This window comes from Gymnogyps californianus, chromosome 2 (genome assembly GCF_018139145.2).
Source record: "Gymnogyps californianus isolate 813 chromosome 2, ASM1813914v2, whole genome shotgun sequence".
NCBI lineage: Eukaryota > Metazoa > Chordata > Aves > Accipitriformes > Cathartidae > Gymnogyps > Gymnogyps californianus.
In genome coordinates this window covers 90872703-90933223 of record NC_059472.1, presented here as the reverse complement: position 1 = coordinate 90933223, position 60521 = coordinate 90872703, and the positions used below count along the sequence as shown (strand labels likewise).

Here is a 60521-nt window from a genome sequence, read left to right as displayed (position 1 = left end):
CTCTTAATTTAAGAGATTTTGCTTTTCCTGTTTAAACATGCTACTGACCAATGCTGGACATATGATACTCAGAAGGATCCTTCAGCTGACCCCATGTGGCTGCCTCCGTCTTCTTGTCTGGTTTCTAATCATCTGAGCAAGGAGGCTCTGGAACAACCTTTTACTGAGAAGCAGGACAAAATCTAGCCTAATTACCTCTATAATGTAGCTAGGGCAGCCTGGAACAGAAGTCTACAGTGAGCTGTGGGTGATGGTAGAGGTTGCAGTCTTGGACTGGAGTCTCAGGATGTCTGTTAAGCCCCTACATTCCTCTTCACCATTTTAAAACGCAAAACCCGTGCTTACCCTTACTTCAACGCCTGTAAAGCAAGGCACAGCCTGCGGCAGTGATCTCAGGTCATGCTTTTGTGCCACTCCTTTTTTCCTCCTAAGGTGCAGAGTCACGCAGGGTGAGCCAAGCAGCTTCTCGCACCCCGCTTTCCTCGCCCCTCCAGGCATGGGCGCTGCTCCCATGTGCATCGTCCCTCTTCCAGGCACTTCATTTTTCCCCGTGGTCCCACTTACACCTTTTTTTGTTTTTGTAACAAGCTCCACCTTGGCTCTGAGAGAATGACATGGGCTTCAGCCGAGAATGGTGCATGGTCCGGTCTTCCCCACACGTTTCCTTCAGGGTGGCCTCTGTGCCTCGGGAAAACATCACAATAAAAGCTAACCATCATTGAAGGCTGAGCCAGCTTTTATTCTAATAAATAATCAGGTTGTGTAAACATTATTAGACATGATCAGTTGTGTGATCTCTGCAGGCAAGTACTTCAGCAAGGAGGGAAAACTCCTTGGTAGTATGCTTCGTGGTAGAGCCAGAGCTTTGCATGGTCTGTGGCCAAATCCTATCACATTTGAGACAATCAAATTTGCCTCTGGGCAGGTGGGCAAGGAGGAGCAGGGCAGGGGCACTGAGGCCAGCTTTGCAGAGCCTGTCTTGCTCCTCTCTACCCTTCCCCCAGGGCTCCCCTCCATCCCTTCCTCCCTCCCTGCAGGTTTGAGGCGAGCCGAGGCACGCGGCTGGCCTCCAGAGCAGGAGCCAGTGCACACCAGCGGATTTCAGCCTCAGGATGTTTCCCCTTTGAATAGCTTGACAGCAAAAGCTTTCATCCTGGAGAAGACTGACTTGCATCCGCAGCTCGTCCTCCCGTGTCACCGGGATTTCCACACCAGTGGCTAAAACCTGGCTTTGGCTTTAGGTCGAGTGCTTGAGCGGGGTGGAGCTGCCAAGGTGGCCTTCCTCCCTGGCTTCAATCCCCCTGCCCTCAAGGTCTTCCAGGACAGCCCCAGATATACGGGATGTCTTATAGCTGAATTGCACCTTAGCAAAGCTGCTTAGTATTCATCCTTTGGGGCCAGTTGCTGGCTATCATACAGAGCAAGGGCAATTCACGAGGAAGAAAAGGCATCTTTTTTAAAAAATGAAGTGGGTTGGGTTTTTTTCCCCCTTCCAAGGAAGCCTGCGAGGCAGAGTGACAAGATGCATGAAGAGAACATTTATGCAGATGAGCAGTGTGGCCTATTTAAGAGGAAAGTGAAAGAACAATTATTCCGCAGCTCCATTCTGATGTTAACCAAAAATAAAAAATTTCAGGATTCGGCACAAGGACCACACGCAGCCAAGGAAGTGGCACTGGCAGCGGGGGGTTATGCTGGCGAAGGGACCCTGGATGGGAAGCAAATGAAAGCTGAGGCTCCCGCTCACAAAAATCACCAACCCAGGACTTGCAGGAGCAATTGCTATGAGTAAAAGCATTAAAACCCCTCTGCGAGGCAGACTGGAGGCAGTACGGAAATTAAGCCAATTACTATTGTACTCGTTTCCCCGTTGAGAAAGGCTGCGCACAGCGAGGGCTAACTCTGCCCTCTATTTCTGGCCAACCAAGCTCACACAGCCTATGCTGCACCTCGGACTAAGCGCATGGCGGAGCTGCCTGTGTATTCTATAAGCACAACCCATTAGCTCTTAGGAAGAGATTTTGGAAGCCTTTGCAGAAACCACCACCAACTTACACCAAGAGAGAGCAGCCAGTTTTGTCTACAAAGCAGCTTTTTTCTCATTTTTTGTTCTATCACTTAAAGGAGCTTTTCTTATTTCAGGTTTCAGAGAGCGGAAGAGGGGACTAAGTTTAGGGGAGAGGGTACTAGATTCGTTACCCATGGTGCAGCTGAAGTGGGTGCACTGACCCTCTCTCGGCAGCTGTGTCAACACACAGCAACAAGGGAGATAGTTAATGTGATGTTTCTAAGGCAGGGAATTAATTCATTTTGGTGTTTGAAGCACCTGTCTCAGATTTCTGAGTGGAAACCTCACCAAGATGAGCAAGAGCAGCTCACACAGTGTCAAACTACCTGCAAGCTTCAGCACAGGGGACTCTCCATCCCCACTTACTCCCTTCACTTTCCAGCTGCTTTCTGCAATGGTGAGTTACAACACAGTGGAATTGCCTGCTCCTGTGCTTCTAAAAGGTGGTTCTTAAAGACTGGCCAGCACTCATGGACTCCTAAGCCCTCAAAAGCAGATTCCCAGGGTACTCCGCTAAATAGCTCCCTGAATAGCTTAACGTTTGCTCTCCTGAAGTCCAGGGTAGCAACTCTGCTGTCCTTTTTTCTCATTACACTGAAAAATTTAAACCTAATCATTTCATGATCACTGTGGCCAAGACAGCCACCTACCATCACATCTCCCATAAGTCCTTCTCTATTCACAAATAGCAAGTCTAGGAGGGCACCTTTCCTAGTTGGCTCTCTGAGTACCTGTGACAAGAAGTTATCTGCTGCAAACTTAAAAAATTTCCAAGACCTGCTTGTCACAGCAGTATGATATTCCAAGTTGATGTCTGGGAATTTGAAATCTACCACAAGGCCAAGGGCTACCAATCCAGAAATTTCTCCTAATTGCCTGTAGAATAAGTCATCAGTGCTTTTTTTTGCTCTGAAAGAGAGGATTCACGCTCTTTCTTAAACTTGCATTTGGCATCTAACTCAGGTGCTCTCATCCCTGCCTGTCCTTCCCTGACTTCCCCCCCCCCTCCAACTACATCGAGGATGCAGGGATGTACCTACACGGGTCTGGGAGGTGCACAGAGGACCCAAGTCCACCACCAGCACACACCGCAGCATCACCCCACCAGAGCCCAGCTGCACCTGCCCGGGCGGTGGTCCCAGGGACGGTGCAGGCAGATGCCCAAGAGGCAGTATGGGGAGGCCACCATGCACCTCGGGGCAGAGGCATCAGCTGCGTGGGGTCGAGCGGCGCTGTGCACCCCATCCCATGGTCAGAGAACAGGCCTGATTTAGGAGCATGGATATAGCCCTGGGCTCCTAACACCAGTTGCCTGTGTGTCTCCCAGAGCAAATGCCTGCTGCAGACAACATGATTTATGCCTTCAGCTTCGTACTGCTGTTTACAGTCAGTGCGATGGGGAACAAAAGCATCTCTGTGTCTCATGGAGGGATGGAAGTAATTATATAGAGAATTCTTAAGTGCTCAGATAACTTGATTTTTAGGACCCCTCTACATACTGTAGCTACATCCTCGAGGCATTGTCTGTAAGCTTAAAAGAGAGAAGGAAAAAAGCCCCACGCTACAAACAACCCCACAGCTGGATACTCACAGAACAGGACAGCTTTCCCTCTGAGCCGGACAGGGAGTGAGGCACGTGGCTGTGTGCACCCTCTCACAAGGGACATGTTCAGAGCAAAGGAAAAGGCAAGAGAAAGAGAAGGCGAGTGCGCAGCACCAGAGGGAGAAAGGAGTTCCATCAGAAGCACTGGTGCCAAGCTTGGCTATCAGACTCCAGCAGGTGTGCCTCCATTCAGATGCAATTCCACTTGTAGCTAGCACAACAGAGGGGAAAAATTGATAATCAATTGATAATCAATTGATAATTGTTAATTTTGCCCATTGCTCCCACTGTAAAGGGTGTGCAGCAAGGGCCTCCTTCAGCTGCCTGCACCTGGGTGTCTCGCTGCCAGCTGAGCCACCCACAGCTACTTGTGGCAGCAACACAGGGATAGAAAATAAGGCTCAAGACATACAGGGGACATGCATATGTCTGGAGAGGCAGCTGGAGGCCTGCTGGGACGTGCCGAGGTTTCTCAAATGATGCTGGACATCTATGTGTGGGCTACTGAATCAAGCCCTGTCTATGACAATAACAGATACAGCATTAAGTAGGACAGAAGATAGCAGCTCATTAAGGAATTGTCATGGTGAATCCAGAAGGGGGATGTCCCACAGATCTTGTTTTGCATGCTTACAAAGGGCACTTGGATGTATCAGTGGTGGGAATGAGGGGCCACCAGCTGAAGCATAGTCCTGGGGGACATCTGAGACCGGTGGGACTCGCAGCACTGGCTGGGTCGGGGCAGGAGATGGAGACACATTCCCACCTCGCAGGTGTTCACTGGAGCTGCTGAGCTGGGCAGTGGGAGTTGCAAGAGGTACACGAGCAAAAGCCATTCAGCACCTTGAGGGCAGGGCAGGGCAGGGAAGGAGCGAACCGCGTTTCTTAGCTTGGTATTCGTCGGCATACGTTCATCTGGAATCTTTTTAATGCCATTCTGTTTTCAGCTGGCACTTCAGCATGAGGACATGAAATTTTAGAGGAAAGGAGAAGCACTCTCAGCCTATCTTCAAAAAACAAGTTGTTAGTTTTGTTTTTAACAGAAGAGAGAGATAAGCCTGTCAAGGGAGGAGAGCTTCAACCCCTCCACACTGATGGTGTCTTCAGAAGTCCTTTTGCCCCAAGCAGATGCCCCAAATACCTTGGGGAGGAGAAACATCCAGTTTCCGGGCAGAGGAAGCAGGACAAGGGCACTGCAGAGCCACCGAGATCTGCCTGTCGTGCTGGGTGAGATTTCCACCGCTGCTCGTGTCTAAGCCTCACATTTCCCATGGGCTGTAACACAGCCAAGCGCAGCTCTGGTTTGGTCTCTTGGGCAGCAGAAGCATCCTCAATACACGTGCACTTCCACCTCATGCCATGCGAGTCTAGAGGTCAGCTGTCCTGCCACCCACTCAGCTCCAGGGACCACCAAAGTGACCACCTCACCTCTGCCCGAGTTTCCACTTAAGTCCTGCGAGGGACAGAAACCACACCTACGCTCCTGTCCAACGCCCGTGCCCTGGACACGGGCGGGCCTTGTCTCCCCGCTGTAACTGATGCTTACCATGCATGAGAAGACAAGGCTAATCTGCTCGATGCTCAGAAGAAAATTAATCCGGAGAGCGAGCTTGTCCCTGATAACATTTTCTGAACTTTTAAAGCTCTTCGAGCCAAAACATGACATCATCCTAACATAACACGATGCCAAAATAAACAACACAGAATAAAAATACATAAATGAATGAAAAGATAGCTCTGAGAAATAACTTACAGCCACTGAAATCCAAAAAAACAGGATAGAGCAAGGTCTTTGTGGACACACTGAGGCAGGCAAACAGCAGAGCACAGCATTCGCAAGGGGATGAAACAGAAGGAAACCACAGGAAAACAGCGTAACCAGAGAAGAGAAAGTATTGCCCAACATGCCCAGCGGCAGACCTGAAAGCAGGGGTTTCATGGCTGACCCCGTTGCCTCACTGGAAGCGAACAGGTAGAAGGAAGAACACAGGAGGTGGTAGCACAGTAGGGTTTAAGGCCAACAATGAGAAGATGAGAGAAGACCCAACAGAGGCAGCGCAATGGAAAGGGAGACGAAGGGACAAACGACCTTGTCTTTCATTTGGATAACTGTGCCCAGCTGAGCCCAAGTTGCTCCTCCCAGGTGCTATCCGCACACCCCGCCTGTGAGAGCCCGGCTGGAGCTGCTCTGCTCTTAACAGATAAAACAAAGGGCAGGCAAGGCCCTAGACTGGGAACAAGCAGCCCGTAGGCTTGAAACATCTCAGGCAATAAAATGACTCTCACTCAAAATGCATTTGCATTCACATTTGTAAGGCAGCGCCACGGGATTATTGCTGCTCTTTGTCTCAGGGAGGGAAAACTGGCATTTTAGACCCTGAGTGCTGACAAGCGCTGGCAAATGACTTTTTAGCTGAGACTATGGTATCTGTAAATTAGAGAAATGTATTTTGCTTTCTTTGATAAGGCAGTGGCAGGCTGGTGCAAAATCTGCGCTCTTTCACCTGTCCCTGCTGCCTCAGGCGCACTATGTAATACCTTACTTTAATAGGTCTCAAATGAGTGGTGAAATCCATTTCAGTTCAGCCAGTTTAATGGCTTCCGCACTGCTGCAAAAATACTTGTATAAAAGTGTAGCTGCAAAGCCCTGTTTGCCTCACTGGAGAGACATGGCCGGCTCAATCAGCATCGCGTTGCTTTGGCTTTCCATTTGTTGCATGACAGCAATTAGTTCAAGAGTACCTGAGACTGAATTTGAACCTGAACCAGCTTTAAATAAACAATATTTAGTGACTCTAATAGCTACATTTTAGTCTGATCCTTTCCATCTCTTCCTCCCTCTCCCCAGCTGTGTTTTGCTCTTCAGTTTTGCTGCAATTATCAAGCACTTAAAATGGTGTCTTCTGCAAACTGGATGACCTCCATCTCTCTTTATTTGCCACCCACTGTCCTTTGGCCCATAGCTGATACAGAACCAGTAAGACAGAAACCATTATCTATCTGGAAGGGGTTGTCAGACAGTACGTTGCAGAAGGGACCTCACGCGAGGTGAAGAGGTGAGCTTTGCAAGACACCAGACCGTGCTTGCCAGGGAGCTGCAGGAGAATGAGGCTGCCCGACGAGGGAGGGTGACCCCGGCCACCCTGTAGCCCCCCAGCAGAGCCAGCAGCGGGGCACAGGTCCATTGACAGACCAGATGCAGTGATGGGGCAGGTCCAGGGTCCACCCAGGGGGTCTGGGCAAGAGCAGCAGGAGAGGGGGGCACCTACAACATGGGTCTGAGACCCACCTGGGAAGACCTGTCCATCACTTAGCCGGGACGAGGCACACGGACAGCATTGCTCCAGCAGGCACCAAAGCCCCCGGCTGAGCTGAACCGGGACTGCTGGGCCCAGGGCAGGGTGGGTGGAGGCCCCATGGGAGGCTGGGCAGGCTCTTAAGGCCTGTTAGTGCTCCCAAGGCCCTGATGATGCCAGCCGTTCATTTCCGCGTTAGCTTTGGCTTGTTTTTTCCTCCTCCTTTATTGAAAAAACACCCCGCTGGTGCTCTGCACGGCGGGTCGGTGAAGCACGGCTCCCCACTTGGGGATGGTGCAGACAGCTGCGGTGGCTCCCCCGCCATTGCTCCCTCTCCTGCCTTTAAACTCTCACGTTTCCTTGTATCAAAGGCACAGCCAGCTGTAAAAATAATATCCTGGCACGGATGAAACAATTACAGCATGATATGCAAACACCTAAGCAGAGCAAAGCGATGCTGTGTACAGCTCAAGAGAAAGAGCGTTTGAAGTGAAATTAATTTTATTTAATTTTATTAAAGAACCGAGGGCGCTTCCCAGCTTTCAAGTGGCAACAGGAGGAGCCTGGCATGTCCCTCCATCAGAGACAGAGACGGGAAGAGCTTGCCGACCTAAGGGAAGCGAGCATATGGAATACGTTACCCACGTCTGTCATGGAAGTAAGGAGCTTTAAAGAGTTGAGAAGGAAACTAGATACATTTCCAAACAAAGGCCGAAAAATAGGGGGTGAGTGACAATGCACGGTGGGGAGGGAAGGGGTGAGGGCTCACATAGCCTTCCCTCTGCCTGAGTAAGCCTGAAGGCCTGAAGTCTTTTGAATATGGAAGTTGTCTAAAACTGGTTAAAGATGTGCGCTGAAGAGCTGAAAGATGAAACTCTAAGGCATTAATCAAGAAGATTTTTTTTGGGGAAAAAAAAAAGGGTCCAAATAAGTGATTAAACTTTCTAGTTGCCCACACTCTGGCTATACACACCATTGGTACTGTCGGGCTGGCTTGACCTACTCTGTCCCCACCTTCGCTGTACTTGGTTGCAAGAAGACTACTGGCTGGGAAGGTTTTTACTGCTAAAATTGAACAAAAAAGCAGAAATGATTGAAGTTCGGAAATGAAGCTTCTGCAGCGCAGACGACCACGGAGCAGTCCTGGTCCCCCCGTGGCTCCTGATCCCAGCACCCACTCCTCTGCCATCGTGTAGCATGTTACATACCCCCACCCATGCACACATCAAAACTCGCTTTAAAAACTGTCTAGCTGCAGTGCATGTCACCTACCACCGGCCAGGTGGTGGCATGCCCCTGCCCAAGGGGATCTGAGGTGCTCTGGGAAGAGCAGGGAGGTCAGGGCAAATCACCAGCTAAACGCAGGGTGACGTATAACCTGTAAGCCACAGGATGGTCACTACTGAAGTGAACTAAGCTTCCCACTGCTAAACAACTCCTGCTTCTGTCGTCTTTGCCAGAAACAACGGGGCCGTCAGTGCAAATGAAAACACAGGTCCCCAGGGTGCCTGAAAAAAATTTCAGAAATTGAACATCAGCATCCTCTTTCTTTAAAATCCTGCGCCAGGTTTTGGGCAGCGGTCCCCTTGTCCTTAGCCAGAAGGCAGAGCGCTGATCGGGAGATGATTGACCTGCTTCTGCGAACCTGCCAGGTCTGCACTAGGCGGTGGAGGAGCACGGCACCATCCCTCCGGTTGTCCCATGCAGGCACTGGCATTAGGAACCTGCTGGCAATAGATGGCAATAAAAGCATTACACTGTTCTCTTCCACGGTCAAGAACAAAATTTAGGAAAGCGCTGTCGTAAGTCTCTAGCAACTTGGTTAGACAGCTCTGGCTTAGACAAAGCGACAGCTATGTCACGTCTCAGGGTAGCCGCTCTCTCCAGTGGCGCTGGAGGCGTGACAGCCTTTGGGCATCACACTTTAGTTGTAGAGTAGCCAAGCACATTTGTTTTCCTGCCTAACTCTAAATTAACATCCCATTCTTTGCCTCCTCCACCTGAGAACATGCTAGAAATGAGATATCCTTCCTTAGAAAGGAAGAAAAATGTGATGGTTTCAAAGTGCAATGCCAAGTCCCACCTCCCATTTAGCTGCCTTTGCAATGGCAGGTACCGGCACAGGCTCACACTGAAATAGTTACCCCCTTGCACAGGTTATTTTATTTTGGATTAGCAAGTTTCCAATATTATTGTTTGGGAGTTTGCATACCATGGATTAAAGCATTTCAAATGGCCCTCTGTCATGTGCATGGTTCTAGCATGCATGTAAAAGAGACTTTAAAAGGCTAATCAGGGCAAAAGCAAGATGAAAAAAAAAAAGGCGAACACATAAATTAAAAATGGAAAACAAATCAAAGGGACACAACACTATAAAGGGCACGTTAGCTAGCTGACAACTCTGTGTAGCCATAAGAATTATGAATACCGTAAGATTTTAAATGTAATATTATAGTCTGTTCCAAGTCCACATAACTTAGCCTTATGTAGGTTGCTGGAAGCGCCTGTCTCCTCTGTTACGTGTCTGATATGGTCAACCGCCCTGTGGTGAAATGCAGAGTTCAGCTGGTTTTGTACCAAATAGATGCTGTTGCTTTCTGAAGTTCTTTGCTAGGTAATGGATCTGAGCTGCGGTAAGAAATGGAGTGATGTGTGAAAATTGTCTCACCTCAAGCACACCCCAACGCCTGTTGGTATATTTTTTGGTGTTGCTGTTGCTTTCCCCTCCCTTCCTCACATGTTACCGATCTTTTCATTCGTGATTTTTCTTTCGTACGTTGACAGAGGCCAGGATTTACACGCTCAGTTTGAAATACCTAGAAGTCCTTGTCAATATGCACCGCAGAGCCAATCTGGTCTTTAAGGAGCAGTTATAGTAAGTCCCACGATGTTTTCATCCAGAAGTCTTGCCACTGCTAAGCTGTCCGCTCTTTTGCTGGGGCATATGCGTATCCTGTAAAAAAACTTTAAAAAAAGGAAAAGAGCATTTTGATAGCAGCACAATTACTTTTATACATTAGATTGACTACTGTACCTAGACATGCCATCAGTTTCAAAACTTAGTTTCAGTCAAAACAAGAAAAAAATCTGAAGCTGTTGAAATTGCCCTGGTTTAAACTTTCAAACTACAAATGGTATAACATATGACTATTTTAATGTAATATTTATGTAAATGATATTTTATTATGTATAATACTATTTTTTCTAGGAAGTCCCTAACCAGTACTTCAACACCAAACTTAAATAGCAAGTAAGTTTTTTAAGCAACAATCCCTGTCTTTCCTTAGTCACACCCATGAGCACCAGCAGGAGTTAATTCTTAACTTTGTATCAGTCATCAACATCCTCTGTCTCAGGAAAAAAACATACTTTAGAAGTCAATAAAAACCTGGCCATTTTAGATCAAACAGGAGAGTTCTAAAATGAATGCACTAAGGGTTAAGATATGGCTATTCTATTCTTTTACCAAGTTTAGCATGTTTTTTTCAGCCTGTGCTTTTGTACATTGTTTTATTGACCCATTCATACAACAGTGACCCTTTACACTAGTCAGGGAGCATGTATTAATATTAAAAATAATGGGTTTATTATGGTCTGTCTCTTGGGCAACATGTTCCTGAGCATGAGATATTCCAGATAAATACCTGATCTGTAGACCTTCAGACTAAGTAGGGAGAGATAAATAGGAGACATTATCCTGAAAGACAACCAGACTCCCTCAGGAATTATTCTAGTTTGCAAAAAAAGCTATGTGGTCCTCAGAAAGCATTCCTCATTGCATGAACACAAGTATCTAGAACCATTTGAATGCTCAGTGGTTCTTAAAGACACAGCTTTCACATTTCGCTGCAATTCTCTGGGTCTTCAATGTTCACTATGAGACCTGGGCTATTTTAGCTCTAGGTAGTCAATACTTCAGATAGGCATTTAGCATGCTTATTTTTTTGAGAGACAACAATTAGTATGCTCTTCATGTGAGAAAATATACAAACATGAGAAAACCCTACAGAAACTAATGTTACAAAATCACAAGTCAAAGAAATCCCCCAAATAAGCTTACTTAGATGGCGCAAGGATGCTAAGACCAAATTAAACTGAAGGATCTTACATGGTACCTCAGAAGTTCCCGTATATTCCACCGGTAGAGTTATGCTGCCACCTATTGTGAAGATGAACTTAAGAGACTCATTTCATTTTGCTAGGTGACACGTTTGCAAGAATTACCACTCGTCTTTTTTTTTTTTTTAATTAACGGTACTTTCTTCCTAAATATCTGCTACTGATCATTGCTGGCGACAGGATGCAGGCACAGGTGGACTTTCGGCCTGACCAAATACAGCTGTTCATACATTTTGATCTCTAAGCTACTGTAATGTACAGCAATGTACAGAACTCGACTCTCTGCAGCTGTTCGCTCAAAGGCTCAAAACTAGAACCCTGTTTGTCTACCCTGATCAGCCACCGAGACATACAACAGCCACAGGCAGAGAGGCAGCACGCTCTCCCTGCGATAACGCTTTGAGATGTGCTTTTCCTTCCCCCCTTGTTCGAGGAGCACAGGACGGTAGGTTAGTACCTGGAGCCTGTCCACGTACCTGAGAGAGCACTTGAGCCCTAGTATAAACTCATGACTACGCATTTAGGACACCTCTTCTGCTTCCTCCCAAGCACGAGCGCAGTCCACATACCCTTTATATATATATATTGCGCCTGATTCTAGCAGCTGTAGTTACCAGCCCTGAGCAGGAAGCACACTATTGCCCAAAGCCGCTTTTCTGTGCACACAGAATTTAGGCAACCTTGTTTCAGGAGAGCAGCTGCAGGAGGCCCAGGTCAGCACACCTCTAGGGGCAGCCATGAGCAAAACTGAAACAAGTTACGATGGTACTTCCATCTCGCTACGACTAAAGCAGCTTGGCACTGGCCGAGTTTTGCAGTTCTCGGTGTACCTTTCTGCACCTTTCTCTTTCCATCTACCTTAGCACGATGCATATGCCCTCTGTTCCTTCACCTCTCCAGCAGCACCAGCTAAGCCAAGACCTAGGCATTAGGCCGTCACTGCCATCCTAAGGTCGCTTAGCTGGGAAAATGAGGCCATCTGTTCACTCATCAGCAAGCAGTGTGCATCATCGCACTCCCTTATGCTCTCATCTTTCCAATCCTGTCCATGCCTGCCTCATCGCTCATTTCTTCTTCCAGCTTTAGGAACGAAAGGGTTTGTACAAACAATAGGTTTCCATCTGCAGCAGCACTGCAGCAGGCAGTACAAACCAGGAGCAGTGCCGCACTCAGGAGTCACTCCTGGACAGCTTGGATAGTTGCTCGGGCCAACCAGCTACTGGGGTTTTCTAATTTATCTTTGGGGCATTCAACTGTTTCCAAGCCACTCAGTGGGAAAGAGAATCTCTCTCTTGAACTGCAGTTGTAGTTGAACCCAATCGCCCACACAGTAGTGGTGCAGACAAAGAGCACAGCTAGGTATGAGTGCTGTTAGGTCTCCGGCAAAACAAGCATCAACACTGAGGCATTTGATACTGTTTTCTGTGCCAGAGGGTACGCATTTTCAAATTTTTGAATTGATAGATCCAACCCGGATCTATCAAAGTCAGGGTTGCTTGCAGCATGGAGGCAAACAAGAGTATCAGCAACTCAGATGGCACAGTAAGCAGCAGATTGCATTTTCAGAGTAATATGATAATTCACAAATTCCTTGGCACAGGTGTATGCACTCCCTTGTGTCCAGGGAGGGGACACAAGACACACGCAGAAATGGAAGCTGTATGATGATGTCTGCATGACACCTGGGTTCCATACCCCCCCATTATTATGGGAGTTGCCTGAAGAAAAGAGGTTGGGTTGAGTGGCAACTTTGAGCCTTCTCATCATGTTAGTTGGTTTCTCAGGAAGTAGGTTGTTCTGGGGAGTAAGCTGGGATAAAGATCTAAGTCTGTGGTCCTCAGCTCTGTAGATAAGCTGCTGCTAAGCAGTCGGAATTAGAAGCACTGTCTATACAGTAAAGTGAGGTGGCAGAGTAATTAGTACCCTTCTCTTTCTCAGTACTACCCAAGCACATTCGGGTACTACATTCGTATCAGACCTGTCAGCTGTAATCTGCACCTTTCTAAGCTTCCTCCCTACTCCCAACAACTCCTCTTGTCCTTCCATCTATTTTAGCAGATAGAATAAAGATCTCACTTTCCAGTTACTACATGACTAGTACACACATTATTTGCACTGCAGTCAAAAAAATCATGTTTAAACTGGGTTTTAGCCCAAATCCAGGAGCCTTCAGAATGTAAGATAGGCTTAACTGTTCTGAAAGATCTTAGGTCAAAGTCCTGGGTCTATCACACAAGGTCATCCTCCTTCTCTCAAGAGGTCTATCTATCTTAAAGAAGTTTAAATCAAGAGACAGTATCCTGACTTCAGATACAAGACTGACCTTACCTTAAGTCATACTCTCAGCTTTGTCTTAAAAGTGACAGATGCCAACCAAAATGGTAGCTTGCCAAAACCTTCTGCGATCCCAACCCCTATACCCAGAGGCAGAGCATCAGACTTACTTCATTGCTCTCGGTGATAAAGGACAGTACTTGCACACAGGTACTTTTTTTTCTTTTTTTTATTGCTGTTAATTCAAGGAAAAAGGTTGCATAAAATCCAATCTCTTCTAGAAATATAAGTGACCTTTCCAGTACATTTCAAATATCAAAGTATATGGTAAACATACAAATAAAGAGAAGGTAACATACCTCCTATTTACAGTACAGTATTTTAAATCATAAAATAAGTTCCATAAAGTACAACTGGCAGGTAATTCACAATACAAGTCCATTGGTGGTTTAACACCCTCACTTCAACTCAAACACAGTTCATTCATTTCAAGTGGTCCAAAAATACCCAGATCAAATAAAAACTTTAATCAAAATAATTTTCATTTACTACTTAAACTTTTTTTTTTTTTTTAAATTAAAGCTTTCATCTACCTCCCTCCCCATTCCCCCCCTCCAAGAAAAAAGTTTCAAAATGTACACTGGTGCTATAAATATAAATGCTACCTATGAAGAAATGCAGTAATCAAGCTTTTTTTCTTCAAGTTTTTTGTTTGTTTAGCAATTTATTAGACGGCTGAACCAAAGATTGATTTTATTTCATCCCTCTACTGGACACCAGGTCTGATTTTAAGAAAAAACATTTCTGCCATGAACTGTGAGGAATGCCAAACCCTATGGATATACAGTGGTAGTTGTTCATCGGTGTTGAATGCAGCAGTCAAAAAATACACTCATCTTCCAGATAACCTCAGTGCACTTTAGGAAATCAAATATTACCTGGAAGCAATTTAGTACATATATTGGCTTTTAAAAATAAAATAAAAAATACAGCAGCATTAAACTTACTCATGATACTGACATGATTAATACCATCTTAACACTCATTTCAGTCTTTCACATTATACCGTAATTACGCATAGTGGTAAATTGTTATAAAATAGTGACTTTGCTATTTGGTAGACAGGTTCTAATACTAATACCTGACTATTTTGTAGAAAACCATAGCTTTTGTTCAGTTTGAAATAAAACATTTACATTCTAAGTACAATGCAACACTGTAATAGTTTAGGAAAAAAATATTCAATCAAGTAATGTCCATTCTGTGTTGACACGATGTAGAATAGCTTTAAAAAAGGAAAAAATGCTGTCAACTTTCATTACAAATGCAAACACACTGAGTACAACATTCATACCATTTTTTTTCACCTTTGTTGCTGAACATACAGGCTAAAAAGCTACAATGGAAGAAAAATCTGTCAATTTAAGCTTGTTCGTTTTTCTAAATCTGTTCCAGTCCACACAGTTTCAGCCCCTTCCTGCTCTACGTATTTTCATGTATTTGGGACTCTCAAGAGCTGTGTATATGTATTATTATCAGATATAGTACACATACAGTATTGTGTGTTCCTTTGGACTCTCCTAATAGGACATTTGAACATCTCCCCTCAATTCATGAGCATTAATTTAGAGTACGGGCAGGGTCTGTATGAACTGCTAAACACTCATGCAAGTCCAACGAATCCACGTGGACAAACGGGGACAGAAAATAAACAGCAGCATAAGGAGAACAGGGAGGGAGGGAAGAAGATTGTTGTGGGGAACATGACCAAGTTTCTTCTTTCACCATATGGCTGCTCCACCAGTGATGTCAGAGGTCAGAGGACTTTTTTTTTTAAAAATGCAGTAAACATTGCACATGTCTCAAGTCTTCAGTGCAAAAGCATGGTTCGAATGCTCTTTTTGATTGTTTGGCTGTGTGTTTGAATTATATGCATTACGCAAGCCTTTTGTAGAACCAGGAGGAGACCAGGGACTCAGCTTTCTTCTTTTGTATGGAACAGAGGTGCAAAAGCAATGAAAAATTCCAAAAGAATATAAAACCGGGAATGTCCCAGAACACAAGACCAACCCCCCCCACACACACCTTCCCCCAATTTCCCAAGCTTCAGTTTAAGTAGGCAATGTTTACTTGTTTCAGTCTGCAGAATCCAAGGTATCATTGGAAGGGGGAGGGGGAGGTGCGTATCTCAGTCTGTAAGTGCCTAAAACAGGAAAGAGAACTACTAAGTCACTGCTCACAATTAAAATGGATTACAAAACCACTACAAGGTATCAAAATGGACATGCTCTTCAAAAGGCACTATCATCCTCCAGTCCTTTTAAAGTAGGTCCTAAGATTTTATACTATTTTCTTTCATCTGCTTGCTAAAACTGTAAGTTTAAAAAAAGATATAGACCATAGATACAGGACTTTACCTTTACTGGAAAAATGCAAAGAAAACCCCCATTAAGGTTCATCTTTCCTGTTCCAGTCCAACCAAAGAAGTCAAGTCAGAATGGGCACAGGCCAAGAATCAAAAATAGTTTATGCTCTATGCAAACACTGTGTTTTCCCCATTCTTCTGGATGGAGAGAGAAACAGCATGTAAGACTGAAGCCATTCCTTTGATTTTTAATTCCAATTGGTTTCTGCCTTTTTGCCGCAACTTGTCTGAAACATTAAAGCGTATTTCATTCACGTATGGCATGATGGGGCACAGAAGGATGGCTCATTGTGCAAAGGTAAGCTTCAGAAAAGTTATCAAATGGCCAGTCTGTTGTTTTTTTTAAATTCTCACAAGTTTTAAGAATCCAAGTTCGTATCATAGACAGTAATTGGTATCTTTCACTTTTTGCCAGTGAATTCTCTCCAAAAAACCACTGAACAGGAATGGAAAAATTGAAACAACATGCAAGTCTCAACATAATGCCAAAAACAAACCAGTGAAAAAAGAATGACAATTTAGGACTGATATAGTTTGACTTCCCAGCTCCGAATCATACCCATTTTCAACTTCACGCTGTGAACCCCGTTCCCTTGCACTGTTCTACAAAATTTTCAGGCAGAGATAAGATACTTTGCAGTTTTAGAGCAGGTCACTAGTGCACAACCATTTACACAAAACATACACACGCACACCCTTCTGCAAGACCAGAAACAGCACATTCAGAAAGGTAAAGAGAAACTGCTAAACTCAAAAGCAAGTCCGCTGGGAGTTATCATGATTACCTTGTTGACTGGCCTCCATGGATGACTGCTTACAGTCCTGCGCATAGTGTCCACTTACACCACAATTGTAACATGAAACGTTCCCATTCTTCTTGGGTCCCGACCCATTTGTGTTGGCAACTACGTTAGGTGCTGGATATACAGGATAGAACCTCCCAAATCCTGCCATCTGCTGCATACCATAGTTGGCTTGGCTCCCCATCACTGGGTCATGCATAAGCCCGTTTGCATATGGAGACTGAGGCAGGAAGAAAGGAAGTTGCGTTCCATTGCTTTGATGTGCTTGATTGAGGTAGCTGCCATTGCAAAGTGATGGCAGAGTGAAGAAAGGTGGAACTCTGTAGACTTGTCCATGAAGTGGGTTATGATAAAAATAGCTATTAATCGGAAGGCTTCCATTGGTCCCACAGCTACACCTACGTCCGCAAGAACCACAAGGACCAGATCCCAACTGCTGCGGAGGTAATATTGTCCCATTAGTGTTATTATTTCCAACAGCGTTTATGTAGGATGTGCTGTCACTCTGTGCAGTGCTGTGTGTTAACGCAGGGCTCGGGCTAGGGGCAGGGCCTGGCGTATGTGTAGGTATTGCAGGAGGAACAGTGGACTGGACCTGACCAACACCTAAACCAGCTGACTGAGGTGGTGAGGAAGTTGCTACAGTGTTTAGCACATTTGTATTCTGGTTGGGCAACACACTGGTAGCATGAGGACTGCCTGGCAAAGCGTATGAAGCTGGTGGAGGTGGCGGTGCTGCTGTGGAGAGACCAGCTGCTGGAAGAACTACCTTTAGATTGGTAGGCTGAGGGATTGCTCCTGGGTTTCCCTCAATGTGAGGCACCATTTGATTCAGTCCTACCACCTGGGATGCAGGTTTTGTGATGGGATCTGTAGTAGGAACTGGGGATCCCGGGAAACTACCTGGATTGTGGACTGGAATAAAGGCAGTATTTGGTGATCCAATACTTAAGTTTCCTGTCGGCTGCTGCGGTCCATTAACTGTGCAACTTTCCGACGATCCCTGTGGAGAGGGCATTTTCAATCTATGTATTGCCAAATGCAAAGCAGGGCTACCAGGCTGGACAGAATGTGGAAGGAAAGTGGATGGGACTGGCAAAGGGGAAGCCATCAGCTCAAGGCGTTTCTCAGGTTCACCAGAGGTCACCGGGCCCATTCCGCCAGGAGGTGAATTTGCAGACTCTCTCACTGGCGAGACAGCAACAGGCGTGGTAACAAGCATTCCCATTGTTTTACCATCCGCAGATATGGGTGGCGGGACAACTGCTTCAGGCTTTTGGGCAGCGCTGTGCATCACACAGTGTAAGGCAGGCATGAAGGAAATATGTTGAAACTTTGCATTCAAAGGATCTTCTGAAAGGCTTCCATTTTCATTATTCACTGAAGAGATCTGAGCAGATGATTTGTTCATATTTGATGAACTGACAGCACTGTAGCCTGTAAACCTGGTTGTATTTTGATTCCCAGAGTCCTCAGAATTGCTGTCTGTATCTGTGGAGACAAAAGCATTTGTCAGTCAGAAGAACAAATCTGAAACAATATAGAGTCATGCCCTGGACTCATTTACCCATATAAAACTTCTTAAGTTTGATGACACAAATGATAGTTATGTCTTCCTGAATTATAACAACTTTGAGATTATCTTCATTCATCCAAATCAAGCTAGGTCGATCTCCATCACTTGCCTATACCAAACTGCCCAACAAGCTACTGTGTCTTTGACTTGTGTATACCTGCAAATGTGAAGAGTAGAACGCAGTCCGAATTAGTAATTTGCATCTACCTAGAAAGGCATTAACACAGCTTACTCAAATTTGGAAGGAGTGGCAAATTAAACTGTCAATACAAAAAGAAGGACCTCTCAGACATGCCATACATGATTCAATATAAAACCAGTCCCTTTCATGCCAAAGTTTTTCCCCTTACTGTACTGCTGAAATTTCTCAAGAGAGCTATGCCACTGAGGTCAGAAAATTACTACATGTATGTAGTAATCTAAAACTCAGCAGTGTTTAAACAGTCCTGCTATTTGCTAGAAGCCTTCAAACCATCCAGTCACAAAACCCACAAAGCAAAATGTGTTCTGTGGCTAGTTCAGAAATAAAAGCAGCTAATAACACTGAGAAACTAGTTAAAATTAATACAAGAAAGAGATTACTCTAGGAATAAAGATGTTCATGCACACTCTTCATAAATACAACCTCTGTCTTTTTCTTCTTCACTATCAAAGCTTTCCCTCCCATCATGTCGTGGACTAGAAGGAGAACTGTAACTTTCAGATGATGTTTCTCCACATGTATCATGACCAGATCCAGCGTCCAAATTCGGATCTAAAAATAAAAATTGGCATTTTTATTTTTAATCTCTGTATATGGAAGTGACGTTATTTTGGTTTGCTCACATCTCACGCTAGTTCAGATTTTTGTTTGTTCCTACTTAATTGCATCTGTCCCCTGTATTCCTAGTATCCCACTCCCAGCATTCAGGACTGATCTTGTCCCTAAATCTGTGATGACTGAATCCTTGGTGTTGAAGAAGGTGACACTGAAAATTGATATTTATGCAGAGTAGTGAAAAGAATGATCACCCTTAATAAATTCTCTGATGCTTATACCAAACTGTACTACAATAATGACCTCCTCTGAACGGTAGCGATCAAACATTTCCATTCAAAGAGATGCAATACTCCTTGGTCATACCAGCAAAGGCAGAAAGCTAGCTAACTCAGTGGGCAACATCAAAATAATACATCTTTTTACGATTAACTGTTCCAGAACAGGCTTTAAGCAAACTGTATCAACAAAACCTGTTTAAAGAAAAAGAGGTGAACTAAAAAAGTGTAAAATTGTTTTCTAAATTCTGAATGGGATCATGGGAAACTCATTTGCTGGAAACCAGCTTTCAAGGTGCGTTTAGATCCTATTAGTGAAGTCAAGTAGGTAGCTAGTATGCTCTGGCTTTCAAGTTCGGCCTCATAGGTGAAGGAGCAAGACAGGTGCACCCTCTCTCAAATGTATGCCAGACACCAGCTTCAAGGAAACCCAAACCCCCACAAAACCTCAGTTGGCAAAACTCCAGGACAAAAATTAGAACGCTATTATTTATTTTATTAATTCTAATAAATTATTATTTTATTTATAAATTATTAATTCATTTATTATTGCTACTCCAAGTTTAACAGGTTGGGATAAGTCATCAAAAAGCTGCCTTAATGCTTCAATTCTTTAATCCAGTAAATTATTTCAACCTATAATTGGTCAAATCATTTTAACAAGTGTTTTGAGTATCTAATACAACCTGGAGCAGCAGTGTCAACCTCACATCACTGAAAGCAAGAGTCTAAAGTGCTAGTTACGAAGTATCAACTCGTCAAAGTTACAAGTGTAACTAACTGATGCCTCAGAAAAGCTAAAAATAGAGGAAAAAATGGAAGAAAACACGATGCAGTTAAGAGTCACTGACTCAAAATAGAGCATTTCAAACCAAGCCTGGATATATAAAGCTAGGCAGAGATTCAGACTGCAACATGACATTTTTTCTTTAGACTATGTCTCCAATGGGGTATCTCAAAAGACATTTTGATGTTTGTACACAAACGCACAGGCAGAAAGCTCATCTCTGAGCAGGACTTAATTGCTTCCAGCCTCTGTGGGTTGCAGTTTCTTTTTGAAGTGGCCTTAACTAGCCAACAGTATCAGGCAGGCAGTTTCCCATCTGTAGAGTAGCGGGTAGCAAGCGGACAGAACTCCTATGGCAAAGCATTCCCTGTTTAACTTTGCACCACGTCACACAAAACTGCACCACCTCTTAAAAGTTATCGTCAGTTCATAAAAGCTCAGTGCGTTTTGCCTGACAACAAGAACGTATGCAGCAAAGCTGTCCTGTAGAGTATGTTTTCTGCTTGTACAGCCCTTAGCTATAGCTTTCTAAAATTGTCCTGGTTTTGCTAAGTTTGTGAACTGTGAATTCTCAAAGTTTTAGTCAAATACCGTTTGTAGAAGGTAACAAAAACTGCCCATAAGACACATGACAATAATTCAGAATGGGATCCATGTGGAACTCTCAAAGGTAAGAAGCGGTGAGAATAAAGAATGAAAGCTTAATCAAGACTGTACCCCAAGTAGAAGCAAGAGCAAGACAAGGCACTTTGTAAGAGTCCTTTCAACCCTTACACCAATTAGGTGGTGTAGAAAAAGGCAAATTCTTTGTCAACTTTCTGTCATAAGAACTACATATAAGAGAGGCAAGGCCACAACTGATATTGGGAGCTTAGAAAACATCAAGATGGCAAAGTCAATCGGTAACACAGCCCTTCAGAAATTTGTAATAAAGCTTGGAGACTCAATTTACTAAAGGAACACAAATATCACTTTGTCTTATAACTGACTGATGTACACAAGTCTTGGCCTAGACACTAGATTTTACTGGATTACCCAAACTTGAGAACCCTGTTAGGGCAGCATACACAGTTCTGTGTTGTAGCTCAGCAGTCACTTGGTTTACATGCTACAGTTCATCAATGGTTCGCACCAGAGGGTTTTTACACAGGTTCCTCATGGGCCATTCCACAACAGCTGAAGGAACTAGTGAACTGCAAAGAGAACACTAATGACAAGATGCTGGACCTCCACACACTCGGACTGCTAAATTTCATATAGAAGTAGCCCAACAGTAACTGCTTCTGCAACTACTACTCCACATAAGGCAACTTATGGAGACTTTACTAGTATTTTTCCAGTTATGCATGAAAACAGACATACCCTAAGCAATTGCATACAGAAGACTGAGTCTAGCATGTCCTATACAGCAAGTCAAAGCACAGACTAGACAGCCAACATGCTGACTTCCACCAAAATAGATTTCAGACTTGTGATTACCCCTTTACAGCAGAACAATGAATAAATCAGCAATGCTGGAAATTCTGTTTCTTATAAACAGGTTGGGAAAAAACATCTTACCTTTTGCTGTCCCTGTACGGATGTGCTGTGAAGCTGCAACTCTAACTCCATTAGTCCTGTTATTCAACCGGCAGTCAGTTTTCTTTGCTTTCTCCCTGTGTAAATAATTTTCATGTTTTTTTTTCCAAATGCATAGGCACAAATAACCAACCATGAATGAACATATAATGCCACTGTAAACAAAGGCAGTGACTCCATGCCAGAAAGGTATATTTAATAGATATAACAACATATGTAGATAATAAACAAATAGGTAAAGGCTGTTAGTGCAATATACCAGGAACTAAACTGCAAGCAGTGTTACTAAACACTATGAATTAAGATCTAAAAAAGAAAACACTCAAAAAAAGAAATGGTGCAGCTGATACTAAAGTCATCTTGAAAGCTGATGTGTGTAATGCAGCCGTACACCTAGCGTAAAAGCATCTGGCTACAGAGTAACAAAATGACAGAAAGTCAACTTGGAAGTAGGCAGAGTACTACATAGGGGTGGAACTGTGTTCACTTCCTCACAGTGCAGAATTTTGTAGCCCACAGGAAGTTCTGAAGCCCTCTGATGTGCAAATTATCGTCAATGAAACATTTCAGCAAGTTACCACCCACTGAGTAATGTTAAAGGTTTCTGTCAATCCTTATTTGATTTTCAGTGTTTTCTGGACAGCTTTACACCTTTTAACTTTCAAATAAATATAAAGGGAAAAAAGGCAATTCAGTATCAGTTAAGAACCTACTTCTGCTCCATCATCTTTTTGCTAAATGACAACTGATATTTTGAGAAACGAATGCATACAATTACATTCTATTTTTCAAGTTACTTCTTTTCAGAAGATAAAATAAGGATTTTTAATGTAGACTAGCTTCACACTATGCCAGCTCTTGCTCCACAATAGCAAAACAAAGCACCTAATCGATTGTAGACTCTGTTTATCAGAGTGAATGCATTACACTTTGTTTCTGGATTACTGGTTACATTGGAAACCTACTTTTCCAGCTGTGGCTTTCCTTTCTTCTTGCTTACTGTAGACAGACTTCGTTTTTCTGCTGTATGCTAGACAGAAAATACAAAGACACCAGTCAAACAACAGAGTTTGTATCACAAAGGCCAATAAAAAACCCCCTTCTAGAGTGACAGGTACATGAGTCCAAGACTAGTGTGCTCACAGGTGCTATAACCGTACAAACAACTACTTGTACAGTGCATCCAGGCCTTTAGAATAATGCATCTTGTCTTGTGCTTATGCCATTATCAGCAAAACACTCAGCAAATTACTACTTGCAAATATTCCAAAGATATCAATCAAATCATTGTTTGCATGCTGTCTTTCCTTTAGAGGACAAAACCAAATGTGTTTCATCACATACCTGCTAAAAAGGCTAATCACAAGGCTTAATGGGCTACAGAATTTATTGATTTAAATAGAATTATTTGATGGTTCGGGGTGGGAAGTACACATGGCAAATTCTTTTTACACGGTGACAAAGCAGGTACCCAGCCTTAAACTGGAGGCAGCTGCTGAACTAAACTCTAGAATACAACCTTGAAGCACATAAGAAAAAACACAGCATCTGCATAATTCTTTAAGTATACTATTACTAGCTGCTAGTAATATCTCATATTTGGCAAAGGAGTAAAATATATGAAAACTCAGAAATAATCTCTGTCCAAATATGCTGTATTTGGACATCCTGTAAACAGGAAGTAGCTTTTCCTCTGCTTTAGTATATTAATTTTTTTCTTGCCTCAAGCTTGCAATATTTCAAGCTTTGATGAAGTCTACCATTTCATCTTTAGAAGCAAATCTCAATTCATTACCCTGCTTTGCGAAATAAGGAAACTGTTTCTGTTTGGCTTGCTATTCCTCACATAGTAATCAAGAGCCAAATTCTGCATGTAGAATAAGAGTAATATTAAGCAATTCTAACATTCAAGGTTTTTCAGATGTAAGCAGTGAGCAACCTTCCTTCCCCCAATTTCAGTAGATGATTTTATTTATAAATCATTATTCTTCTCAACTATACTCACACCAAAACTGACCACTGAAGAGACACCAATCTCACAAAAAGTGTATATGCATCTAGCTATTAACTTTTTTCAACAAAGATTAATACTTAAGTTACTTAGATAATGCAGGTAAGATAGAAAAAAATATGTTTAACCTGTTGTCCCTACTGTAGCATTAATATGGTTTAGTTATTAATACAGCTTCTAGTTTGTTCCTTGCAATAACATAGAAATTCCACAGGCGTTGTGAAATTCTCTCTGATGACAATATGTTACAGTAATAGGAAAGTGTCTGATTAGAAATGAACATTGGACTTTTCTGATTACTTATATCCTACTGGGAAATTTTACTAACAAATTCATAAACAAAATATGCAACTTTATGAGACAGTGGTAAGTAATTATGAGGGTTTTTCTAATCAAGGTAAGTCAGTAGCAAGTTGAACTTCAACACTTATTTGTACAATTTTAGCAGGGCTCTTCATCTTTTAAAGCTAAATCTAATCATGTGTAGCGGACAGTCTTCTCAAGTGTCTCAGAATATTGCTTTAAAGAAAAAACAGCAACACACCTGGTCAAGTAGGTTTTTACAGTGCTCTGGGTGCTGCTGGACAATACAGCTTTTTCTTCTCCAGTCCATTACCCCGTTTTGCTCAGAGTGCTGTATGTTAAGGCTATCCAGTGAAGAACATTTTGCACTGCTAGTGCTGCTGAAAGTAAAAAACAAAAGTTATGCCAACGTGAACGAACTTGCAAGCTTTTCTAACCAACATACACAGTTTTGCATCACGTTGTGAAACTGCAGTATTTTGCTTTCAGAAATAAACAGAAAATAACAGCTAGCAAAAGGAGTTTCTATCATGGAAGTTTGTGGAAAGGTCTGTCCCTGTCTTTCCTACCTGAAAGATAGATTCTAAACTACAGTCAGCTTTAGTGTACTTTATTATACAATGAATAAGAAAAAGACAATTTTTTTTATTAGTAACTATATGCTACTAAGTTTGCATCCTGCTCTTACGACTTCATAGTAGGCTGTATATCCACTGGTTGTCCTGGTTTCGGCTGGGATAGAGTTCATTTTCTTCCTAGTAGCTGGTATAGTGTTAAGTTTTGGATTTAGTGTGAGAATAATGTTGATAACACACTGATGCTTTCAGTTGTTGCTCAGTAGTGTTTATACTAAGTCAAGGATTTTTCAGCTTCTCACACCCAGCCAGCGAGAAGGCTGGAGCAGCACAAGAAGTTGGGAGGGGACACAGCCAGGACAGCTGACCCAAACCGGCCAAAGGAATATTCCATACCATAGGACGTCATGCCCAGTATATAAACTTGGGGGAGTTGGCCGGGAGCGGCAGATCACTGCTTGGGAACTGACTGGGCATCAGTTGGCAAGTGGTGAGCAATTGCATTGTGCATCACTTGTTTTTGTATATTCTAATTCTTTTAGTATTATTATTGTCATTTTATTATTATTATTGTTATCATTATTATTTTTTTTCTTCCTTTCCGTCCTATTAAACTGTCTTTATCTCAGCCCACGAGGTTTTGGTTTTTTTTTTTTTTTATTCTTTCTCCCATCCCACTGGGTGGGGGGAGTGAGCGAGTGGCTGCATGCTGCTTAGGTGCCAGCTGGGGCTAAACCACGACACTGGTATAATCAGAGATTTTGTCAAGATGACATCCTCTTCTTGAAGAAATTTAAGTTAAGAGTAAGTAGGAGGGTTAAAAAACAAAACAGAAACAAACCACTAAGTTGTCCAATTGGTAATTTCACCAGAATCTTGTCTGTTAAAGATCTGTGAACCTTAACCAACATTGTTTTGTGCTATGTTTATATTCTAATTACTGTAATTCCAGGCAATTTCTTCCCCCTTGAGATAAATACATTTTGCAGATAAAACAACACAGAACAAAACTGTAAACTACAATAAATTTTGTATCCATTTTTTCTCTTAATATAGTTGAGGTATTGCACAACTATGTCCAAACATCCAAAGTTTCTGGTCAAAATACATTAATGAGTGAATTCACATTACATACTTCATATATCTGAAAGAATATATAAACTACTTTAATATGGTTAAGAAGTGCTTCCACTTACAATGGACGTAAAACAGCAAGGTATACATGCTTTTGCTACTAAGCAAGGGGAAGAATGGACTACCTTCTATAAGGTTATCTTTGAAGCTACTGAAGAAAAGCTTAAAATCAACAGCACTGGAAATTTTCAGTATATGCGTGGGTGTGTGAGCACATGGGAAAAATACATGCAATACCAATTTATGTTACTCAGCTTATAAACACAAATCAAAACATCAACTTAAGTAGTGAAGATTCACAAAATTTGGGAAAGAAGAGAGTTCCAAATGACCTAGACCTACAGATTCAGAAATAGGATCTTTTGAAATATTTTTCTAACATAGATTAAGTTAATAATGTCCCCCCAAACAACAAAAAATAAAACAAAAATACCCCACCCCAACCAACCAAAAACCCCACAAACAAGCTTTAATCTAGAAGGAAACACATTCTCTCAAAGCACTAACAAATGAAGTTCAGAAATGTAGCATTGTCACATTACATCCTAGTACCTACTTGGCAACAGGACTTTTTCCATTATGTTTCTTGTGAACTGCTGTGTGTTGCATCACATCTGGAAAAAATAAACAAAGCATAATTGCAATAGCAATTCCTATTTCCCCTTTTAGATCAATCCAACAAATTCATCTTTCCATCACTACCAGACACTTAGCAGAAGACATCTCTGTTAAATAGGCTAGGCTTAATTTACAGTGCTGAAATTAGCAAGTGTTGCATAGAGGACAGATCAGTTTGTACAGACAGTATAATCAAGACTCTTTACCTTCCATTTCACAGAAGAATGAGACAGAAAAATAGGAACTATAACAACTGTTTGTTTGCTCACCTCTATATTTAATCATAACGACTAAATGCATGACTGAGTATCACCCAGTATGAAAGAATGGAGAGAGGAGAAAGGATTCAGTCAGAAAAGTACAGAATTTTGTAATTTTTTCTGAACTGCTAAAATTCATCTCAAAACTATGTCACACGTTCTGAACAGTGAATGAAGACAAGTCTTACACAGAAGTATTGCATTCTGAACCTCAAAATTCACTATGCAAGTAAAGCTTTACAAATTACATTTGACATAAAAAGAGATACTGCCTCAAACAAGAAACAAGAACTTTAGAGACATGGTCTACCCCTTTTCTTTAAAGCAACCGTTGAATTTTAACAAAAGCAACTTTTCTTAATTCCAACTGTTGATGATCTTAGCCTTCTTGGTAGCTATCATTCTGCCTGAACTCCTCTCAATGCTACACATAAGTCCAAATTAAGATTTGGGAAAAAAATTAAAAAAAAAACCACAACAACTCAATTTTAAAACTTTTGGTAGCACTTCACTAAAATGGCACAAAAGGTGTTCAGGTGAACAGATTTTTTTTTTTTTTTTTTTTTTTGAAGGACAGTATATAAAACACTATTTGAGCAATTTCCAAATATATTGTAACTTTACTTGGTGCGTTCTGAACTCTAAAGAAGAATATGGTAACAATTTTTTTAAATAAGAAAAAGCTGTCTGAACTGCATATGTGGATTATTGATTGCACATAAGATCAACTGCAAGCTTCTTATTAGTTATTAATGTGTAACAGGATAAGAGTGGTGTCATTCTGTGAAAGCTAGTGTAAGTGTTCAGTGGCCCATGTTCACCTATCAGTCCCATTTCTCATCCTTTCCACCTACCAGAAGCTTATACTTGTTCGCTACTGAAAACAATGCAAAACTGGCTTGCCATTCCTTTCAGAATGAAATTACTGACCAGCCACTAGGCTGCTGCTTCCACATGTGAACTGGTTTTGAGGTATTTGGAAAACACCAGCTTTCAAACTGTAATCAATACTCACTAGTGTCCCAAACAGTCCTTATTAACAGTCCAGAGTATAAACGCAGCATAGGTTAAGAAGAGGAAAACTTGGACATCCTTTCCGTGTAAAACTAAAAGCTAGACAAATTTGGCACATTTAATGCAAAACAGTCTTCAACTCTTGAAATGCTGCACTCAACTTCAAACCCTGGTAACTGAAGAATAGGTAAAGACATGAAAAGCTACAAAGTAAATTGTAAAGTATATCTTCCTGGTTGCTCAACACAGCTGTGAACTTCTGCCTCCAAGCTGTCTATGAACACTCCCACTCCTTGAATTATATAGCAACCTCCTAAGGAAACTGCTGAAAGTATACAAAAATTCTTCATTTACATAGCAGATTTCATTCAAATCTCTCAGCTTTGTACCAATGAAGAAATCAGTTAATTGTATGATTTCCAGAACTGAGTGTGGTAAAATTTCTCAGAGAAGAACCACCTTTGAGTACACAACTACCTTCCTCCTGACTTGAAGCTTCTGAACTGTCCTCCTTGAAGTGTTCTGGTGCCTTAACCGTCTTCAAAGAGGGTTGTAAGTTACCTGCAGAGAATAAAGTTCACGTAGTAACTTTATAGATCTTGAACAACTAGACAGTTCCTGAATGCTTGCACTAAACTGGAAGCTAGGGTAATGGAAGACTGAACTTACTGGTTTGCGTGTGGCAATGATCTGAACATAGTCTCCTTCAAAGCAGGCCATCTCCAAGAGTAAAGGCTCTATGGAGATACTTTTATTTTGAAGAAAAGAGTGTGCAAAACAATTTTAAAGCTATGGTGCAATGTCAAAAGGTTGGGATTGTGATTATAGTATTAGAAATATTCCTATTATCCTGCACTTCAGATTTTTTTTTTTTTATAATCCTGTTGTGTTACAGCAGGAAATGGGAGGAGACCAGCAATAGTTACTAGAATTCTTCTGCAACAAGTTACACTCCTCCATTGTCAAATCATTCACCTGCCAAGAGACCTAATTTGGGTTAAAGGCTTCTAGTGCCCTTAACACAGTCTTCATGCACAATTTTTGCCTTTTTATGCCAGACGGGATGGAAAAAGAAGTGGCAATAACATTAACAGTTTTGTTGCAAAAATACCACTGCCATGCTCTGAAAAAGGACTTGGTTTGGTAACGAATCTAACTCTAGGAGTCTACTCTTTCCCTCTCAAAAAGTTCCAAGTTAGTGCAGGTGAAAGCATCTGAAAGCTGTTGCTTAGGAGCTTGAAACGTTGATAGGAAGATCCTTCTGAATATTGTCTGCATTGAAGACACTAAGTCCCCAGAGATCACGCTCTAATAAAGTCTATTGGAATCAAAAGTCTACTCCAACCTCAAAAAGCGTCTAAAATAACTAATGTTATGAACCAGGAGGGAGCTAACTGATTTCCTCCTTAATGGAACCATGGCGGCATAATTACGCTTACTGAATATATTATTCAGTGTGAGATCCCAACTATTATTTAAGGTATAAAGACCCTTCACTGAACACGGAATTTATTTCCACATAGGTTTTGCTAAAACCTTATCCTTCAGAAAGAGTGAGTATTTTTGTATTTCCATGAAGAGATATTTTTATCCCCAACTCTAAATAGTGACTGAAGACCAATTTAAGCCACAAATGCTTTGTCTGCCAATTAATTCTGCACATCTGATTTGAGAACTATGATGAGATTTTTCTTAAAGATACGCTTCCTCCCCCTCCTCCAACACTGTCACCACATTCAAAATATGCCACCACGGGCTAACTTGCAATTGCAAGTATTAGCAGGATTCCAGGAATCCCAAACAGGAAACCTAGAAAAACACAGACAAAAAAATCTCATGAGCTGCTTAATTGTGGTGATTTTGGCAATGAGCAGGGTGAGTACTTTTGTCTTAGTACAGCTTCTATTAGCCTGCACCATAGGAAATGTGATTGTGAGCTACCCCAGACAAGTCACCCAGTCCCCCTTCTCAAAAGAAAAACAACTACGCTTAAATTTATCGTACTATTTGTCTTCACCAAACTTTTTCTTAATATCTAACTCAATGTCAGGGCCCTGAACCACACCAATGGGCTTTGCAACCTCTTCCCCTGCCCTCCCAAGGGCTTCACCTGCCTGTGCTCAAGATCCAATCTGATACAGTGCAGTTTTGCAATTTTGGGTGAGGCTGCTGGGAAAAGAACTGGTAGAGGCCTCATCCGGAGCCTCCATCCTTTGGCTTGGGAGCCAAATTTGAGCTCAGGCCCTTGCCTGGGGTGTACTGCAGCCATGCCTGTGCCTGGCCACGTACCTCACTGATCCTGTTCTTAACCCTGACCTACGGACTTGTTTTTCTGCCTTGACCTCAGACCTGCCTCACTGCTTTGGACTTGTCTGGTAATCACCAGATTCTTGCCTGCCCCTGGTCCTAATCTTCCTCATAGCAAGTTAAGCCCAGTGCTTTCTGTCTTATCCATCAAAGAGAACATATCCTCCTCTCTACATTATGACTCTTTGGTATTTGAAGACTTAAGTCATCTTCCATTGGAGTTTTTCCTCCTCTCTGCTAAACAATTAAGTTCCTCATCCTATGTGTCACGCATTCTAGATCTGACAAATCCTCATGAACTTTCATGTAGCCAATTATTTATTATTACAAAAATTATCTCCCATTTACAGTCACATAACATTCTGTAAGACTTCCTGCAGAATTGACATTTGTCCATTTTACCCTTCTGATCTACCTACCCCGCAGATCATTTCTGCCCTGCACTAACCCAGTCAAGTCTATTGTGATGGAACCCGGCACTGGTTCTTTTTCAGACCATTTCAAATTATAATCACGTACAACAATGCATTTGCAAGTCTTTCCCACCTAGATGTAGTCTACAGACTAAAATATGCATACCCTGTGCAGTGTGCCTATCATTAACATGAATCTTTCTGGACTTTGGAAACTCGTTCCTCCCCATGCAGCCTTTCAGTACAACAGAGTTGTCAGAATTTTCACAGCAGTAAATTCCAGCCAGTTTCACAACCATCCTGGACCTCACTAGCTTAACATTTTCACGAAACTGCCATGTAAGAATGCCCTCAGTGTTACTAAAAAACAAACAGTCACAAAATGACCTACAGCTTCTACCCTAATCATGATGCCTCTATCTCATCATGGAAAGAATACATTTGTCACAGATCACACACATCATTTCAAACTAAAGTCAGCTGTCATTCCTCTATTTTCTTCCAAGTGCATATGAGCAGTCTGTTTGAAAACTCCAACTTATTCAATTCCTTACTAAGACCTTCTGCAACTTCTGAGGCCCCACAGTCAGTGCCTTAACTGTCATGGTGTATAACATGCACTGAAAGAAGAAAAAATTCAACAGAAACAAAGATCGCATCCTAAGGCATCCATACAGAGAAGCTAAGCTTAGGTTGCATAAACAATTTGTAATACACAAGTAGGTAAGAGGTCCACCAAGGAAATCTCTGCAATGTAAATGCTCTGAACAAGATCCTGTATGTTCTGAAATTAGGGCCATCCCATCATTTATGTACTATGTACCCAAAACTAATCTTAGTTTAAATAGCAAGACACACGCTTCATCTACAAAAGAACGCAAATAAAAAGCAGATGTAATTTTTTGGGTCAGCTCAAGCTTTTTGTTCCAAAGTTTAAGATTTCTTAAAAGGAATAAGTCCCAAACTGTTGCACATACTCAATTCATAATTACGTATTTTATTAGCATGATGGTACAGAGGAGAAGAAAGAAAGAAAAGAACACAAGCTGATGTTACATAGCACGTTCCCACTGTCAAAAGCATGAGTATCTGCTGAAGCAACTATTCACTGGCAGGGAGTTCAAATACGACCAGCGGAATACAGTGTAACACAAATACATAATCATTAAACTGTAATTAGGCACAACAGGAAGAATAGCTTTTTATAGACTTTTTGTTATATAAAACAGTATTAGGATATTTCTTACTGTGAGTGTGCAACGATTCTGATGAAATTGATTGGAAGAAGTTGTATACTCTCTGATTCCGCAGAAAAGCTTGCGATGTATTTGAAAATAGCTGCCTGAAATTTAAGTAAGAGTTTGTTAAACTGTAAGCAATATTCCATAGGAAGAATACAAAAATTTACTACAGTACCATTTAAGAGCAAAGTAGGCAGTTCTTAAGAAGTCCAAACACTTCAAATTGCATGTTCAGCATAAACAATGTTAAATGCTACTTTTGAGCTTTGTTGTTCAGTGCTAGTGTAAGGTCAGAGCACAGCCAGTACAAGAAACTGGTATGATGAATTTTTTTTAATTTAAAGGGTATGTGCTTTTGAGCCATCCCAATTCAAACATTTTAGCCACCTGTAACATTTTATCGAAGAGGAATCTGGACTGAGTCAAAAAGCACTGGACCTTATATTTTCACTTTTTTTTGTTTAACTGAGAACACATTTAATTTCCCAAAACAATGCATCTCTTCCTTAAATACACTTATTTGGTTAAATATAAAGTTGAATTCATCTATAATGTCAGTATTTGAGTTTCATAATTATCTCCAAGAGCAAAGGGTGGGATTCTCAATATTGCTCCGCACTGGTCTGAGTCTATTCCCAAGAGGTGAGTGACAAATTCTATTAGCTTCAGAGAAGAAAATAGGGCAAGAATGAACACCCACACCAAGTCTTCAGTTATTGCTTGCCAGGCAGCACTACCCAGTTCTATTTTTTTTGGGGGGGGGGGGGGGGGAGAGCAATTTTTGGCAATTGGGCACATACTTAAGACCCCCAAATAGGTATATATTTATGCTAAACTGACACTGTAAGAAAACAAAATTTGTATACAGTAATGCTATTATCGCGAGATTATTCACACAGCATTCCAGTATAGTCACAATATAACTTGCAAATTGTAATTATAGTTCCATACTATAAAATAGTTGGATATGTTCAAAGGTTATCCTCAAACTGAATCTCTTGGGTTTGTAATTACTGTGCAGTGAGGCTTCACAACCTTTTTGTATTACAAGACATTCTCTTCAGTCAACCTCTATTTAACAAGTTTGTTCATTTAAAACCAGAATGTTTATTAGCCAAAATTGTTCGCACAGATTTAGTTTTTGGCTTGACAATCAAGCCAATAAAGACAGACAAATAATATTACAGATCAAAATAAAAGAAAATTGGGAAGGGGGATGCTGAGGCACACAGCGGCTCCATATCTTCTTTAGCTAAGCTATTAAGACAAAACCCAAAGGTCTGATATGCTTGGACCTGCAGTACATTCTGAGCAGGAGCTCGAAAAGCAGTGGCTGATTCTTCAACAAGTACCCTAACTCAAGAGACACTGTCTAACCTGATGAATAATTTCGGTTGTTTTGAACAAGGTTGAACAACCCTGGCAGAAAAGAACAAACGTAAGAAGATATCTGTAGCAAACAAAAAGAACAGGGAGGCACACCCAAATTCATATTGCTGTTCTGAGTTACAGAATTTGACCAACATGCCCCACATTCCAGGAAGCACTCTCATCACTAAATAGTACGTTATGAGGTATGGGCCATTTTCTTACAAATGTGTGAGCTACATTTAATTTTATACACCTGCTTCACTGTTACTGTTTCTTCTTTCCAAATTCTGTTCTGTCTCTCACTCTAGTCTGTCATAAAATTAGAACATATGCGCTCTGAGTTATTGTTCCTAGTATTTCTAAATATACCCTTGTATAACGGAGGTAAGACTTGCAGAAGTGCCAATCATTGCTATATAATGCTGCTCAGGACAAATATTTTCATAATTGTATGATTACTTCTAAACAAGTAATCCATGAAAGTTTAATAAGAGTCTCAATTAAAAAAAAAAAAGAAAAAGAGTCAAGAATATTTATTTCATCACTGCCTTCCCATTTTCATCACAAATAGTGTTTAGGCAGCAGAATTTCCACTGTCCCTAAAAGTCATCTAGTTTGACTTCAATCACTTCTCAGGTGATGCACTTCAGGTTATTTGCTAAAATATTTACCTGATTACGGGCTCAAGATCAGCATGCCTTCGTTCTTCCCTCTTCTGAAAACCCTGATTTAGTGCTCTTAAAATAGTCTTGTCAAATGCTTCAGAAGACAGTTCCTTTGGGAGCTGAGAAAAAGGTTAATGTGAAAAATGAGTAGTTGACATTTTAAAGACTGGATTTGTTCACCATCAGTCTTTATACCTTTTGGTATCAACAAGAAACTCTATTGTTCCAGTTTGAGTAAGGTAATTTACAGACCAAAGGTACAACAAATCATCATAATTTAGTTTTGCTAGAGAAACACTTTGCTGTAAATCCTCACATCAAATCCAGGTGTAAGACAGTTTAAAGCTCTATTTGAAAGACCTACATTCAGAAATTTACCAATACTATGTTCTTTTCCAGAGTAATGTACAGCCTTTTTTGATTTATTTCTTTAAATCCTTCACACACAGAAAATAACATAAAAAAATTACCAGGAAGGACTGAATGCACTGTACTCACTATCATCACTTAGCTGGATTAAATTATTTTAAAGAAACAGGAGTAGAAAGGAGACTGTTTCAGTTATATAATACACTAGACTTTAGTGGCCAATATTGAGATTAATCAATAGCAAGTCCTTCTCCAGTCGCTATTAACACTGAAACTTTTATGAAAATTCTTTATAACTGTTCCCAACGCCAGTATTACAAAGTGAGGTCTTCTGATGTTCTAGTTCAGAAGGTAAAATTCTTGCTACTAAAGAGCATGTCTATTTTAAATGAAAAATATTCCCTAGAACAAAGATTTTTCACATTTACAACTTCCAAAATGTACATTAAAGCTGATCAAATTCATTCATTTATATTACCAAAAAAAAAAAAAAGTCTTTTAATTTTGGGGCAATTAAAAGTAAACTGCCACAGCAAAAATGCTTTTTCCTAAAGTTAAAAGCTATTGCTAATCTGGTTAACATCTGCCATCAGTTATGATCAACAGCACTAAGTAATTTACACGAGAGCGGCATCTTCCTCTTGCATATCTGGAATACACCCAATCCAGAGTGCCAGCTGGATATTACATCCTGCTAGTGGTACAACAAGCACTAAGTAATTCTTTCACTGAATGAAGTGCTACTAATAGAGAGACACTATGTCTAATGTAGATAATTGCTTGGTAACATACATAAAAGGAACTTCTGGAATCTAGACAGACAGGCACTGTTAGTATTAGATTAGTACAGTGCTATAGCACCTGAAGTGTATTAGATACAAAACCAGAAAGAAGTGCTGAAAGCAGCTGTTCTTAACTGACCACTTTGGCTTTAATATACGCTATTGAGGAACTCTGACCGACAAATTAGTCAGTATTAACCAAAAGGTACCAAAAAGCTACTGCAGAAACATGGGGATGAGCAAACCTCCTGTCCTGGTGTTTTGTATTTAAACTTGTCTCCGGCAACAGCCACAACTTTTTTTCCTTTAAAACTTTCATTAAAAGGAATTAAATTCCCTCTGTAGTTAAAGATTCAGTTATACGAACCCAAGACTAGGTGCTTAACTTATCTTAACTTCAGGTAACGAGATAGCCTTGTTACTTGCAAGCTTATTAGTCCTTCCACACATGTGGGTAATTTCCTACATGCAAAGAACTTCTTACACTTATGACCTAAGAGAAGGTGCTCTTTAAATATAAAGCATACAAGTTACCCCATTTACTACCTTAGTTTTTCCCACTGATGCTTCTATTCTGAAACAATTTTTAGTTATCTTACTACTATCACCCACAACCTTCAAATTTCCTGTCAAGTATTTTGAGCATTCTTTTCTGTCCCTAGGAAACTGAGCATACTACTTAACAATGCCATGCAGACTGAAAATAAGAATAACAAAAAGCCAAAATGCAAGTGCATATGAACCGGACAAGCATTCATACCTCTGCGGTGCTTTTTAAAGTAAGGTGTAAGTTTTATCCTGCTCTATTTAACAACTCTCTCTTTCTTCTCTACTTATGGCTATCAAACCAACACAAACCAAATATATTTTTCAGCTGTGCACACTCTCCACAGAACACCTCAGTAAGCTCTTAGTAGCCTGTGGTTGTCTTCCTCTTGTCCTGCCATCTTCTATATATCTAGACTCTGCTGGAGCAGTCAAGCCAGCACATGGAACACTCCACATCTGAAGAGCTGCCATCAGTCAAACTGGACAGCTCTGCAACATTTTGGATCCTGTCTGTTTTCCTGGCTCCTCCTCCTCCTGGCAGCAAGTAGGTACTAGAGGGTCCATTTCAGAAACTGGCATTCATCTTTACAGGTAGGAGAACACGAGGCATGCAGTTGAACGCTCATCCCAGAGCTGCACAGGATCCCATATGACAGTCCTGCTTTTAAGGTTCTCTTCAGGAGCAGATGCATGTACCCTATGTTGTGGGACACCCCATCTGCAACCAGACATGCCATCCATAATTCAAATCCTCACAAATCAAGCTCTGGGAACTCTTGGAACTAGATATTCCAACTAGATTAAAGCAGCAGTGAATACTCACTGCTTCATTTCTACAACGCTGGAAAATATAATGTGGATAATTGAAACAGTGAACAAGACAATGACCTTTGAACAGTAACTGGCTTTCCACTTGCAATTAACACTGCAGTTAAGAACACAAGATGCCATCAAAACATGTCCAAAATAGATCTTTCATTAGTGCCCTGAACAGTGAGGAGTTTGAATACAGAATCTCCCAGAACAGGTGGAACCCAAAATATTAGACACTGGCAATGAAACACACAGTTCGAGGTCATCACAATCATGGGGTCTACATGTGGCCTGCGCACACAAATGCATTCCCTGCTTGGGGCGGGGAACGAGAACAACTTAGAGAACTTTTACTTTTTTTAAACACACGCATGCACAAATAGTTGCTAGATTTTCCTCAAATTTAAATCCTTGCGACAGTGAATATGCCTGCCTTTGTTATACTGAAGAATACAACAGTAAAATTAAGAACTATTATGCTCTTGGCTCTGCCTCATTAATTAAAAACAATAAATGATATTCTTTAAGGTCATTCTAACAGGGACATCAATAAGCAAACAAGCAGTGCTTGTACCTATACGTTAACTCTGTGGGGAATATTAAAAACTCATCTGGTAGTTTTATGGTAGTTCAATTAAAACTAGAAGAGCAATTTCAGATGAGACAAATTATCTCCTCCTGGGAAACTCCCCAAACATTCTGTTGAGCTGCTTCATCTGTCAAGCTGCTCCACCACAATATACATGACTTAAATGGTTAATACAATTGTGAAGTGCAAAAATCTGGTAGCATGCTTTTGTTTCTGTAATTACATCCCAGAAATCACAGCTCTCCTAGACTACTTCTGAAGTTATGAACCCTGATGTGTAAACACTACTTTTATATTTCAATACATACTTTTAGCAGGAATTCCTGAAGCTCCTGGTGTGTTTTTGTTACACATGTTACTGAAAGATCAGACCAGGTTACCTAGTAAGGAAGGAAAAGAGAATGAGGAAAGTTTCTTTCTCCAAATATCATACCAGTTAGCTGATTTTAACATTTCCATAAATCTGACGATCTCAGTATAAGAGTTAACACTTGCAGATAAGTAAATACCAGGCAAAACAGGGATAATGGTGTACTTTTTCAGACATATACTAATCTTGAGTGTATATTTTAAGATCATCTTCATGTTATTTGTGGCTAAAGGGAATATGAACAAATTCAGATGAATGCAATGAAGTCCCTGAAGATTACTGACTTACTGACTCAGAAAGAAGCCAGGCAGAAGGCTTTGTAATTACAGGACTTGTATCAAACAGACATCATTAACTGCAAAAACCAGGTACCAGAGAAAAGGACTGTAGGTCAGACATACTGGATTGAGCTCTTGTTGCCATTATCATGAGTCAAAACAAAAAAGAAAAAAAAATATCTCTCTTTGTTCATATTACCTATAAAATAATTTTATCTGCCTCAGGCTTGAATCTTACATGGTCATATAAGAAGTTGTTGTAGGGTACAATTCATAAAAAGTACTGCAAGTTACTAAAGAAGTTACTCAAGAATCAGACAGCACTTTGGTATATGCTTGTATAAAATTTCAGTAGCTTATTGTTCTGACACAACATGCAAGTAGTAAAACAGCACCTTCACATGCATATTTTGAGAAAAAAAGAAGCTAGCTTGGTTAGATGAGTGCTGCCTGGCTTTAAGCCCACTTCGGGGCTTAAGATTCCCATTACATGCATGGGAAGATTCTGTGTAATGGGAGTGTACATGGCAATTATAAACATTCATTTACTCCCAAGAGTTGATAGAATAATGTCAACCCCCAACTGCCTTCAACTTAGTCCCCAGAAATGCCAACTACTCTTAGTGCCCTCAGTTGGGAAGCCATGACTGTAGTTGCTGTTATAACCTTAAAAAAGCAGTGTCTGGGCAAGCACAAAATGATCTGCAGTGAGGAGCACAGTATATACCTGCACAGATGAGGAGAGGAAACTCTTTCCTAAAAGAACTGAGGTGGAGGAGTTTCAAGCTTACTCAAATACTTCCCAGACTATCTCCACATTCCCCCTTTAACAAAGAAATTCAAAACCACTGTCAAATCCATCTACATGCTGAATTTTCAAAATAGTTTTGTGACTCTAAATATTAATAATCCATACGGTCATTCTGTACAAACCTCTCCTATCTACTATTGTATTTTACCTAGTACTCAGTTCACAGAATATTCGGACAAAAGATCTATGACAACGTTGAAATACTTGGGCAAGTTAACCTTTAAGATTCTGAAGGCTACATTCCACATTACTGTCCTCAGCAAAAGAAGAGTGCAGAATTTTTTGCAAATTTTACCTTCAGACATGATCAACAGCAAGGTATCTGTTGCCACTATTTTACTTCAAAACCAGAAATAGTATACATGTCAATTTAACTCTAATTTTAAGCTTCTCGTAATACCAGAAAAGACAAAACTCTATAATTCACATCCATTTAGAGAATACAATATCAAACTTTGGGATCAACACATCAGTTTTCAACTCAAAATGGCATTTTTTTAAGTTTGCCTCTTCAAAGAGCTCCCATGACACACATCAAATGGCCAGTTATAATGTTTGATCTAAAACATTCTTTTGTTTGGGGAAAAAAGATAGAATTTAACTGTATGTTCAAATCTGGTATACTACCAGACTCACATCTATTGGCCAAATGACTCATAACGTTAGTCAGTCCTTGCTAAGAAAATTACTACTTTGATTCAATTAGAACATCACCACCAACGGCCTAGCAGCTATTATTTAACACCTACAGCCTTTAATACCAGACCTCAATACTGAAAGCTTCTCTTTCAAAGTAGTAAGCAGCAGTGTTTCACTTCTGTTTAAAATTCACTCACATAATTGTTTTATATGTTGCCTCTGGCTATTATAACACATGAAGACTATACTAGGTAGGCCTTCAAGTTTGTTGACATTTTTTTTGGCTTGTTTGTTTTTACCTTAACAAACAAGTAAACCCCAAAACAAACAAACAAAGCACCCCCCAGTTTTGTCAAAAACCACAGGAGACATCCTCTTACGGTAAACATTCATGAAAGAGATCTAAGATGACCATGTGACTCCAAGCAATATATAGCTGCAGACACAAGAACTGCGCTTCTATGCCACTTGAGCAAACAATCAATGAGTTTTAGAATTCTTTGTAATGCCTACCCCAAATTAGCAAATGCCAAGTTTCCTAAAGTGATGTCACACACGCGGCTATGGCTGGTGTTTTACACCTTCCTGCCTTATACCCACAATTACATAAAACACCTGATCTGCACAGAAAATCCAAGAGAATTATAGGTTCATTCCAAGAATCTCTGAAGACCCTAATGTAATTCAAAATTGCCTTCTGAGCAGGTATTTGAAACAAGCTGTACATATCTACAATACATAGATATCATGAAGACAATTACTTTAATATTCTGGAGGTTATTTGCTTACTTTGAATGTGTACTCCAAATGTTTGTCAGCCCTTTTTCTTGGTACTCCTTTCAGGGTTATCTTCTCAATGTGTACAGCTGAAAGAAAAACACCTTATTGTACATGCCAAAATTACAGTTTGAAAACGTATCTACTTACTTAGCCACTCTGAGAATCACCGTATGCTACTTACTGACTCACACAACCCCACTCTCTCTCAGATGCTATTTTACTATAACAAACTGCAGGGGGCAGGTGGAGCCTTGTTCTTTATGAAGTATTACTCTGGCCTGACCACAAGCCCTTCATTGCAGATAATGGGAATCTGTGCATTATCCAAGAACTTATTTAGACTAAAAGTCACAAAAATACAACAATATAACTACTATAAGCGAAAAGACAATAAAAGGAAGTAAAATTGCATCTTTACTCCAAGAAGTAACAAGCGCTGATAAAAGCCTGTGACAGTGCCTTCCACATCCACGTTTCTGAAACATCAAGCAGTAATGAGAGCAAACTAAAGCAGAAGAACCACATTTCTGAAAGGCACTTAGGTAGAAGGAAACACTTGGGGAGGGCCTGAAGGAGACAGAAATGAGTGTCAGCAAACAGAAAATGAAGAGGCGAAGCACATGGCTACTACAATCGTCCTGTAAAGCGTATCATTAAATTGAACTGAAAAGGAAGAAAGGCACTTTCAAGTACTTGTTACTTTAACATTCCTTCCCCATAGTCTACTGTATTCAGGAATAGGCAAGTTCTGGCTGTGACTTGGTAAGCAGCAGCACCGTATGGCTTTCAGGGCCTGGAGATTTTCTTGAGGGCACATAACATTGTTCAGGTAATACTCTATATAAAAATCCTTATGTAGCCGAGATGGGCTTTTCACTTTTCCTGCCATGCTGGCCTAAGAATTCAACAGAATTTTATTCCTTTACAAGCATGAACACATCTTTATGTGTAAAAAATTTTATTTAAAAAACAATTCGACCAGCCCTACACCATCAATGCTTCCTTTCAATGCTTTTGAAATTTTTTCTTTTTTGGGGGGAGGTGGGAGGAGGGTGGTGTTACCAGCTAATGTTTTCCTTTCAATTTTTAACTGCATGTTTACATGGGATATATTGGGAACTACTCATAACAACTAAAAAAAAAAATAAATTTAAAAATCAACCTGCTACAAGTGTTTGTTACAAAGCTTATTCTTGGAGATTAGCTAATTACCATTTCATCTAACTTAAACATCTTTAATGAATTTTGTTAAAGTTACAATTAAAGTATCATCCCCATCAAACATGCCATTTCTAAGAGAACTAAGTATTGGCAATTTCCTTAAAGGAATAATAAACCAGCATACAAGCCTAGTGATAGTGTTACAGCTTCCAATTCTTTTAGTAGAAAGACTGACAAATACTGGGTGTGCTGGTGTACACTGGTTGTAACTCTCTACCTGGGAGTTAGAGCGCTAGACTATCAGTTCATTTTTATCAGTTAATGAAGATTAATTACTACAAAGCAAAGAAATCTGAGATGAGCGAAGAATGCCAGACAATAACATACATCAATATACCATGAAAAGCCGAATGTTTAGTGACCTTAATTTTTACCTGTCTGGTATAGATAAAAGCACTGTTAGAAAAAGGACTACGGCATAACATGAGCTTTGGTGCAGTAAAGTTTCTTAATGGCCAATGTTTAAATTGATACCATCAGCTGAGTTGATATTCATAAGTTAATTAAAAAGTTGATTCCAATGACTGGAACTGAGAATAGTGGTTTAAATCGCATTTCACTACATGCATATATTTAGCATACATAATTATGGAAACTAACACCATTAACATTCACAGACAAGCTTCTTTTCTAATGAGATTGTGTTTAAACTATTGAATGTTCTCAATGCTAAATGTATTTGTCCTCAAGTATAAAGAAATTTTATTACACAATGTAGTACCTTCAGCTTCCTTAATTTCTTTTTGTTGCTGTTGCATGCTTCATCATAGTAAGTGATACAACAGGTAATTACACTGTTGTTGCTGCACAGCTTTAGTTCCACAGTTTCAACAGATCGCTTTAAAATTCTGTTTCCACAATCACATTTTAAATATTCTAAATGGCGAGACCGAGAAGAAATGTTTGAATATACAAGCCAATGAGGGGTGTTACGTCTCTACATCTATTTTGGACACAATACATGCATTCAAGATGATTAAGTCAAGCATGTATACATGACACTGCTTCCATTGTAAGTGTAAGTCAAGATTCCTAAAAATCATGTCCATCACAGCCGAGAATAAAAAACATGTTTTATTATCAGTGCTATTTCTAACCCAGTAAGGAGATTTCTGCAGCAGGGACTCTTTCTATCACATCCCTATATAGCAAATATCACAAAATGATTCTGATCCTTCACTGTAGTTGCTAACTATGATAATACAAATGCTGACAAATATTTAAGCTCTTCGCTAGATTATTCAACTTTTCTGCGCTTCTGTTACTTAATTCAAGAGCATTGCTAAAGAGAGTCTCCCTTTTGTGTTTCTAATTTGTGAATATGAACACTTTGAACTCTGTAAAAGTATTTGAAACAGTTTTGTTGTCTGTAATCTGCCATAATCTTTCTGTGTTTTTTTTCAAGGAATTAAAACTCTCAAACTGCCTGCCTTCAAAGTGTAATTAAATCTCCACAGTAGAGACAAAAAGACATTTATGAGGAAAAAAGGAATAGCAACAGTTTTCCCAGATTGCCAGCTCTTCACTATCTGCAGGATAGTGTAGACTAATTTTGAGTAGACAAGTGATTTTGCTAATCTTGTTGGAGAATAAAGGGTAAGAATAAATATGTTTTCAATAATGCTCATTTCTTCAAAGAGAAGAAACTGTGCTGGCAATTGCACAGAAGAGTTCTGTTTACGCTTTGAAGCCTTGTTCTATTCTCCCCAACAGAGCCGGAAGACTTCTATGGAAAGCCTCTCACTTCTTCAAACTACTACTTCTATAGAACCTCCTAATATGTGTTTTTTCTTTCTTTGTTTGTTTTTTAAGACTAATCACATACAACTGAATTAAGTAGCAAAAGCATGCACTGTTTCACAGTATCTTCATGTTTAGTTTTGCTTAAAAAATTGAAACACCGTTAATACAATTGCATTAAACTTTCTTGTTTTCCCCCAAATCCCACCTCTTTTTTCCGGAGGAAGCCCATTTGCAATCAATTTTCACGCATGCAGTCACCAGTAGTTAGCAGCTAACAAGAACGACAACTTGTTATAATAAAGAAAAGACCAAGTAGGCAGCAGAGAAACTATTATACTTACGAATCATTGCAGTTTCTCATTCAGACGAACAGCAAGACAGATGCAAGGTTTCTACAACTCCAGGCAGAGTTTAGCATTAAAAAAAAACCACCTTAAAGTATTCCTCAAAAGAAACCTCAGACAACATACCTTCTCGCTGAGGTCTATGGGAAGCCATTGGTAGTCCATCATGAGGTGCCGTGGTTCGTTCTAGCAAACTGGTCTCATTACTCGACATGCAGTCACTATGGGAAAAGTCATTCTAAATTGAGAAGGAAAAAAAAGGAAGTGTCTTAATAGAATGTATGTTATCAAAGCTTGCTCTAAACAGCAGAAATTACAGAAAAAAAGTTTCTTATTTGTTATTCTGCAGGAGAAAAACCTGAAGTTCTTGACAGTGGCAAAAAGGTGGTCATTAGCCATTCTAGTTCTTACTTTTTTAAAGAATGTATTTGTTTATTAAATGTCAGCTATAACCTCCAATGTTTCACTGACCTTATTTTAAAAACAGCACAGGGTGGGGGACAGATCGTGTGCCTTTAGGGTATCTCAAGCTAGACAATTCAAGATCATGAGCTCAGGACTTCAGTGCGAATTTACTGTTAGTATGAACTCTTTCAATTACTAACTTGTGAAGTCATCTAGTCACTACGCTCTAAACATATTCTCCTCAATTATTCATGCCCTGTATCTTCAGCCTGCCACCTCTTCTATATAGGAAATCATGAATAACTGTTTGGACAGTCTGTCAGTACATGTGGTCCTAACAGCTAAATCCATGCACCTCTTACTAACTAAACATTCAGAACACAACCAGTTGCCACCAACGCCCTCTCTTCCATAGACAAAAGGACAGACTGAAGGCTCATCTCTCCACACATTTGCATGCAGACTTCAAAATTATATGCCAAGAATTACTACTGTTTTAATACAGTGCATAAGGAGGGACAGAACAGGAAATCATACAAGACATAACATGGACAGATAAGTAAGGCTAACAATGATAAATTAGAGAAAAGTATTAGATGAGCATGGACTTCAAGTGGATTCTCTAGGGTAACAAGAGCCTATATAATTTTTCCCAAATTAAGACAAAACATTAATGTATCAATTTATATGTTCTTCAATGACCAGGTCTTGTTAAAAAAAAAAAAACCAAACTGACCAAGCAAGCTAAAATTCAGAAATATTTTAAAACATCCAGTGACTTTAGATGCAACTGGTTTTACCAGTTGACCAGTGTAATTCCACGTTTCAAGGAAACGACACATTGCCCTAAAAAGATACATCCACAAAGAACTAGGAAATACTGGAAGTTACTAGCGAGTTTCTGGATTAATCTATTTTAAGTGAGGCACCTCTATTTATCTGTAACAAGAAGTATAACATATGAGCTTAGCAAGTACCTAAATGCCATCAATATGCAAATACCATATTGATGGTAGCAGCAGCGGCAGCAGCGCAGAGGAGGAGAGAAGGTGGTTCTTTGTTTAGCACGACAAATCAACCAAATACTGTTTTTTATTAAGCACTGGAAGCTAAAACAGAGGGTAGGTTTCTTGGGAAAGCTTTCAAAAGAAGCAAGTTAAACAGAGGACATTCAATGCACCCCAAGTATTTAGCAACTGGTCTGCATGAAAACTAGAAGGTAATAGCTCTATAAAACAAATAAAATTCCTGGGAGAAATGGATACTTTTTGGAGTAGATGTATATTGAAAGTTCAAAGTCTGCTCCTCTCATTCAGGATGAAGAACACTGCTCCACTGAAAGACCTTCATAAAAGATGGGTAGAGGAAAAATATAAATCTTCAGACAGTACTCTTATTTTTAAATATAGAAAGCATAAGATTCTGGAAATAAGTGCCAGAATACATGTGATTTTTTTTTTTTTTGCCCCCGAAGGACTTGTGCAACATGATGGGACAAACCAGCAGCCAAGACTAGTTACCTTGTTTGGTACAGAGGACCCCAAGACTGTCACAACAGGCAGACCAGAATGAGGAAGCACAGAGGTGTCAAAAGACATCAGAATCCCCTTGCAGTTTGTGAATTCTTCAATGCACTTCTTCAGATTTGACAGATGTACCAACTAAAGCTGGCTTCATCTCACCAAACCAGCTTTACATCATCTATAGCGTGGGTACAATCTGTGGCAACTCCTAACAATACATTCAACTCATTTAGGACCAGTAAGTATACAGGCATCAAGCCTGCCCCAGGCATACTGTTAATCTAACTTTCATCAGTCACATCAACAGCAGTATGCAATTAGCAAGTGAACATCTCTGTGCCTTTAGACTGCACTACAGACGGCCTGAGGAACTGAACGACATTTTAGCTGTTTCATCTAAATCAGTGTACAGTTTCTGTTCTACACTGAGTGTTAGTAATTTCAGGTTTCAAAGCAATCAGATTTAAAATATAGAGCATGCTTTGTTTCCTCAAGACAAAACTCACACCAGTCCCTAGTCACTCAGTAAACAATCTCAGCAAATTTAACTGACCAAAACATTATTTCATGCTTCAAACACCTAATAAATTATGAGCGCAATGTCAGACATGGAATAAGAAAGGAAAATAGCTGTATATCAACGAGATTGCATTTTAACAGCTTCAGCCAATTTCCAAGTTTAGTTTAATAAAAAAACAAAACAACCTACAAGCATGCTCTGGAGAGAACCACTTTCAGATCTCCTCAAAACTCCCATTGATACTGTTTTGTCAGACATTTCGTAGCAACTGTGGAGATAACCAAACCCAAGTACTTCACTTTTTAAGTGTTAACTCCTGGTCATGCAGTATTCACAAAACTGTTGGCATTTGAGCATTAAAGTTACCCTGTTAAAAATGTGATTCATTTAAGACTGTCTATAAAAAGCACTACTACTATGATTAACTGGCTGTGTCCAAACTACATAAGCTAACAAGTGTAGCGCATATTTTGGTATGAGAGTGAATGTCTTCCTGACATGAAATCAAACAACTGAACCAAGATTTCTAGCGAAGATCAATGTCAATTCTCTGGCAGAGGTAAGGTCTTCCTTAAACTACAGCCACACGTTTTGCCAAAAGCAGCTTTGATATCTTTCTTCCACACTGCATACAGAAGACGACAGACATTTGGATTAACTCTGACAGAGGCTCTCAAACTATTCAATTTGTTTTACTTTTCTGAGATGTCTTTTTCCACCTCTGAAATCATCAGCATAAGAGCTCAAGGCAGTGCTTCATTCATTTTAAGGACCAAGCTGAGACTTCCACCTCATCAATTACTTTTTTTTAGAATTCACAAATGGATCTAAAAAGAATCAAATTTAAAGTGAGACCTTCTGTTGCATTCAAAGTCAGGCTATTTGTTTTGATTAATGGAAAAATAAATTACAGTCTATTCTAATAAATAATTGCTCGTTAAGAAGTCAAAGAAATTGTGAGCAGTTTTTAGAAGAGAGGTGTGGAAATAAGATTTACTTCAAAGATGTATTCTGCTCAGCTCATGTCAAAGAAGCATTAAATATTGCTGCTACACCTCCTAATACCAGAAAACTGCTTCTCACCTAGCATATACATCATCTTTGTAACAGTGTTCAAATATTTTTGCAGAGAATTATTCTAGAATGGTTACTTTTCTATCCATGGCAGCGTTCTGTACCAGGTGAGCTACATCCACATTGGAAGGCTCCCTCTAAACTGCAAAATATTACATGGTTCAAACCTGTATTTAAACAAGTCGTGATATCGATGATTTTATAAATCACCATAACAGTAAAAAAGTTTGTAATTTATTCACTTGAAAAATTCTTCAGCAGAAAGTTAAACCAATAATATGTACTGCGTGTATTCTGTGAATGATAGCTTTCACAATACCTAGTGGAACGCAGAAGGTAGACAGTAGGGTAATCCAGGGCAGTCATAGCTTTACCTTACAGCTTATAGCCTGCAAGGGTTGTTTCTGTGCCAGCTCCAGATCCTATCTTAAGCTGCGTTACAACTCTTCACATTTGGTGTTAGCTACTGTGACAGTCCTACATCAAACACTCACAAGTAACTAAAACACAAGTGGCATTGTCAGAGCGGACAACTCCAGCATGCAAGTGACTGGGAAGTCAAGGCAGTCTGGAGGGCCAATGAATACTAAGAGTGACATCGTGGGTTGCTACCTGGTGCCAGTCACACCACAAACACAAGTCCTTTAGAACTGGGTAGACTGCGGAGGAGTTCCTGTTGATGGTCATGCTGTGTAGCGCTAATTGTGCTAGTCATTTTCTGTCAATGAATAAAATGTATTCACACAACACATGCAAGTGTAAGGTTAATTCTTGCACAAGCCTTTGCCACCGTAAGGCTTTCACATGCAAGGATTCACTGCAGCAGTGCTGCTGCTAATGATTAAAATACAGTGAAGCAAGAAATGTGGGTGGCCTCAAACCAGTTGCCAGATAATTAATTTGATAATCGCACAGATCTTTGTGACGGGCTAGAGGATTAACTACATTTCTCCTTGAAAGTGAAATGAGCTAAGACAGCGCTGTAAAAATTGTCTGCTCTCACAATCTAGACCAGAGTTTTGTATCTAAGACATCTTTCCTCATATGGTTGAAAGCAAGTACCATATTAAAAAAAACACCTACCACTTCAGATGTTTCCTGGGACTGTAAAGACAAGCATCAAATGTCTAAAGTGGAGAACCATCCTGCTTGGAAGGATGCTGCTCTCTATAACTAACATATGTGAGCTGAGCAAATCTCAGCTAGTCTACATGTGACAGATGTCCAAACTCTGCCTTCTATTAACGTAGATGGCTGATCAAACAATGTCATGCTGGTATTGGTTTGGCAATATGTAATGAAATCTGTTACTGGATAGCCTACTAATCATCATGAGCAAGTGACTGATGCATATAAGTCTTCTGATGTTTGCATTTCACTTCCATAAAAGAACTATTCATGCATCAGCTCTGATGAGCACTAACAAGGGAAACCTGCTTACAGCAGCTGGACAGCTTGATTAGTTCTATATGCCCAAATATGAAAGCTTATTTTTCTGCAAGACTTCAGTAAATGTCCTGTTAGGGACAGCACTACTTAGCCTTGCAGGCTGTGCAGATGTAAACTGGCACAGCTCATTCATTCATGTACAAGTGGGAACTGGCAAACAAAACCAGATGAAAGAAGGCATCTTGGAAAATCAGGGTCTAACAATCATGAGTTATCAACTACAGCATCTGTACCTTAGAGAAATTTGAGTGATGTCAGCATAATCATTAATAGATGTGGTGCCAGTTAAAAGACCAAAGCATGATTTGCTTAAAACAATCCTTACAAGCCACCATCCTTACTGCTTCACAGCTGTGATACACAGACACATAGCTATGTAGCTACGTTAGCACAAAGGCAAAACATCACCTCTTAAGAAGCAACAATCAGCTGAAACTGCACGTGTACTTGTGTGCTGCTGAACCCTCTCTTGATGATGACAGCAGCAAAGAGGAAGCCTTACTCAAGACTGTGTGCAACCATATCTGCACCCTATCACCCCATTCTTGCTGTTGCTTGGATATAGGGATGAAACATTCATGCCATCTTATACTTAAATGGAAATCCAGCATGTGCATTTAACACTCACAAATGCAAACATACAGGGCAGCAATGCTTCAAAATCTGTTTCATGTTGACAACTGTTGATGCAACAGATTGTCTCCCATGCAAAAAATCCACTACTGTCTTGGACAAGCTGCTAGTCAAATGCAAGATCGAGACTGAAGACGATTGCCCAACTGACATTGCTGCTAAGTTACGCTTCAGTTTGCAAGCTCTGAACTACACAATGGCACTGTCTAATTGATTTGAGACGCAGAGAGCTCTCCTACAAGACTACGAACAGAATCGGCCTCAAGATCTAAGACCACAAAGATCTACCAAATGATCTCTCTTTTGGCCACAGCCAACAACCAACTTAAACGCTTCCTTGTTAACTTATCTTTTCACATGCAGAATCAACCTACAGAACAACAACGCTTATTCCACATAGCATCACAGGCTTGAGAAATGGGCTGACAGGAACCTCATGAAGTTCAACAAGGGGAAGCGCAAAGTCCTGCACCTGGGGGGGAACAACTACAGGCACCACACAAGCTGGGGCCTAACCAGTTAGAAAGCAGCTTTGCAGAAAAGGACCTATACATATAAAAATGTATATATATACATCTGAAGGGAGGGTGCAAAGAGGATGGAGCCAGGCTCTTCTCAGTGGTGCCCAGTGACAGGCCCACAGGCAATGGGCACAAACTGAAACACAGGAGGTTCCCTCTGAACATCAGGAAACACTTTTTTACTGTGAGGGTGACCGAACACTGGCACAGGTTGCCCAGAGAGTCTGTGGAGTCTCCATGCTTGGAGATACTCAAAAGCCATCTGGACATGGTCCTGGGCAACCAGCTGTAGGTGGCCCTGCTTGAGCAGGGGGAGGTGGTGGACAAGATGACCTCCAGAGGTCCCAGCCAACCTCAGTCATTTTGTGGTTCTGTGACCAGACATAAAATCCTATAATATGTGAAATAAAAGCCTGACTGGCTGAATATGTGGTTCAAATGGATAATGTGCAACAGCCCTATTAACTCATATCTAGTAAGCTGGACTGCATAGAGAGAACACACAGTTGCCCAAGAGTACTTTAAGGCATATTTGTTTAGTGAAACTATTTTAAGAGCTCACCTGTAAGAGGTAGTAACAAAACACTACGTGGGAGACAGAAACCTTTTGAAAAAACATCAGCTGATTCAGGGAGGAAAAGCACACCATATGACAGCTTCAGCAATCACATATTGACTAACTTGTAGCACTGTGAAATCATCACAATTTTGAGACAAAGGGCATACCAACCTCTTACGCAGCGTTAACAACTTCAGCTATCAAGGCCTGTGGCAATTACACCTGAAGTACCAGACATGTCAGCTACAGCAATGATTTACAGTGCTGGCGGAATACTGCACCGTGTGTTTGCTAGAAACACAGCGTGTTCTTTCTCTAAGTCTCATTTGCATCTGAGCTTTTAACTGGACTTAAACCACAGTTTCAGTCCAACCTAGCTAGCCCATGACAAAGTAGAGAACTTGAAGCTAAAGCCAGCAATGCAACAGTTCAGATGTTACTGCATCACCAGTTGGTTCCTCAACCCACAACTTTGTATAACTTCAGTACTGTTAAAATTGTCTGCTGAGTGAATAAGAACAACATTACTTGAATGTGTTAGTTCAGACTGATACAAAAAATTATTCTCACAATGGCCTAGAGTGACGGAAAGATTTAAAAAACATTTGCCCCTTAAGAGTGGTTCACTAAAGTACAGTTAGTACCGAGAAGAGACGATGCCTTCATTACTACTTTTAACTACTGGCAGAGGGTAATACGTCACTTTGTCCAATTCTTGAACTCAAGAGGTCTAAGCAGCACAGTTAAAAAGTATTATTTCATGTATGGCAGTTCCAAATAACAGAAAATCTCTCTGTCATGTTCTTATCTCACTCTTAAGACACTTCCCAAGGCATTAAATCTCCTTTCACTATTAAAAGTACTTTTACTTTCTTCTCCCAAAAAGGACAAGATTAAGAGGTTGAGGAAAGGCAAGAAGCTCACAAAGGAATGCAGTTTGCAGCCAGATCTCCGAGTTGGTCCTCTGCAAGCTTCAGTCTCTGAAAGTATAAACCCTTAGACTTGGAGAATACTACAGAAATTCACCAAGTCTTGGACAAAAACTAGACATTTAGTATCAATTACAGTTAATGGAGAATCAACTGTAGCATTTTCTAGGGCAGCTACGGCTAGACACTGATATTGGCAAGTAAATGAGGCGACAGATTTAAGTAGACAGAATCCTACAGACTTCAGTGGTTTCATAGATACAGCCATCTTACTGCTGCTGTCTGCATCCTTTTCTGCAGCTCTTTAGAAAGAGCTGAGAGTCCTCAGTACTCAAGCCCAGTGAGATCCAGCTATCTACAAATAAGTCAACGTTGGCCAACACTGAAAACTGGACAACAGCTTAACAACAGTAATCTAAGTGCAAACATTAGGAAGTCATGGGTGTATTTTCAATGCCCTCAGTGCTCATTTAATATGTTGGAGAAGAAACTGGCATGGAAAACAGCGACAGGCTGATTAACCCTGGTATACAGGGACTGGGCAAGGCTACAAACTTGTCTTGTCCTAACACATCATATTTAGAACTAAATGACTGAAACGACTGAGAGCAGTGAAAGTTTTTACTCCGCAATTTCCTGGAGCATTAGCATGCAGATTTAGACAGAAGTCTTTCATTTTAAGCATTGTCTTTTATCTAGTTATGACTTTCCTTTCCAGAAGACTTCCAGAAATGTTTCTGGAAATCCTTAACTCCTGTTTGGAGTCAGAGAGATTCCTGTTTGGAGACAAGGGTGTTAGGTTCACTGAGGGAGCCGGAATACTTTTTATCTCAGTATGCAAAACTTGTAAAACATCCGTATTTTCCTGGAACGTACCACCATTTAAAAGATCTTTGCCAAGAGTACAATGACATTTTTTATCTTTCTGTCTCTCATTTAAACGAGACTCTGAAGACACACTTTTCCTTATATTCAACTCTATGACACTAAAAAGAGTACACTGTAGCTTCAAAATGGGATTGCCTGTATTTTTGTTCCCACAGACAGAGCTCTTAGATTCTAAAATTAAGTTCTACTACCTTGTTCTGCTGCAAGTCACTGAAGATCAATTATAAAAGCACTCTTCTAATTTGCAGACAAAATATCCTATAAATAGAAGCCTAACAGAAATACTCTGTAAACAGAAACCTTCCCTTTGTTTGTAAGTAGAGACTTTTTCTATAAAGAATCTTCCAGCCAGCTAATTATAATACTATTCAGCAAACCATTATCTCCAGGAGATTGCTTATTTCAACAGAACCTTAGTTCTATTACTGTCAAGTATGCCTGATTAAATGTTCCAGTGTCTAACGCAAGCCAGATTTATTATGTTAGCACATATTCAGACCTCCCTCAGTATTTCAGCATTCTGATCTCAGACCTTGCATGGGATAGAGCAAGAAAAGCAATGAAGTCAAACAGCTTTGATACTGATGTACTCATTAAACAAATATAATTAACACAAAAATTAAGCTATGTGTTCCATTACTTAAACCAATATATATAGTGGTATCAGCAGACTTTTTGCACATTAATGCTTGTTTTATGACTACAGATGTGAATGTTGCTGATTTATTCTTATACTTCAATTTTAGATTCAAAGTTCATATTCTGCACAGCTTAATGTACCAATGACTTTTTTCCCAAAAGGTGTTATTATAAACTACACCTTCATTTAAAAATCTGCAAACAATATCAAGTGTTTCTACCTTAAGTAATAAAAAAGTATTTCAGAACACTTTCTTAAAGAAACAAAGTTTATGCAATTACAAGGCAATCCTACCTCTGCTCCTCCCACTCCAACAGTCCCATCTCCTACACCTTTTGAATTTATCAGCCCTTTCCAGCTAAATTTGTTAAAATGTATCACTAAGAAATGTTCGGTTCTTAAAGGATCATTAAAATAGAAGACCAAAAAGAGCAGCAATCCTATTAATCCTTTGTCAAGAAGCAACTTTAATGTGAGTTCAATCTTATTGGGCAGCACAGATCCTATCCAGAAAACATAATCCCAATCATGGGAAAAAGCAAACTGCTTTATGTTCTAGTAAATCACCCACAAATTCTTTGTAGGTGAACCTCTCAAGTTCTGCTGCTCATTATACCTAAATGCTATAGCTCCTTGAAACCTCAAACCAAGCCTTTCTGTTATATATGCCACATGCAATAACATAGTCCTTGCCCTAAGGAATTCAGAATCTAAACTTGACAAACTACCTGGTTCAATTCCAGGTCTGAACTCCCTCACCTCTGCAGGCTGATTTCACATCACAGTTGCCTGCCATAGGTACATATTATTTCACGGATCACGTGAACAACAGCTGTCCTACCATCTTCAGACTGTTCAGAAGACATGAGCTGAGAAAGCCTGGGAGTGTTAAGGAAGGGAAGACCAGCGCTGAGCTAGCAGCCTCTCAGCACAAAACTTCTCTTGTGGTTTATCTGCTCGATAAACCGGGCACACCACAGCCCCTCTCGGGACAGGCCGTGCTTGCGGCAAAGCCTTCCCGCAAAGACCTCAGGGTCCTCCCACACCCTAGGCTTCCCCCCGCGCTTCGGGAAAAGGGCTGCAGGATCCCAGCGTTCCGGGCAGGGACAGCTCCTCGGACCAACGCCCAGGCACACCCGGGCAGGCGCGGCAGGGCCCCGGCAGAGCCCCGGGATGGGCAGAGCCAGCGGGGCGCTCCAGGCCCACAACAGCGGGCGGCACGCGCCGGCACGCCGCCCTCCCATTGGGCGGCCGAGAGCGCGGGCCCCCTCCAACCTCCGGGGGCGGCGGGACCGGCGCGTGATTGGGCCCACGCGCCGCTACGTCGGTGCGGAACGGTCGAGACCCTTCCCGTTATGCAACAGAGGGCGGCTCCCCTCCCCCGGCGGGACGGAGAGGAAACCGCCCTGCGGGCACGTGACCAGGAGCGCAGGCTCCGCCGCCGCCATCTTGAATGGGGGCGGGAAGCAGCGGTGACCATTAGCCGCCGCATCCCTGCCCGGGGAGGGGTCTGGCGGAGCAGCTCGCCGGGCACCGGCCTTTTCGCCCCCACCGGCACGGCGGGGGAGGGCGGAGAGGAGCAGGGGCTGTGCCCTCACGGGGCGGGGAGGCGCCATGATCGATCCGTCCTCCCCGCAAACAAAGCGAGAGGTCACCCCCTCCCCCCGGCCGTTCTCAGGCCAGGAAAGGGGAGAGACCTCCGGGCCGTTACGGTGCTCTTTGGGTTGGGGTCGTTTCCCCCCCCCCGCCTCGGTTCTTCTGCCCTCGCAGAACCTGGCTGTCCCTGTTTAACGGGGGAGGAGAAAGTTCAAGCCCTTCTTCCAGGTGCGGCCATTGCAAAACGTGACAGGAACCGCCTGCTCCGGGCACTTCCCGTGCGGCCGTGAGGCGCGGCAGCAAGGCGGCCAGCGGGCCGGCCCCGGGGGGGCACGGAGGAAGGCTGGCGGGGCGCAGGGCACCGCGAACATCACAAGGGCGGGAGGTAAAGCTGCTGGTGCTGCACGGCCGCTGCCTACATGGCCACAGAGCGGGTTAGAACCAAAGAGGGAGCCCTGCCCTTCTGACCCGAGGCCAGCCGAAGAAGAATTCAGAGAGGTCTTTATGAACCGTTTTAGTTCACAAATGCAGAGCCCTGAAGGCACTTAAATTTCAGACATTAAAGGAAGATAAAAAGCCTGTGGACACCTGACAGGATTTTAAATCAAGTCCAATTTAACAGTACAGCTGCATTTTGCCAGGGAAGTCTTTAACCGTGCTACTAACTCCATTTCCTCCAGCGTCCTATCTGCGAGGGTCCCACCATCCCTGTGAACGTGAACTGAAAATACTCAGCAGAAACCCACTGATCCCTCTGTTCCCTGACAGCCATTATTTCTCAGAAAAGGCTCTGCTGTATTTACAATTTAACCATTAAGAAAGGAAAAAAAGCCTACAGAAGGGATGCCGTTTCAGTCCCGTGTGGACTAGGGAATATGTGATGTGCATGTTCAGCCAAGCTGACTCGGGTCTCTCAGTGTTCCCTGAGTAAACAAAACCACAACTTGGAAGGCTGCTTTTATGCCGAAGCCAGAATGCTGCACAAAACAGACTTCAATTCCAGTAGTTCATGAGAGCCTGAGCTCCTAATACATTTGGTGGGACACACTGAGCAGCTACAACCGATGTGCCAGTTTCAGGCAGGAAGTACATTTCCAGTTATTAGCACTTTAAACCCAGCAAGAACAGTGTCCACTCTTAGTACTTCCTGCAACTCGATCTTCTCCCCCTAAAGATGGACTTCCAGCATTCATTTTGGGATAGAGCAAGACTTGATGCAGGTCAATGAGCCAAAATAAACACTTTTTGGACTTACGCTATGAATTCACTATGATTTCAGTACCATAACATCTACCCACTAGTTTATGACCTGCCAAATGTGCTTTGGTCTTAAAAGGATACAAGCATTTACTTCATGTATTCGAAGGCTTAGAAATTCATCCCCATCTCCTCCGAGTACTCCTCAAGAGCATACCCTGTCTTTACCAAACAGAAAAAGGAGCCATTCCTTTCGTATGGCAGGCAACGTAAAACAGTTTTCTAGGAGTGGCTGAATTGGACAGCACTGCAAGTAAACTTGGAAACAAAATCCAAAAACCCCAGCCCTTACTGGTTTGTACCTTTTTCTGTTAAGTACCTGATGAAAACCCGATGTGTTCAGTTGAACAGCATTATAAACACCTATCTTCCAGCCCTTTCTTCCCCTTTGCATGAGAGGCCATCTATAGACCAAAAACTGCGGAGCTCCAAGACGATGGCTTGGTTGCATAAACATGGGGCAGACGTTAAAGCCAACGCTCGTCGAGAGGACAGCACTGAGTGGCACTGGGGGAAAAACTTAGTTTAAACATAGCTGCTGCAGAGGAGAATGCTTCAGTGCCACGCACTAGAAGTCTTCATTCTCGGCAACAGCCACCTTCTAGCAACAAGTGGCACATCTGCTTTCAAGATGTGCTTTGCTGTTTCCTGACAGCCACCCAGAAAATCAGCTTTTCTCTGGACAGAAGCTCCAGTTGTGACATTTGAATTTGCTGCTTTAGTAGAATGATTACCACCCCTCCCCAAATGTCTTCAGCCACCTTACTGAACATGGCTTTTCAGAGAACCAGCCTTAGAGCCGCTGACCCCTGGCCTGATCCTTGCCAAGCCCAAGCTTAAGTCTCATTTGGGGAGGGGGGAGCAGGTTCTACATAAAAATTATTTCAATGTGTTCTATTGTTTTAAGCCCCTAGAGAACGCTCTCTTAGGCCGCATGGTTTCTATCTAGCATTATTATTATTTTTATAAGTTTAGTCAAGCTGTCGCTTGTACTTCTGCATCGTACAACTTCTTCAGTGGCCTACAGCGTACGAGGCAGCCAGTCAAGCTGTAGCAGTACTCTGCACCCCGTGCTCCAGCAAGGCACGATTCAAAAAGCGGTTCTCCAGAAAGCATGGCAGGCTAGAAAAAGAAGTCCTCCCTCCCTCCCCAATTCTACTACGTCATAGTCAGGCACTGTTACGTCACAACAAGAAATTCGTACTAGACCCTCTACAGCAGCTTGGGGGGGTGGCCGGGGCCTATACTGCCGGGGGGGGGGGAATAGGACGAGCAACGAAGCAAGACGGGAGGGGCCACATCCCAATGCGGGGCTTCGGGGAAAGGCAAGCGGCCGCCCTCAGCTCCTAGAAAATCGGGAGGGGGTGAAGGAAGGAGGAGGAAACCGCCTGATGAGATGGCGCAGCGGGAAGAGGCCAGGACGCGGCGTTACCTGGGCTTGGTGGCGGCCGAAGCCCTCCTCTTCCTGGTCCCCGCATAAGGCCCTCCGCAGCCGCTCCAGGTGCTCCCGCAGGGTGACCCGCTGGTGGAAGGAAAAGGCCGGGTGCAGCGAGGCCATGGTGAAGAGCAGGAGCAGCTCCTCCTGCGCGCCGAAGCCCAGGCCCTGGGCGGCGGGGAGGCTGGCCTGCCCGTTTTCTCCGGCTCCGTCCATCACCACCACCACGTCCTCCTCCTCGGCCCCCCCCTCCTCGGCAGCGCCCGCTTGGGGCCGCCGCGCCGGGCAGCTCTGCAGGATGGAGTCCACCTGGGGCAGGAGGCGGTGGAGGCGGCCGGCGGCCTCGCGGTTCTCGGAGCCCAGCAGGGCCAGGTAGACGATGAGCTTGGAGCGCACGGCCGGGTCGCGGAAGTCGCCGAGCTGCCCGGGGTCGCTGAGCCCGTTGGCCTTCGCCTCCGAGTCGCGGAGGCAGTGGTAGTCCTTGCGGGCCAGGTCTTCCAGGCAGGAGCCCAAGAACCGCAGCTCCAGCGGGTTGCACAGGTCCAGCAGCCCCACCATGAACTCCAGCCGCTGCGCCGAGCCCAGCACCAGCCCGAACCACTCGTACACCGTCTCCTTGTCGGTGCGGGCCGCCGCCGAGCCGGGCCCGCCGCCGCCCGGAGCGGTGAGGGCGGCGCGGGGGGGCGGCGGGCCAGGCCCAGGCCCCGGCCCCGGCCCCAAGCCGTGCAGCTGGCTCGGCCTCTCCAGCCCGCACCCCCTCCCCGCGGCGGCGCCCCCGCGGGCCGGCGCCCGGGGCACCTGCTGCAGCTGGAGGTGACAGTCCAGGGCACCGCCGGGCTCCTTCAGCCCCAGCCCCGCGGCCGCCGCCGCCTCTTCCGCCGCCGCCGCCTTGTGGCTCGTCTGCTTCAGGGGCAGCTTCATCTTCAGCATCCTCGGCACGGGGGGGACGCGAGCATCCGACGGGGCCCGGCTCCGGGGGTGGGGGGGGGGGGGAACGGACGCGGCGCGGCCGACGGTCAGGAGGAGCCGCTCATGCTGCCGCGGCCCTGCCGGCGCGGGAGAGGCGCGCACGGGGGCAACGGTCCCGGCGTGTGCGCGCGTGGGGAGTGGGCGGGAGGGTGGGGGAAGGGCGGGCCTCGCTCGCGGCGGCGTCTGCGGCTCCCGCAGCGGTTCCCCCTCCCCCCTTCCCCAGCGCCCGTGCGCGCGCCCGGCGGCCCTCGCGCACGCGCGCAGAGCCGGAGGCGGCCGTTGGCGCTCGCGGCCCCGGCCGGCGCGGACTGAGCCCCAGCTCGCGGCGGGGGGGGCGGGGGAGGGGGGCAGGGCAGGACACGGCCGAGAGGGGGCGGGCGGAGCGCGCCTCTCCGCCTATCGGCGCCGCCGACGTCAGCGCGCTCGCCAGCGTGCGCGGCGCCCGCCGCCGGGGCCGGGGCAGGGCGGCGCTGCGCGCGGTGGGCCGGGGCCTGCGGCAGCCGCCCCGCCTGAGTTTGGGCGGGGGAGCCGGGGCCGGCGTCCGTTCTGTTGCACGGCAGGCACCGGCGCCCATCTCGTGAACGGGCGGAGGCTCCCTCTTCCGCGGGTGCCGGAGCCCAGCCCGCACCGCAGCTCGCTCCGAGCCGCCGGGCGGGCCCGGGGCCGCGGCCTCGCTGCCGCTGTCGCTCGGGAGGTGCCCTGCCGCTCGCAAGGGCCGCGGGCTTCCGGGGGCGAGGCAGCCCTCGCTTCCCTGGCTGGGGCCGTTTCTCGTCTCGTAATACGTGGAGAGTGGCCGTGCTTGAGCCCGAGCCGCGGGGTCTGAGCTGGGCGGCTCCCCCGGCCCCAGCGTGGCGCTCTGAGGCGGCGGTGTGCTGCGCGGTGTGACCGCGGGGCACGGAGTCGTGCCACCCCCCCCGCCCCCCAGCAGGTCGGTGTCAGCGGCCTGACTCCTGGCTCAGCCTCACGTTTGCCTAATGAGTTCAGTTATGCACGCGAATGGGAGCAGCTCAACAGTTGACCTGAGACCAGCCGAGCAACAAACCTCTCTATCTCCTAGCTAAAAGATTTTCCTGAGATAAGGCCGTGTGTTGACTGATGACGAGGCTTTGGTGTGCAGAGGCGCGTGGATTCACCCGTAGCTGGCAGGACCAGGCCCAAAGTTGTACCACACCGATGGAACAATGCTAATTGCAGAAACATGGCTGCTACAGGCTTTTACATTTCTAATACAATCGAAACTGTTACTATTGTAAGATGTCTCATTTTTAAATTACTATTGTTACAGTATCATGGCTTTCTACCAGGCTGTTTTACAGTAGGGAAATACAGGGAATATTACAGAAAAAAGTATGGCAAAACAGCTTAGGGATAGTCCGTCATGAAATAGTAGGCTTGCTTCATTCTTATTCCCCCTGTTCTGTTCCCAACTGTTGCGATCCACGACAACGAAGAGCCTACAATTATAAGATTAAGCAGCACTCTCTGAGTAATCAGAAAGTTGCAATGCTCCTTGCTTCGGTTCCCACACATTTACATAAAGACAGTATATTTGAAAACAGAATCAAGCCCGTGGCTTGCAGAACAACACAGTGAAAAATACAATGTGTTTTAATTACAATTATGCAAAGCAGCATCCCTGAACTGCTTACAGCAACAAAGTATAAATTGCTGATGCTAACTCCCCCTTATCTGTCTGTCCAGAAGCCGACTGTGCTGCAATGAAAGGGCCTGCTTGTTAAACAACTAAGTAAATGTCATGCAGATTATAATAATCTTGTACCCATCACTCAGATTTGCCACAGAGCGGTTTTAAATAGTGGTTATAGACTAAACCATATCCTGCATTTTTATATATATGCAGCAAGCATATGTATTTTATTTAAAAAAATTAAAGGACTAACTTGTAGGTAGCATATGTTAGGTTTATATATTCCTAATTGCTGCTTGATCCTCTGCTAGTAACACCAATGGGCTTGAACCTGCCTCACTGCAGCTCTCCTTGTTCGTTAGCGTCACAGCAGCGCTGTCACTGTCGTCACAGCCTCTTCCAGGACGCATGGCGTCAGGAGCGTAGTGGGGAGCGGGAAATGGGTCAAGTCTTACCCTTTCATACCAGACCGCCAGCAGTTCTTTGCTGGTCCCAGGACCGGGAAGGGGAAGAATAGGCGCACGAAGTCTCATAAACCCATTTTATCCTCTTTTATTTTATGCTGTTTGTTGGTTAGGTTAGGGCCTGATTCATGAATCGTTCCAGATCCTTACAGTTATTAGTCAAAGCAGCTATCATAATATCCCAGGATAATATTTTCTTACATTGTCATTATGAAGTAGTAATTCTAGAATTACAGCAATTCTTGTCATGTTGTCATTATGGTTTTTTTCAAAGAAAAATGACCGTGACTGTCTCAGGGCATGTGCCAAGCTGGAATCATGGAAGCACAGAAACAGGGCTTGAGGTTTCTGCTTAGTAATTTGAACAGATATTTAGTCTGAACAGAATTTGCAGGATCAGAATTACAAAGATCTGAATGTTAGAAATAACATTTCCTACTTTAACAGTACGTGATTCAAATAAAACGTGACATAGTTCCAAGCAGATAACGCCACGGGGAGTGAAAAAGGAGTTTAATTTGGGGGGAAGGGGAGGAGGGGGGTGACAGAAAGAGAAGGCTCCCTGATCTATTCATAAATCCACGAAGGTAAGATAAATTGCACACGCATGAGGGTAATGGTTGAAAGTACACTCAGTCCCCGAGACCAGAAAATACGTGAGCCCATCCCTATTTGTGATAGTTCCCAAGCTGATACTTGGTTTCACAAATAAGCTTAAGAACCTGATTAACTCAGCCCTTCTTAATTTCCCCTTTCTTAATGGCTTAAACTATGATACCTGAGAAAAACAGATTTGAAAGATGTGAAGTCAGGAAAGAAAAAAAAAAAGGAAAAGGAATAGCATGAGAAAGCAAAAAGAAGACTATTCCAAGTGGACTTCTTACAAGTGTTTCAGTAGCAGAGGGAGGTGGCAGCAAGAAAGAGGACAAAGTGGAAAGAGAACTGAAACTCAAGTGCCCAGGAGAAATGAAAGTGAAACTCAGGGCTGTGAATGGAAGAAGGACACCGTGGGGAAATGCACGAACCCTGACAAGCCGGCACAACAGGAGAGGCTACTATAAAATTTGACTTGCCCAGGGCAGCTGCCCTTGAGGTTTTTTATTCTGATTTTCTTAAGAAAATGTATAGCTTGCATAGATCTTTAATGACTGTTGGGCCCACAGCCACGCTGACTTAGGGTAAGCACGGTACAGAGCCTTAGAGGGAAAAATATGTCTGTAATCTCTCTCTAAGTTGAAAGCCAGATG

The 60521-nt window shown here is 42.5% G+C and overlaps 1 protein-coding gene across 2 annotated transcripts; it reads right to left on the bottom strand.

Annotated features, from left to right (window-relative positions):
* Nucleotides 1-15438: 15438 nt before the first annotated feature.
* ZCCHC2 (zinc finger CCHC-type containing 2) lies at nt 15439-57161 on the bottom strand. Of its 2 annotated transcripts, none has more exons than XM_050891491.1 (14): nt 56191-57161; nt 42891-43002; nt 39466-39542; nt 36887-36958; nt 33483-33595; nt 31447-31541; nt 27957-28040; nt 26144-26201; nt 24120-24258; nt 22530-22594; nt 21547-21641; nt 18790-18918; nt 16571-18079; nt 15439-15563 (listed from the first exon to the last, which is right to left on the bottom strand). In XM_050891491.1, the coding sequence occupies exons 1-14, from the start codon at nt 57121-57123 to the stop codon at nt 15496-15498; spliced, it is 3549 nt and encodes a 1182-aa protein (XP_050747448.1). In that variant the 5' UTR covers nt 57124-57161; the 3' UTR covers nt 15439-15495. The 2 variants fall into 2 exon arrangements, with proteins under 2 accessions (XP_050747448.1, XP_050747449.1); XM_050891492.1 differs by having other exon boundaries at nt 24120-24255; nt 56191-56835.
* Nucleotides 57162-60521: the final 3360 nt, after the last annotated feature.

Coding starts and splice junctions, on each gene's coding strand:
- ZCCHC2 (XM_050891491.1), bottom strand. CDS start 57,123: ATGCTGAAGATGAAGCTGCCCCTGAAGCAGACGAGCCACAAGGCGGCG. Junction 39,543..42,890: donor CCATAGACCTCAGCGAGAAG/GTATGTTGTCTG, acceptor TTTTTCTTTCAG/CTGTACACATTGAGAAGATA. Junction 28,041..31,446: donor AGAATCGTTGCACACTCACA/GTAAGAAATATC, acceptor TATTCTCTGCAG/GTAACTTACAACCCTCTTTG.